At 40.1% G+C, this 72,089-nt stretch overlaps 1 protein-coding gene across 1 annotated transcript; it reads left to right on the top strand.

Annotated features, from left to right (window-relative positions):
* Positions 1 to 51,813: 51,813 nt before the first annotated feature.
* On the top strand, positions 51,814 to 69,074 carry LOC131669260 (uncharacterized). Its single transcript, XM_058944018.1, has 6 exons — positions 51,814 to 51,858; positions 52,503 to 52,648; positions 66,987 to 67,185; positions 67,268 to 67,360; positions 67,846 to 68,070; positions 68,696 to 69,074. Exons 1-6 carry the CDS (start codon positions 51,814 to 51,816, stop codon positions 69,008 to 69,010), a joined length of 1,023 nt encoding a protein of 340 aa, XP_058800001.1. The 3' UTR covers positions 69,011 to 69,074.
* Positions 69,075 to 72,089: the final 3,015 nt, after the last annotated feature.

Below are 72,089 nucleotides of genomic sequence, written 5' to 3'. Positions count from 1 at the left end.
TCCACGTGTATCGAATGTCGCCGCCGTAGCTTTATCCAAGAATCACGGGAGCAAGCGAGACAGTCAAATCCGACTTTCCAATCGTTGCAAATCTAACTGATTCGCGTAAAGAAGGGACGTTTGATCTTGAACTTTTTGGATCTCTCCGTAGCAACGAGCAGCGTTCAAATGAACGTCATCGAAACATATTCGCGGAGCTCGTGAGCCCGACAAATTTTTGAGTCAACGAATTCGCGTCACGTGTGATCGTATCGAAAGAGAGAGGGAGAGATTGACGAAAGCTAACGCGGCACGTGATACTACGAGTAGAGGGGCAAGTCTGGATAATTTTGTCGTAGTGGTGGCGGATACGGCGGCGAATTTTTTCGAATCGTCTGTGCGCCTGTGATCTTAAAACGATGAGGCGTGACGCGAGTCCATTTGCCTTGAAAAAGTTGCCCGCGAGTGGAGGATGGTTTCAATCCATAAGACACTGCATGCTATTCTGGCTTGGCTTGCAAAGTATTGATTTTGCAGGCGATGCAGAAGCGCTGCTAATTAGTAGCGAGCACCTCGTGTATTTCGCAGCGGGCCGATCCGTTTGCCGGTGTGTTTTCGGGTCACGTCGCGTCAAGTGACGCACTGCCGGTGAACGATGAAAGGCCACGGGATCGGACCGAGCCACTGGAGGTGGAAGAGCAAAAATCTGGAGTGCGAGAGGGGAAGTTTAGAAGACGGAGGCGAGCAGCGATTGCGCGGATGGCATTCGAATGTTTTTTCCGATTTTTGTCTCGTTCGCTCGAGCGAACGGCTTATCCTTGCATTCTGCGCGAGGATTAAGGCTGACGACATTCTCGGGTTTAATAAGTGTCCGGGCAAACGACGGGAATTAGTCCAATATGTCTTCGACGGAGAGTAGAGTGCGCTGGCCATAATTCAGGCTGCTGCATCGCGTAATTAAAATTACTCGGTGCGTCATACTTTACGCGAGGGCGTCGTCCCTTTCGCTGGCAGCCTCGCGCGCGCGCCCTCGATCGCGCCACCCGTAAATTCCTCGCAATCGCGAGAGCTCCCCGGTGCGAGCCGACCAGCTCCATCGAAATACTATCCAAATACTTTTCATTGCGACTTCTCACTCACCGTCATTGGCGTGCCCTTCGAGCTTCTCTCGCGGACATCCTGGAATCAGAAAGGTAGCTTTTAAACACCGCGCGCATCGATTCACCCACCGTTTGCAATGCACGCTAGGCTCTACGCCGGGCAGATGCAGCGAGGACCACTGGCTCATGGGTACTCGAGTAGGGCTACTCCATTCGTGCTTAGCATTCGAGTTTTCACGTGTTATAGCCAAGCGTAACTGGCTTATCTCTAGTGCGGTTCGCCTTATACTACGGTCAACACTCTTACTCGCTCAACCGCTCCTAATTGAATTGGATGCACTCCCAAGGGCTATTAGGCACCGAGTATATAAGGGCTTATTTCATATCGCTATTCATCAAAGCCTTCTGTTCCTCAGTTGGCTTGGCTTGGGAGCACACCATTGTTTTTCCGCTGCTCGGCTGTTTCGTGCTGTTTCGTGCTGTTTCGTGCTGTTTCGTGCTGTTTCGTGCTGTTTCGTGCTGTTTCATGCTGTTTCATGCTGTTTCGTCCTACCAAACGAATCATGCACGCGAAAATGCATAAACAAAGAACAATGGGTCAGTGGCTGTCGCTTCTTCTCAATTTTATAAATTCACGAGTAGCCTTTGCGCGTTCCATATCTGTATAGCGGCTCCAATCAATTATAATATTCAATAAATTACCCCCAACTTGCTCAAATTTATCATTCCATTTCCTAAGTCCCCGTTCAATCAAAATCGGCGTATGTACTATCATTATTATCACTATCTTGTTATTTTATTTTTTCTGTCATTTCATTTATTGTATTTCAACAAAATTTCATATATAATTTCAAAGAATTGTTGATAATTAAAAAATCGCATAAAAAAATCACGCTAAACTTTATGGCATAACAAATAATTTATTTGAGAAACGGAATACATTTGCTGTGAGTTATTGAATACGGAAAAAAGCAGAGATTTAAACAACATTCTAATTTAATTGTAGCAAGAGGATCTGGTATATCGATAATGCATACATCTAATTGTGGAAATATTTCAAAATATGACAGAGATATTAGAAGAAGGAATCCCGAAAAATTCCATGGAAATTTCTATAGAAAATGCGTTGCAACGTATGCGATAAGTACAATATTTCGAAATGCCAAAACATAAGATTTTTATAAATATAAATGTATAAAAATTGAAAAATATTTATATTTAAATGGTATTATTTAAAATAGATTTCTAGTTCTGTGCATAGTAGTCTACAGACCTACTTTGTTACGGAGTTTGTCTCAATTATTTTGTAATTTTGCTTCTTTTGAAAGAAAGCTTTGTTTTTGCATTCGGTTTCTTGTTAGATTTCTATCTTCTACGTATATTTTAGTTGAAGATGTGCTCGATCGGTGGAGTCAATATGGAAAGATAACCACTTTTGACATTTCGTTAACAGATTCGTGAACCTCTTGAAAAAAATAATAGCCCGAAAGTGCTGCGGTCAAAACAAATATATGTAGTCATATGTTTTTTGAAGAAGTTAACGAGTCTATTAACGAAACGTCAACTGTTGTTTTCTTTTCGTATTGCCTTCACTGATCGAGCACGGCTTTAACTAAGATAAAACTATGGCAGACGAAAACAGCGATCCAAGAAACTTCCTACATATGATTACGAAAGAATATTCAATATATTTTTTTTTATTTTATAACACGAGGAGACGACAAAGACAAATTTTGATAAAGTCCGTGTGCAATTTTAGGCACATACTCGATATAAATTTGTTATTAGATGGATTCTTTCTAGACTTTTTTTTATTGTGTCATAAATGATAGTGCGTAGATCATAGGACAAGCAGTTAATTGAAAAAAATATTAATGATAGTTTTTGCGAGATTTTTTTTTCCGCTCTTGTAAATTTTCATTTTTAGATACATTATTGGTATGTTTTCTGTACTAGCTGGATTTCTTCCAATATTTGCTGGCATGTTATAAATTCTATATATATATATATATATATATATATATATATATATTTGCTTCTTTTTTTTTATTTTCTGTTTTATTCTTGGTTTTTCATCATATCTTCGTGTCCACCCTGCAATCGTTGTAAAATATATTACTTATTTCTTACAAGTCATTGTCAGACGATTAAATCAAAGTTTGATAACTGTCCGTGAAAAGCGTGTTTGAGCGTATTTGTGTGCTTTGCGATGTGCATTGTTTGGCTCCATAAAATAATCGAGGTTTTTACAAGTTTTCTTAATTTTTTTTAGATACATGTCATCTATTTTATTCAAAATGAATTTTTTATTTTCAGAAATAAAAATAGCTTTTTTCCTGATATTTAAAAAATTTTATTCAAAGAAAATATTTTGTATTATAGTAATTGCATTTGATGATTAGATTACTTTTGACTTTCTTAATTCGTTTGTAGATAATTAAAATGATAAAAGGAGCGATGTAAAATTATTCATAAACATGAAAGATTATAAAATTAAAAGTAATTTTTGACAGCAGAACTAACTTTACTAGACTTAGATGCCATCTACGGGAGCGAGAAAGGTAAGCAAAATAATGAATACACACAACTAGAAATTCTTTTTTTGTTTTCACTTTCATATTGAATTGAAGTACCAATAACTCTACTCCAACTGTAATTGAAAGATAAAACTCTAATAACTAATCAAAAACTTCTATAATAATTTTCTCTTACAAAAGAGAGTTTTGAAAAGCCTTTATTGATTGTTGTTAATCAGTTAAGGTTGACAATTTTAAAATTTGATTGACTTACTAATATGATGCATGAATTTTGTTCTTTCCAGCATGTGTTTGTCAATCTTTCGTCCATTTTCAATTTTATTTTTTCAAGTTTATTGTTCTAAGTGCATATCTTCCATTTATCTTTTCATCTTGTCTATATTGACTTCTTATAAATCAGGTATGTTAGTGTACAAAATCAAGTCCTCATTTAATTCCATAACCAACTACACTTCTCACTTAATATTTAAATAGTTTTTTTTTTTATATTTTCTTTATATCCTCGCGGTTATTCTCTAAAGTTTTTTAACTGCTGCTTTTTCTTTTCATTTTTTTAAATGATTTTTATAACTTCCTTCATTGTTAAACGTAAATTATAAATATTTAAACGGTGTCACTTCTTCTATATTATTTTCATTTCATTTCCATTATTCAAAGAAAAATAAATCATTATATCTACATACATTAGTGAAAGTTATCTACAAGCAACTAGTGTATCATAAACGATAATGACGGGCCGATAACAGTATCACCTATTTACTGTCTTCCAAACAAAACAATAACATAAGAAAACTAAACAGAATTTTTTAAAACATAAGAAAATCGCTTGATGATAAGAGGAGATTACAAAATAACTGCATTCCAATATCCACTGGAGAACTAACATGTTAATGAATATGTAAACAAGCTAATGGATTTGATCGACTTTGAATATGTAAAAGAAATAAAGATAAAATATTTTGAAGTATCATCATGCCTAGGCTTAATATCAGACTATTCACCAGTATTAATTACTTTATACTCATAAGTACTTAACACGGTAAACAACTGCACAAAAGTTGACTCGACAAATACATTCCGCAAGCATCCGTGTAAAATATTAAGGTACACATCTAGACCGAAGGCTCACATAGAAAGAACATATCTTCACAAAACGAAAACAATTGAGATTACAATGGCAGAAAATGTACTGGCTCATCAGAAGAAAATCGATGCTGGCAGTTGAAAATACACTACTGCTTTACATAGCTCTATTTAAACCAGTCTGGACTCACGACATTCAACTATGGAGTACTACTTCAATCTCGAATATTGAAATTCTGGAAAGATTCCTATGAAAATCCTACGTGATATCGTACAGGCACTAAGATTTGTTCTAAATAAAATTATCAGTAATGACCTACAGATTCTGATAGTAAAAGAAAAAATTCAAAAGTTTTAGGAAAAATATAACACCAGACTTAAAAATTACCCAAATAAACTTATTAGCAAGCTTGTCAAGATATTCATCTTCCATCTAACTCTAGACTCAAAAAACATAAACTAATGAATGTTAACATAAATCGTAATATATTTGTTATATGCACACTTTAAAAACTACTTACTGGAGTATTCTGCTGAATTTTATATACATATAGCAATGACATTTATTTATTGTCTCAATATGTCAGACAGATTGCAAATAAGCCCGGAGCAATGAAAAAACATTCTTTGATTCTTTTTTTCGTGCGATGATCCTTTTTGTTAAAAATTAATAATTTTTTCTACAGTTTTTTCCATACTCAAAAACAAACCAGACCATTTCACGGAAAAATCTTTTCAGTGTTTTTGCCATAGCTAATATTATTTACTTCTTTGATGCTAAGAAAACTATGTCGTCTCATTAATTTAGATTTCATGATCTATCTATTAACATATTTTTATAGAGTTCTTCCATCTGTCCTCTGTGTTATCTACACCTTGCGTTTTTCCTTTGTTTTTTAACGTTGTAAAATCATTTCTTTATTTCATAGTAGTACTTTTTTGTCATTTCTATTTATTTTTCTTCATCTATTTTTTCTTTAATGTTTTCCATATATCGTTTCCCCTCGTAATTTTTAAAACTAAAGGCAGTTATAAGCTCGTCTCTACAATCTTTTAACATCAACATTTAGAATTTTCCATTCCTTCTCTTCACATAAGTATAGCAGTTATCTCTATTTATTGAAAGAAATGAAATTACAAACGAACTCATGCGTATAAAACAGAAAGTGTGACTGCCTATTAAAGTAGAAAAACTGAAGTATCGACCAAATTATTACACAGACCGCACGGAACCTCGAGAGATCCTCTCCCCTCTTGCCGCTATCGTTGCCAAATTTTCGGACCGATATCCTCATTGGGCCTTCATGTTACGCGCGTATTTTCTCATCTTTTTTCTCTTACTCTTCTCTCTTTCTCTCTTTCTCTCTCTCTCTCTCTCTCTCTCTCTCTCTCTCTCTCTCTCTCTCTGTCTCTCTATCTTTTGCTCTCTCGCTTGCAAGCTTAACAGACCAAAGATTAACTCGAAAGCTTCCTTTTATCGTGAATGGATGACATGTAATGGCCAAAAAGTGCGACTTCCAAATAGTATGCATCCTTCGTGAATTATTTCTTGTATCTGCGAGTGTTTATGGCAATGATATAACCCAATAACCCAATTCTGAAAAACAATGTCATAAATACGATATTGTTTAAATTCTTAAAATTACAATTAAAACTATAGAAAATTTATTAAATCAATGACGTAGTTAAAGAGCTGAAAGACAAGTTATTTCTCTCCATACAACTTGGTATTTTTTGTTTACGAAGATCTTTAAATGCGATTTTTTTCCGGCTGATACTAATACTGAAAGAGAAAAGAAGTGTTAAAAATTTGGTACCAAATACCAGTAGTAAAGATTTTGAATTTTTTACTCGATCACTTCCTCCACGATGACTCATCTAGTCGACGGTCAGTTCTACGTAATTAAATTTCCTACTGCATATTTTCGTAGAAAGAGTTGAAGTGCACGTATTTGCACGTTTACTACAATCATAGGATAACCGTGTTATTTTTATTAAACTTTTTTTAACTTTTACTGCTAATCTTGGCTCTTTTCTGATCCAAACTTTCTTCATTCTTATAATGAACTCACCAGCGGATTTTGCCTTTTTCTTAGCTTCTACTATTTTTTAATCAGATTCTCATGTTAAAATAGTTTTTACAAAGTTTATATATTTTTCTCAATTATGAGTCTACGTCATCCGTTGAAAAATCTAAGTGGAATGTCGATATAAATACTAATAAACAATATTTTTCTATGTATCATATAAGCATATATGAAGTATAGATTTATAAAATAAAAAAAACTTGTTTTAACCTCGATTAATATTTTCAAGCCACTAGAAACAGCACACTAGTAATATTAATGTGTATATATATATATATATATATACAAATTTTTTTTATGTAATGTTATTTCAGTTTATATAATTATGTAAAAAAAATACAAGTTTTTTTATATAACGTTTATTTCCATTTATGTATATTGTACGTTTCTATAATACTTATAGCTTTGAAACAATAGGAACGATTTTATAAGCAACATTGATGATTATCTAAATTACTCGTTTTTAAATTTAGTGTAGTTTTGTTAAAGAAGGTTTAATCCACTCTCAAATTAGAATGACAAATTAAAATATAATACCTATACTTATAAAGAAAAATAATACTCGTATGAATTATTGAAATTTAAGGTTCAAGATTCTTTATTTAAAGTGAATACTGCCATGGGAAATAACATGAATACTAACAACAATATGCTTAACAGAATTAATTGTTTTTTTATTGAAAATTATATTGAATATTTCTTCGAATGTTGGCTAATATCTGGTATTTAACATACTAAACTTTCTGAAAACATAAGTTTTTAACTTCTTTTTTTTTACTTTATTTCTTAATACCTTAGGTCGTTCTCAAAATATCAATCGTAGCCCTTTAATTTGTTAATTTTTAATAATCGCTTTTTTCTTTCTTCGTTATCTAACTTTGCTATTACTACTCTTTTCAACATGCCGTACGGAAGGAACGGCGTTCCCGTGAAAAACGTGTACCCAAATACGCGCTTTCCATACGTTGTTTGAAAAATATTTTACGTAAAATGAGAAATATGCGAAAGTAAATATTTATCGATGAATACGCGTATCAACAATTCTCTTGAAGTATTACCATCAACTTCAGCTAGAACGATAGAAACAGCAGATAGTTGTCCTGAAATGACATTTGGAAATAACAATGAATTAGATTTTAACATAAGTGGTCATTCCAACGCAAGTTTAAAATCAATAAATGTAGCTAAAGTGGTTTCGTTTCAGTTAAATTATTGTAATTTGATCATAATTGATTATAATGTAAACCATTGAAACTGTCATAAAATAAATTATTTTCACCATTTGTTAAATGATTATTATTTTTCTTGGACAATAATCATTATTTAAAATTGTTATATTACTAATTTAATTAACGATATTTGTATAAGGGGGATGTGGTCCCGAATCCCCCTTTCCCTCACCCTAAAACTCTCAATCACCGGCGCACTTTGCGCAAATTGTTAGGAAATATAGCGTACAATGTTCGTGCACACGTAGGTGCTGCGTAGCGTAGCTCGCGCGGGAATGAGTTGCTTGCGCATTCGGACCGCAATGTGCCTAGCATGTTCGGGAAAGAGATTTTCATCTTGTGCGCATTTTCACTCTATTTTTGCTTGGGCGTAAACCTCACACGAGATAACAATCTACTTTCCCGTATAAGTCAAGTAATGTACTAATTATTGGGATTCCCAGTTTAAGATTCAACATTGTTTCAAATAATTTTTTCTTCTATACGTTCACTGCTTTCTATTTCTCAATTTGTTCTTTCGTCTCTTTCAAAACAATATGGCATAGCCGCATCGATTTGCTTTTTTCATACATCATGTTGTCATTCTCATTATTTGCCTATTTATAAAATCGTCTTATATACCGTTTACGCGCCTATGTTTGCTTTTCGCCCCGCTCGCAAAACGCAAACTCCGAACTTCTGCTCCTTTCACTTCTCAGACCCCGCATAGAATTCATGAACCTTTTTGACGCTAGGCAATAGGAATCGATAAAAATTTCATTCAAGACGTTTTGATTCTTCCTACAGTAACATATGCATTATTCGCCTTGTTTCTTCTAACTAGTGTCAAGCGCGCTCCGAGTGCTCATCTCTCGTTTGTATTAATATTGAATATTCAGTATTAATACTCTAATCTATTCAATCTTAATAGAAAAAACTATTATAAAATATCCTGCATATATAAAATAGTTCTATGCTTAACGTGCTTAACATTCGTTAATTCAATTAACATTCGTCGACATTAATTTAATTCGCAAATAAAAATCCGATTTCGTTGATATTTACAGATTTAGTTATAATTTCAAACATAATAATGTAGCAGATTTTTAGATGTAGCTAATTAGCCATGGATAATGGGCAAAGTATTCCTTCGTGTCTTTCGAATAATTTAATTTCCATTCTTGTTTATAATATTTATCTACGATTTTTGTAGTATACACTTTTTGTTGTAAATATTCACATCAACTGTGGTTTCGACTGGTATGGAACATTATTTTTTTGCGAACTCTTTTTCAACATTTTCACTTTCAGCATGTTATTGTTATCTTTTACGTATTCTTCCGAAACAAATTGAAGATTATATTTACATTTATAAGTTTAATTTCAAAAAAGTTTTTGAATAAATTTCTGTACCACATCAGCCGAAGTTGTTTCACAGTATTTTATTTATAAAACAATCTATTGATTTATGTTTCTTTTCATCATCAATAATGTTTATTCAAAGCTTAACTTTGTAACAGAGATATTCAATGAATTTATATGTCGTAAGAATAAATATAACTTAATAGCTTAAAATGTTTTATTATATTATTTACGGTTAGGCCGTTGAGTGAATGTGGACGCTATTTGTTTTTAATGCCTACGAAGTCTCTTATTTTTTATTCACTCAATTAATGAATATAAAATCAATGTAAAACAACTCGAGTTATTTATTAACATGAATTTGTTGAATATGTCAGCTGCTGTGTTAATAATGGCTTGTATACACTAACAAAACACACACACATATATATATATACACATACATACTGCTACATGATGGAAATTCACGTGACTACCTTTCAGCCAATCAAATCACGAAGAAAAGGCTTCACTTGCCAGGCCATAACTTTTTTATGTAGGAATTGTTTGGTTTGCTCATTCGAAATACGTACTTACGGAAATTTGTTCTTGTAAATAATTACGCTAATTTTTTAATTACTCATCCAGTTGTAGTATTTTAAGAATGAATAGATCAGATCATTGAATATTGAAATTATCTGATGATGGTCCGACAAGTTTCTTCAAGTAGTTTTAAAAAGAATTATTTATCTCATATCGTTATGTACAGTCGAATTGATTTATATGATGATAAAAAAACTATTTTCTGGTATGATTTCCAACAATTATTTCAATACTAAACATATTTTCCTACGGCATTCAAATTACCATCAATATGGCATCATTAATTAAATTGACTGTATCCACTACGTATACATGATCAATAAGCTTGACTATCTACTCAAGCTTTCTTTACAAATACTTATTGGATTTATTCGAAATTTCAATGAAATAAGACTTATATGATAGATATATATATGTATATGGTTATATACATAACCAGTCGATGACGATTAATAAATTAACTGTGAAATTCACAAAGATACTTGCTTTTTACACTTGTATCTTCTTCTTTCTAAATCAGCAACATTACTATCGATTTGTAATCTTTCCAAATCTCTTTTCTACTTGAAATTGTCAATATTGTATTTAACAATAGTTGGTTATATGGCTCATTCGAATGTAACTATATTTGGTACAATGACGGAATATAATTTTTCAATTGAATATACATATATTTTTCAACTTGTTTATACATAACTTGAAATAAGTGAGTGAGCTACAAGGTCCAGGAAAAGACACATTTACTCGTTATTTATTCAGCTGGATAATTTGAAAATGAAAGAACTGGTTGCGGATAAGACGAAAGGCCAAATAAACAAGAACTTTAGACATAAAAATATGTTGGGTACGATGCCTGATTTAGGTCCGAATTTGATTGAGTGATCGATTGATTTGTAGCTAGCGAATGAATTTGTAGCTCGTTGAACCAGACGAAAGTCGATTTAGCAAAATAAAAAAAATAGAAAGCGCTGTTTTCTACGGTAAGATATGTGTCGGCCGAGCCTCGAAGTGTCGTGCTGCGCTCGAAAGAAAAATTGAGGCGTCCCCCCAAGTGTAGGAGAGTCCTCGCAATGAGTACAAGTTGCATGCTCTTGCTCGTGCCCACTATAAATAGAAAGCTACGCAGCGCGAGAGTGCGTGTTGCGCGTGGATAGGTAGCAGCGTCATCGTATACTTTAGCGGAACACCAGCTAAATCTGAGATAAAGCAATTACAAGCTGTTGACACTAGTAATGATATTGTCAACACACACTAAACAGAGATAAGGGCGTGCGTACGTATATAGGACAGGCCGAGTGGAAGCAACGAACGTAGAATTGATACTGCGCATAACAGCAACATCGCGATTGTCCATTAAAAGCGCAGTGAGTCAAGTTTGTGAAAGTGCTGCTTCACAAGAAGAAGACTCGTCGGTTTTTTTCGTTCGATGGCAAACGCTCATATGTTTACTCGAGGCATCAAAACGTTGAAAATTTTCCTTTGGCGTAAACAGATATAAAATATTCGTCGGAGAGCGTCTGAATATGAATGCACATGGCGGAGTAAACAAGTGAGAGCGCGTGCATTATATACGTAAGCGCGAGAACAAGGCGAAAGGCCTCGCATAAATTTTTTTCCAGGCAAGTCATGCACACGTCTGGTGATGGCTTCAAACAACAGATAAAATATAACGATTGCCCGCATTGCGTCTTGGAGTTTTTTAGTGTCTGGCCCGAGTCCCCCCGGCGTCTTCTTTGAGCCAGCGAAAATAAGCACTATCTGTGGCCAGTTGTAAATCGAGGCCGCTGACAATTCAATCGCTGCTCAGCCAGCTACAATAAATTCTACGAGCTCGCGGCCGTCATACGATAAGCCGCCAAGCGACAACGAGACTTTTCGACTTTACGTACGATGGGCGCTCCGATTTCCAATTGCCGCGAGTCCACCTCGGAGCAACGACATTTCCTCTCAAGGCCAAACAAATCTATTTCTATTACAATACAGCCAGCTTCGTACTTCTTTGTCTTTTCATATTTCAGCTCGGTTATTTATTGCAACTGCAAATACGGCGCAAATGTATGATGTAAGCTTTGTTATCATTGCGCCGAAGCGAATAACAAAGCGTGAGTTATTTGGTCGGTAAACCGATCGATCGATCGATCGATCGATCATGATTTATTCAAATGATTTTCACCTACGACGGCTCATTTGTTGACATCGAGATGCAATCTACGTAACTACAACGGAATAAGTGCGAGACGGATAGCGATCAAAAATATCACTAAACGTTCGTTCTGTTGCGAACTAGAGCTGCCAACATAAAACAGTATCGATAAGCTACACGACGTTTCAACTTGGTATATTAGCGAACGGCTATTCTACCGGTTCGATAGTCGAACGCCGGCTGGTTACTCGCCTCGATAAAACCTCGCTAAAAACCCGATAAGACACACGCGCGTGAAACTTGTTCTCGGGCATTGTCTCGGTCTCGACAGTATCGCGCTGCGGAAAATTAGCAAGTCGGAAAAACCTCACAAGGGATGGCGGCTCGAAAGAGCAGAACTAGAACGAGTGCGTATTGCGATGGTGTTAATGCGCCAATGAGACACGCATAATGCAGACAGCAGACAGGCGTTAAGAAACGACGCGCCTCGAATGTCGACTCCGTCAACGGCTAAATTTATTCGTTCTCAGAAAGATTCGCATTCTGCTTTTACGGCCTGCGGAGTTATTACCCCGCTCGCGGAAGGAAGAGAGCAAGAGAGAGAGACAAAGAGAAGGCAGCATATAAATGATATTGGCCGGGACGCTTTCGGGCGCTGTTGCGGTAGGTCTGCGGCTGTTTTCTCGTGCATGCGCACACTGACAGCACAATCCCAAGGCTCAAGGCGCAAATTGCTGCAACGGAATATACGAGGTTGCGATCCCGAATGGATGTTAAGTTCATCTGTGATCGAGAGCCAACAAATCATTGGGCAAACACGAAAATACGAGGCTGGGGAGAGGCGAGATAGAGGTCCGAAATGAAAGCCTCGCGTCTTTACGAGGCGGCGGCGGCCGCCGCCACTTCCACTTGTTTGTCTGCGAAAAATAGCTTGGCTTCTCTCAGTCGGGCCGCGGTGCGCGTAAAGCGACTTTAACGACGTCTAAATCATGCTTCGGCCGTGCGGATGAAGTTTCGTTTGAAAGCCCAAACATTGACAATCGAAATATCTTTATACACGGAGAAGAGCCAGCTTTCTTCGAGTCTCGTAAAAGCTCCTTTCCTCTAATTATTAGCTTGGCCAATCGCACGACGCGCCCCTGTCAATTAACCCACGCCGACGCGCACCTCTTGCTCCTTGCCCTCTCATTTACATCCTCCCCGTGTAAATTGATTTTTATCTTCATTCCCAGAGCCGATCCAGCTCGACTTTGTAGTGTTTTACATTTCCAACGCGAGATCGACCGTTCGAGCCGCCCACGCTACAAATATGTACATCGCAATGGTAATGAGAATCGTAAGAATAAGCAGCGACGGCGCGATGAAGAAAGAAGCGCCGCCAGTAGTAAACGCGAAGTCTAGACAATCAAAGCGGAGCAGTGAGGCGCGAAATGAAGTTGTGCAGACCTGGTGTTATTGACTTCAGGCAAAGATGCGAAGGGGAAGAGTCATTTGGTCGAGACGAATCGAAGAAGAAGGGAACGCGCTACACCATGGGAACGCTCGCGTTGCGGCGGCAGAAGCGCGCACGAAGACATAAAAAAGCCGAGTAGGAGGCGGTCGAGGCGAGGCCAGGCGCGGCGCGGCGCGGCGCGGAGTGGCGAGGCGAGGGGCAATCTGTCTGAAGGTCAGAGACGATGTAATGCCTTTTGATTGGCGAATGGTCTGGCTGCGGCGCTCGCAGATCCGAAAGGGGGATCCCCGAGCCACCTATTTATACCTTAACGGAGTTTCCGCTGCTGAAAAGTCAGGCATGATCGATTCCAATGCGCGCGCGAGACTTTGAAGACGCGCAAGGCTCTCGTGCGGTCGCCGCCGGGAGGAAGCACTCGTGCCAACGGCAGCAGAGCGGAGCAAAGAGGCCTCCCGATCGCGTGACGAGTGCCTCCAAATGGCATTTGCGGCCAGACGGCCGAGCGGACGCCTCGCCGAAGATGCCGCGCGAAAACCAACGCGCCCTCGAGTGCAGTAATACGCGTCGCGAAATTTATGGGCCGACCCGCCACTTCGGCCAGCTTTCAGCGAGACGCCCGGGCGAACGAACGCGCGTCGCTCGGCGAGCTAGCCGATGCCCGCCACGGGTCATCGCGCAAATTACAGCGCACCTTTCCTCGGCCGCACAGGATGGCGCGCGTCCAGCGCGTCCGCGTGACTCCTTCCTACGCGTGGTTCGCCGACAGCAGCAGTGCCCGACCTTCCGCAATCCCCAGACACGCCGCGCGCTCGCACTCTGTTTGGAGCGCTCGCGCTTTAAAAAGAGCGCGGCGAGGGGGGCAAGGAGGGGCGGGGGGGGGGCGCTCGGCGCTCGCAAAAAGTTCAACGGCACAGACCGCCACAGCCCCGCGACCCGCCTCGCCGAAATTCGGCGCGAACTCTTCGCACGCATTGGGCGCGCGAACGAGAGAGCCGTGTCGTTGGCCCCGCCGCTTAGCCGGGACAAGGCGAGAAGCTCGAAGCTCGAGTCTCCGAAGCCAGCTGCCCGTGGCGGTGTAACTTTCTTCTCCCCTCGACAATTAGAATATCAATCGATAAGGCTCGCAGGCCGAGCAGATCGCGCTGACGGCTCGTCGTGGCGTTAATTGCGCGACACCTCCGTCGGCTATTGAACCTCTTTCGGATATTGGATACGACTCGGTGACTCACTAAATTAGTCACGTCTCATTCAACGCCCGTACTGCTTCCGGCTTCAGGTGTTGGCGAACTTTGTTTCTCGAAAGGTGCCGGATAAACAAGTCGCAGCGAGCCTGACGGCTGCAGACGACGACGCGCATGCGGGCGCGCGCAAAGTGCGCGAACAACGAGCTATCGAAGCGAGTCAGGCTGCAGGCACGAAGAGAACGATGGCGGGAAAAAAATTTTCAAGAGGAAGAGAGAGAATAAATAATCGGATGAGTCGAAGGGAATTGGAATATAAAGAATGAGAGAGCGCGCGCGGCCTGAAAAGGAACAAGGAGAGCACAAAGAAATAGGGCAAAGAAAAAGGCATAAAGGAATGAAAGGAGAAGCGAAATAAACGGGTCGCGCGCGGCGACGACGGCGACGGCGGCGACGGCGGCGACGGCGGCGACGGTGAATCGAGAGCGCGAGGATAAAAGAGGCGAGCGCGAAGAAAAGAGCCGGCAGTGGCGTTCGGTGGGACGGTCCGGGGGCCGATCGGCACCGTGCGTTGGCAGCTTTCGCAGGAAACAGTGCCGATAATAACGCATCGGCAAGCGCACGCTCGTCCTCCCCCTCCGTGTCTCGGGCTCGGTTGATTTACATGGGGGCTGCCCTCGGGGCGCGCTGACCGGAGGCGAGAGCCCACAGCCGCGTGCATACGCGAGCACCAGATTTTTTTCCAAACCAAGTCCGAAATTCCAGCGAGTAGCGCCAGACCAATAAATATCCTTAATTCGCGAGAGCTCAGCGGCTATATGGCGGCGGCCCGATGTGATATATATTCCGAGAATTAGGGTCCCGAAAGAAACGCAGGCTCCCTCGAGAATCTATCTCGCGCCAATCTGTCGCGGACAAAGAGCGGAGCTCGGGCCTTGGGCGCACGCGCATTTCGGTCGACTAGCAGTGTGCCAAGGTCTCCGCCGGATTAAAAGCTAAATGGATCGCGCTCCGCTCTGCGCCTGGCTTTGTTTACATGCCGCGCCACGCGATATTCCTGCCAATTAATCTTGATGAAGCGATCGGTGCTCTCGACGCGCGCAGCTCAAACGGTCCGCTCCGCGCAAGCCCTCCTGACTGGCGCTCCGAGGGCCTTCTCGGAACACAGCCGAGGTCCTCTTCCGCGGCCTTCCTCGGCAGCTACCCACCCTTGCAGCTGCTGCACGCTCACGCGCCTGCGATCGGATCGTCGTAGCGCCTTCCACTGCAGCGAGCTATTCCACGCGTCCCGGACGTCTGGCTCGTGCCGGTTATTCAAATGTTCCAATCCATCCCACTCGACTGGAAACTATGCCGAGCCCTTGGATAGCGATAATCGATACAACACCCTGGCCATTTTATAGATGCGCGCCAGCGGGCGCCGGATAACAATGATCCATGTCCCCAGCTCGTCAAACTCGTCAAACTCGTCAAACTCGTCAAATTCGTCGACCGTAATAATGGCCGCGCGTCAGCTGCTCGACTGACATTTGGAAAATGGCAAAGGCGCGCTCGATTCGGAGATCGGCTCTGGGCCCTTGCCGTTAATTAGTCGCTTCTGCCAAGGCATGTAGACACCGTGGTTGGCCAACTGGTCGTCAGCGGCCTACGTACGCACGGGCCGCGGGCTCGCGGCCAAACGAATAATTGATTCGCCGTGCGCGGAATACAAAGCCGCGTCAGGCCTCGGGATAAACATGCCAAGTCAATTAAAATGTGAATCAGCGGATCGGCAACATCTGACGACGCGAGGGCCGTAATAATCGCTGCGGACAACAGCCAGGCATAGATTGACATCTGCGCCCGCTCGCGTTCATTAGCCGGCGCTCGAAAAAATTATAGCTAAATACAGTTGCGGCTGCAGATCGATCTTATCGGCCCGGCCAAGCGCACTTTTGCCGGCGACGTCGCAGGTATCATTTGCAGAACGGCAGCTGGCGCGCGGGCCAATCCAGGAGGTTCTGCCGTGCAATCGCAACGAATTGTAGAGTTTAGCATAAAACGAATGGCTCTCTCTCTCTCTCTCTCTCTCTCTCTCTCTCTCTCTCAAAAAACTTCAAAAAACTACGTCGCAGACAGCTGCAGCGCTCAAATATGCAAATGCAGCTGCTTCGAAAGGAAAAAAGGGCTCTTTCTTTATCTCTCTCTCTGTTGCTTTGGTTAGCGTGTCTGCCGAGGTAGCTGCTTCGAGCTTTCTTTCGGCCGCTGGTAATCTTCAGCCACGGCACAAAGCATATCTATCGCAGTGCCGCTCATTCATCGTCCAGACGATCTTTTGTCGTTGTGCTTTGTTTGGCCGTGCCGCGGAGCAATGACACTGCATGGCGTTTTGGCACGAAGCGCCAAAAAGGACGAATCGAACGAATAGGAGCGGCAGCGACAAGCTGGAAAGAGAGCGCGAATCGTAGCGCAATGGTGTGGGGCCAGACGGAGCGACGGAGACGCAGACGCAGAAGGAAGGGTGGTGGGCCGTGCGTTTGACTAGCGAGGGAGTTTTATCCAGCGCCCTCTCGTTCCTTTTCTCCGTCTCTCTCGCTCTTTCTCTCTCCAAATGCGTTTACGTCTGGCTGAGAGAGCGAATCGCTGTTCTCGCTCTTTTTCGCGGCCGCTATATTCGCTGTCTTCGTCGCTGATTCGCATCGCGCGGCGCACGCCGCGAGGGGATTCTCCCGTCCGTCTGCCTGATCGTCTGGGTCGCTCAACCCTCGCGGCCGCGCCGCGTTGTGTCGGCAGCAGCCACCCTAGCTGACGCTCTACGAATCTAAACACTGCGTACGCTTGCAGCCAGCGGCTCGGCTCGGCTCGGCTCGGCTCGACTCGGCTTGACTCGCCTTGGGCTCTTTCATCCCATCCGCGACGACAACTCGCAATCGAATGTTCGCTCGCTCTCGCCCTCACCTCCTGCATTTTCATGCCAAGCGCTGGCACTCGTTTTCCTTTCCCGACTCTCCGTGCTGTGCTCGGTTATTCCATATCCAGCCGTTCACCTTCGACGCGTGCCCTCGCCGTCGTTTGGCTGGTGCCAACTTTGCCCTTTCGCGCGCGATTAAGCCGCTGCCAATGCTCATCATTTCGGCTTTCAGCGGACATTTTTTTCATTACTCCAAGTTTCTTTACAATCTTTCTAAGATAATCAGACTATAAGTAAAGTTCATTTTTACACAGCAGAATACTCGAGTAAGCTTTCCGTATTGGTTTGAAAGTATGTGCAACGAGTAATTGAGATTTATTAATGCATTCATTATTAGTTGATGTTTCGTAAGTCTGGCATTAGTGATGGATCAATTAAAAGGATTGTTGCTTAGTTTATTTAGGTGGTTTTCTAATCTGCTATTATATTTTGTGCGAAACCTTTTCGCTTCTTCTTTTACTGGTTGTACTTGTAAGTCATTACGGATAATTTTATTTATTGGAGTTGGAAGCGACACCTCAATAGTTGAATGCCAAAAGCCCATATTGATTTTAGTACAGCTTTGTATAGCAGTAGTTTGTTTTCCATTGTAAGCTCTGATTTTCCTCCGATGAGCTAATACATTTTCCTCCATTGTAATCCCAGTCTAAACGTATACCTAGATATTTTGCGTGATTGCTTTTCGGAACGTATTCATCGTTAAGATTAATAGAACGGCAGGTATCTTTTCCAAGTGTGAACGTCCTATATATTAACTTGCTTTCATTTACTATAATTCTCCATGCGTTGAGATAACTCGAAGACAGTCGTTTACATAAATTTCTAATAATTTAGATAATATTACTGGCTTCAAGTGCGATGTTGAAATTGCTGCATCGTCTGTGTATGTTGCTGATATGATGTTTAGAAAGTTTGGTAGATACGAGGTGTGCAACGGATAAAGTGTTGGCCCTAAAACACAGCTTTGCTATACTTCTGCTTCTACGAAGCTCGTAATGGCGCTTTGGAAAATATTTCATCAGTTTATCTTGAATGGATTGACTGTTTACTTGTTCTATCGTCTAGTGGTTGCGTCTTAAATCAAGTTGATGATGTAGGATAAGTTTTCTATTTGGTATTATTGGTTTGATTCCAGTTAGGATTAATTGTTGACAACTTTTGGAAAGTACTGGCAAACGACTAATCGGTCTACATATCAAGTTACCAGTTCAGTTTCTTTACCGGATGTAGGTATTAAAATAATCTCTGCTATTTTCTGCCGAGAAGGAAAGTGGCAAAGACGAAGGCATGCCTTAAAAATAATTGTTGATAATTTTTCTTGTAACATTAGCAAGTGTAGGAGCTTTTTTGTTGTTAACGTCATAAATTATTTGTAATACTTCCTTTAATAGCGGTTCTCTTGGTGTACTGTCTAGACTTGAAGGTCTTCGAGTAGTGTATCTCTTGTTCGATGATTGTTCTTCGATGAGGTTCGTCTGGTCTGGCCCATTTACCGCAAGATTTTCTGATCGCTGGTATAATTTGTAGTTATGGTAGGTTTTCAAAGTGCGGTTTTTTAAAAGTTTTTTCCGCAATTGTGTGTTTAGTTGTTCATACAACGTTTTCTTTAAATCTCCGGAGTGGACATAGTTTTGTCTACGGGAGAAAGAGAGAGAGAGAGAGAGAGAGAGAGAGAGAGAGAGAGGTCCGCGTGAGAACGCGCGGCGTTGCGAGCTGTTGGTGTGAGAGCGAAACGAGGCGCAGGTATGTACACGCGGGCACTCTCTCGCAGCTCGGGAGAGCGGAGAGAGAGAGAGAGAGAGAGAGAGAGAGAGAGAGAGGGAGAGAGAGAGAGAAGGCGAGAAACTGGCTGCCGTGGCGTCTTCTTTGGCGGTCGCGCGCGGGTAACGCTTAATTAACATCTTTACGCTGTTAAAAAGCTGTCAGCGCCTTCGTGATAATGGCTAATAACGCGGAACAACGGCCTGGCCTGTAGCCTTCTTCGTTACTCTTGTTCTTATTCATCCGAGCAGCCGAGCGACCCACTGCAGACCCATTGCGCTTTACATAATTTTTGGCCGGCTCCTCGACACTTGTAGGCGTGCTGCGGCCTTTCACTATTTTTTCCTGTTGGTGTTACGTCTTTAAGCTAGATTGCGCCCGCGCGCCCTATTTTTAAGCTTTCTTCTCGACTATCTTTAGACTTTTTCTTTTCCTTCTCGTACTCTTGCAGCTATACTTTAATGCTTTTCGAGACAACTCCTTTGTCATCGCCGCACTGTTTCGAGCGTCTGTCGACTGATATTAAAAATCAGACTGGTCGTATGCTCGGGGGCAATTAACAGGAAGATTGGGCATCGGTGCAACCACTGGCTGTACCGATCTTGGTGGAAGAAGTCCGCGCCGAGGTGCGACGAGAGAGCGAGAATAGCGAGAATAGCGTGAATAGCGAGAGTAGCGAGAATAGCGAGTTGCGGCTGGGCCGTCTATTCGTGGCGCAGGCCGCGCGCGTGACCTTGTTTTCGACGATGAACGCGCCCTCCGTGTCGCTCGCCGCTTTGGCCGCTCTGGCCTATTTGCAGGACGCCGGCGCCCCGCAAATCGTCTTGCCGCCAGACTGACGTGCCTTGATTGCTCGTTAATTGCCAACGCATCGGCGAACCGGTGAACAGCCTCGCTATTCTCGTAACAACCGACTGGTTCGTCGACGATCGCAGATTTGCGGCTGTACAAGCCGATGATACTGTATAGCTATCCGTCTTGTCCGAGCGCTGCACGATATGCAGCTTATAGCGTTGTATTAATAAAGCTCGGCGGCATCGGAAGGTCAGCGGAACAAGAGTTTAAAGAACAAAACCTATTGTTAGACCGATTGTTTGGTTCGAAGGTGAGAGGCTCCGATGAACAGCATTTTCAATCAATCGAAAAATAACGGATACGTTACTATGTCAGTGTGTCAGCTTGTCAGTTTGCAGCCTTGACGCGGTGCGGCGTGCAAATCAATGATTGCTCTGTGCAATTACAACATTGATTGTTCCACACTCTGAAAACTAGCGTCTAACAGCTCCGACGTGCTTTTAAAAAGCGAGCGTAGCGCATTTGCGTGAAAATAGGCTGAAACTGCAGCGCCGACACACAATGTGTGCGAATAAGAGGAGGACAAGGGAGCACGTCGAAGGAGCGTTGATAGGATGAGCCGGGCGAAAGGTGAATATGTGACAAAACAGCGAACACTGTGGCGTGCGAACTATGCAGTTGCAGGTAGAAAAAGCCGTCTGCCGAGCCCGGCGCTCTTACGGTGCCGCGAGGAATACAAAAGGAGAGCGAGCGCTGCGAGGAGGATGGGAATAAGGGTGGAAACAGAGTTGCGCCGAGAAAAAAAAACGGGCGAGCTGCTCGTCGGCGCGCGGCTGCGAAATTGAGCGGGCACGAAAAGAAGGAGAAGCGCTCGGCAAACAATGAGCCACATGTGCGCGCGTTCGCGCAGGCACAGCCAAGAGCCTGACCATCGAGCCCCCCTCCCCCTCCCCGGCTTCCTCGCGAGCTCTTCCCGACGCTGCCCGTAATACGCGCGCAAACTCGAGCAAAGTCAGAAAAGTGCGTGGCGATTAGATGGCGTGCGTTTCGCGCAGCCGCCAAGGAGGGACAGAGGTGAGGGGGGCATGCAAAGCGTTCGAGGGAAGAAGGGGCCGATAAGCCCTCGGCCGGTCTGCGGTCTGTTTGTAAACAAACGCTCTGTAAGCTGTACTTCTCAGGCCTCGCGGGCAAAGTAAAGGCTGGCGATCCCGCAATCTCGAAACGACGGACGTTGGTCGGTTGGTCGGTTGGTCGGCTGCAAAATATTAAATCGGACGCTGCCGATTGAAAAGCGTCGCTGAGTGCACGGCTTATCCGCTTGTGCAGCTGCGCGCATTTGGCAAATTTGGACAGTCGACGCCGCTTGAGCGCGCGGCTCGTCGCGGCCATTGTACGCTGAAAGCTTCAATTTTTCATCGGTCGCTCGCAGCAGGGGCTCGGCCGTGCAACTTGCCAACTTGTCCAACTCGACAAAGGCCATTTTAATCCGTTGGAGCTTTTTTCGCCGGGCTCAACAAGTTTCCTCTTTGTTTCGAGCGTGATTTCATTGCATTTTAGTTAGGCCGCTCTCTGCGCCGCGCCGTACTTTTTCTCGACTACAAGCTTCCGCGAAAACTGATCCGCTGCGCAGCACTGACCAAAAACCCATTGCCAAACGCAAATAATACGCGAGTAGCCCAATTGGCGCGCCACGGTCTGCAGCTCGCTGGCCCTCGAGAACCGAGTATAAGTTACTGCCGGTCGTATCGAGCGCCCAACGTAACGGCTACGACGCGACCAGGGTGGTCGATATTCTCTCGCTCTCTCCGCTCGCATCGTCCTCGTTCGGAATCAGCAGCGGACGCGCGCGGCAAGCTCGTAACGTTACATTAGCGGGCGGCTTTCTCTCTACTTATGCCCCACACCTCGGCGGACCCTCCCTCCCTCCGTCCCTCCCTCGCTCTGCGCCCATTCAACTTTTTAACTCCCGCGCGTCTCCGATGAATTCTCATCGAATCGATACTTCTCTTTCGCCGCTCGGAAAGCAAGTTTGTCTTGGCGTAGAGCGCAAATGGAATAATTCGGCGGGCTACTCGACGAGCCCATTCCGAAAACAAGAGAGAGTCTGCCGAATCCAAATGAGACGGCGATCGCCAGCGAACAGGAATAAGAAAGAGAAGAAGATAAAGGCGAAGGAGAGAAGGACGATGCAAAAGAGTGGGGAAAAGCGGTTGGCGGTTGGCGGTTGGCCGCTAGCGCGTGCGCGCCAAATCAACCGGAAGCTCGCAAATAAGAAAGAAAAAGAGAGCTACGAGCAAGCAAAGAGGAAGAAAGTAAAAAGTAACTATAATATAAGTAGAAAAGCTGGGAAGAATTAATGGAGAGCAGAAGAGGAGAGAGAGAGAGAGAGAGAGAGAGAGAGAGAGAGAGAGAGAGAGAGAGCGAGGAGCGGCAAAGCCGAGGATCAATGGACGCTACCCTACGGGGCAGTAGCCTGTCCCCTCCAGGCGGCTACCGCCCCTCCTACGCTCCCTTGCGACGTAGTACTACGTACGTACGTACGCGGCGCCGATGACCCCGCGCGGGCGCTCTGCCGCGTCGCTCCTCCCCACTGCTCGGCCCTAGCAAGCTCCCGACCAATTGGCCGCCGGCTGCACTTGGCGCGCGCGGGAAAACGCCGCAACGTGCAGCGCTGTTTTCGCTCCGTCCTTCTCTCTCTCTCTCTCTCTCTCTCTCTCTCTCTCTGCCTGCGCACTTGGATCTGCAGCGCCGTCGCCGTTGCTGCTGCTGCTCTCTGATGCTGCTCTCTGCTCTGCTGCCGCGCATAATGACATTTCTCTCGCCCCCCTCTCCGGCACTCCTAGCAGTCATCGTCTTTTTGCCTTCCCTCCTTTATTTTATTCTTTGCGCGTGCTCTCTTCATTTTATCTTATTATAGTCAGCGGGAGCAAGCAAGCCACCAGAGACGGCCCTGCATTGATAATACCAGCGCCGGATGCAGCCTCGCCCTTCTCACTTTACGCTCTAACTTTTGCTTTTATTTACCCTCCAATTCGTCCCTTGCTTTCCTCCAACTTTCTTCGGGCTTTCTTCGATCGAGTCGATTGGCTACTCCTTTCGAATCCATTTTTCTCCACTTTTCGAGCGTCGGCAGTGTCGGTCAACTACTTGAGCGCAACAAACGTTAGTTTCAGTCTACGAACGATCGCCGATTATTAACATTTCGACGGACTTTGAGAAAACCCATGCTAGCACTGAACTTTCGAGTGCGTAGTTTAACAGGCGGTAGACCAAGATATTTTTCAAGTTTTTTCAGTCGGAAGAAAAGTACATTCACATCGCGTCGATATGAAAACCGCGGGAAACGAGAAAAGCACGAAGGAGCTCTCGATGTTTACGTCCTTCGGTTTTTAATTTCGCCAAGTGAAGGGCTCTTTTCTTCTCGCTTACTCACTATAGACTCTTACATTTTATTTGCTCAACGGACCCTCTTTTTCAATCAGTTTTTTCCACAACAGTTAATCACTTTTCTCACTTCACTCATTTTCTTCATATCATATTTGTTATAGATGTTTTTTACTGCATCGATTGTTCTCTCGACTATTCTCGGACGTCAATAAATTCTTCGTTTCTTTCTTCGTAACCTATGTTAAATCATCTTATTTTTTCTAATATACTTTTTTCTCGCTAATTATCCTTTTTTACTCTTTCCACTTGAATACCTATTCTGTAACTTCATTTCCGGGCCATAACTCGTATGTGAATACTTCGTAGAAACTTCATCTAACAGCCGACCGCACTTTGCTTGAATTTTATTTTATTACGCTGCATCAGCAGCGTTGTTGGCTCGATCAAATGTAGCATAGAAACATAGAAAAAAAATTGCAAAATAAAATTATACGAACATAAGTATCAGCAGATAAAAAAGTGAACTCTATGAGCTTTTGTAAATACGAACAAAAAGAAAAGAACTTTTCAACACTGGCATTTATTATATGAACAGTGATATCAATTACAAGTAAATTTTCATTGCATATTTTGGAAGTATGTTAAGCAATTTAAGCTAATATGTTGATACTTTGACATTAGTCATCTTTTGTCACTACAGCACGAAATATGTCCATCGTGATTTCTATAATGATAAAATTTTCACGTAAATGCTAATCTTATACTAGACAGTTATTGGAGTTTAATAAATCGCAATAAAGAAGATTAATCGAGATCTATTTTTAAAGTCAATGCAGGATTTGGCATTCAAAAAGTTGTCGATGATCTAGCTGAGACAATGAGTTCATAACATTATACGGATTACCTTTAGAACAACGCTTACCAATAGCACACAATTTTCAAAATAAAAAAAAAATGAAGTAAGCATATTAATAGTTATTTTGGTGCATACAACGAACGATTGTGATTTATGCTGTCTTTGTACAGCGAACAATCTGCTCTGCGCATGATTCTTTCCATTGTTTCGTTTTACAAACGCAAAAGAAAAAAAACTACAACAGTAAAAGTTGTTTATTGGTTATTCATGAGATATTTGCCATTGAACTTATATAAGGATGTTTCGTTGGTGATGATCACGTTCTGATTGCGATAAAACAATAGCTGCGCATTTACGTTGCTGTCGCAGATGTTGCATAATCATTACGCAATTTTCAATGCATATCAAACGATAAATTATTTACTCGCATGAAAAGATAACGCTGGTAAATGGTTGGAAAATCGATGGATTGTCTGCGATCGGTGGTGACGAGCATAGCTGCACGAACTAGACAGTGCAAATGCACTTTGGCGCGGCAAAATGCTTGCGCGTCATTCAGCGTGCATAAGGTTTCTCACCACCAGATGGCAGAAGCTATCGTGCGATTTCATGCTACCGCATGAATCCGACTCAACTCACAACTGTTACAGTATAAATCATTTAAATTACATTTTCAAAATCCACGCAAGGGGATACCTTCGTAATTTTTCATATTAATACCCCGAATCGCGCTTAACCGCACAACCGTCATCCCTATTTGTTACATTCTACTTATATCAATAAATCTTTCTATTGAATCAGTTGAACATTGAAAATATTTAAAATTACTAATTTGCCAAAAAGCTAATGAGAAACACTTGTTCTATTGAGAACCGTCAAAATAATCCATAAATCTGTAAATTATTCGCGTAGAGAAGCAATTGTTCTTCCGAGAGAATCAATAATTCGACGGACAAAGGAAATGTATCTCTATCTCTTTAATCAATTGTTCGTTTGGCTATATAACAAGTTTTGCACTGTGTGCCGAAGCTGAGAAGCCTAAGTGTCGTGCTCGACATTATTGTAATCCAAAAGTGATACAAGTTCTGGTCAATAAAAGCAAACTCATATTTTTTATTTCCTTTAAATAGTAGTTAACTAGAAAATTCACTGACCTCGCTCTCTTTTCAATTCCTTCATTTATTAACTATACAACTGAAGGCTCTGTCAATAATAATAATAATAATAATCTTATACTGCTGTTTTAATAATTTCTTTCCTTATTTATCAAGTTACTTAGAATCACAGATTACATTCTGTTCTACTTAAGCCCATAATTTTCTTATCCACATTACTAATCAAATCGTTCTTTGGTAATCGGCATTACAAATTTGATCATCCGTTCCGATTAAATACAACGTATTGTACAAAGTTTTAATATCAACTATTCGGTGCAGTATATTTCATTGGATCCATTCTTTAAACATTAACATGTACATAAAATCACTTGCTCCGCCCAAACTCGAACGCGAAAGTGCGCGCTTCAAATAAAATATTTGTGATTTGATAAAATATTGATACTGTTCATACCTCGTGTAGATAATCCGTATCATATTATCATTAAGTATCTAAAAAATAAAGCAATAATTTACTAGTGAAATGGTGAATTTTTGAATTCTTTCATTTTCAGATTAAACGTATTGTATGCAATACTTGATATACATGAAATGCAAGAGATTTCTTTTTGCAAAATTCATACCTTCATTAGATTGGAGTTCATTCATTGACTACGTTTGTGTCATCTATATATTTACTGAAATAATCTGATATGTGCTTTGCAATATTTAAAAAATGCCAATCATATAATTTAAATAATAGGTAGAACAGTGCACTATACCGATGTAGAAATTACATCATCGACAGACTTGCTGGGCCTTTCTTACGTGGTATTTGACACATATAATCGACAAAAAATATCATGAGTCCATTAGGAAAAATGTTTATGACAGCTTTTTTCTCACAGAAGTTGGAAAAATGTCGAAAAAAGAATGTAATTTTTCATAGATATGTACCGTTTTATGAATTCATATATTTTGTTATTTTCTATTTTAAATGCCGAGTTGTAAAGAGCTTTGAAAGGTACAGAAAAACATGGAGCTCTCTTTGCAGATTTTGAAAGCTTTATCAGAGTGAACGTTGAAAAGATTGATCGAGCAGAAAACAAATTGAAATATGATTGTCGAGGTATTTTTGAATTTGAGCTCCGAATGATAGGTCGTTTGCATTGGCAGTAAAAGAGACGGAACTCATCAATTTGCAACAATAGCAAATTCAGGCATGTTCGAGAGAGAAGCAAGTTAGCGTAGGATAGTGTAGCAGTAGGCAGGAAGAAAATAAGCTTTGCGATCGTCTTATTTCACGTGACGTATCGTGGCTGCAAAAATGCTGCAGTCGGTAAAAGTCGGTTGCGAGGTCATGCGATTCGCAGCCGAGTTGGCCATCTTGTACAGGACGGTACAGCTGGTTCGGTAAAAAAAGCACACGACTTGGAGCGAACAATGATCGATGATGCTGCGGTATTGCCAGTGACATATGAAGCAGCATCAGCCTTCGAGCGACTCAGCGCTAATGGAGGTGAGCACTTGTTCTTCCCGCTGCGAGCTCACCCTCGTTGCGCCTTATGTACATCGCTTTTTTTCTCCCCCAGTAGCCGCCGCGTAATGCGCATTACTGGCGCGAGCTTTTCCTCGTCGGAGAAAGGCTGCTAAGTGCCGGAGAAAGGAAAATTAATGAACAATTCAAGCAAACTTTTTTCATTACCTTCTACATCAAAGTTTGTCTAATTTTCCTTTTTCTTCCCCGCTCCCACTGTTCGTACGTTAGCGTCACGCCTTGTGGACACCAAGTTCTATTTGCTAGACACTCTCCTTCCGACAGCTAGCGCACATCTATACTATATGATGTTCAGGCCTCATTTATCGCGCCAGCGGCAAAGGCATTTCGATACGCCAGTTTCTTTCCTCGACGATTTTCCTCCAACCTTGATTGATGATGGCTCGATACTTCGGAACAAATTTTCCGAGGGTCATTCGCTCAGCGTAACGATGTGTTTCAGTACAGACGGTACAGAGAGAGAGAGAGAGAGAGAGAGAGAGAGAGAGAGAGAGAGAGAGAGAGAGAGAGAGAGAGAGAGAGAGAGAATTATAGAATATTCAGGGCGCGAATTGTTCTTTTTGCAGGCTTGCATCGACTCGCGCTTTTGGAATTTTGCAATGAATCGAATTCGAAGTGGCGTATTCCATTCACGCGTTGAGTTATGCCTTTTCCACGAGCTGAAATTTACGAGCGCGTCTTTATGAGCCAAGAAGGTGTGGATGCACGTGCAAAGAAGGGCGAATCGGCGGCCCCTTGCAAAAATATAACTCGCTTCCAAGTCGCATCCTTAATGTGTTGCGACTTGCGCACGTCCTCCCCGTTAGATTTCTGCCGATTTCACGCCAAACTGCCATCCCTCGGCGCGCCATTCGCGACACTCTTTCGGATCAGACATTGCACAGCGGCGTTCAATCGTATCTTGATTGCAGATTGATCGCTCGGGGAGCAATTTGCAAATGAGCCGAGATGGCGCCTCGGCGTGTAACTTCATCGGCTCCGCCGGACAACGGGCCGAGCTCCGTATAATCAGTCAGCCGATCACGGCTCGTTGAAACGGACATGAACGGCTGACGGCGAAGCGCCCGGCGAGCTTCGACCGTGCGGACAATTCGAATGCGCCGCGCGCGATCGCTCCACGCGAAGGGAGAGAAAAGACGTGATCGGCGTACCGCTTGCGCGCGGCCAGCAGCCTCCGCGACCCCCTGCGCGACTGCAGCGCAACCGTGAGCAGTGGATCGGACAGACCACTCACCGATCCACTCGTTTATTCTATTCCTTCCCATTCTTTTGCGTTATTATGTACATGCAGACGTCGTTGCTTCCTTCGAGTCCAGCCACCCCTCCCTGCGTGTCATCCCTTCTCGCTGATGACCCCGTCAATAAGCCTCGGCTCACCAATAACTCATAACAATCGGATCATTTGCCGACACCCTCTCCCTTTCCTGCAGTTGGCCTTTACTTGACGCCACTGCTCCAAGATGCCAATCTCTTACGCAACTCCACGTTAATCTGTTCATCGGTAAACCTTACCTTTTATCGCGTGTACTTTTGCATTCGCACATTTAACATGTACATTCAAGGACATACTTAGCAATAGCTAAGTGTTCGTTCGATATTTTTGATGGACGCTAGCACGTGACGTTAATCACTGAAATACAACTGAATGAAGTGTCTTATCTAGAATGACATAAGCTCACAAAAATCTGACAAAATACATTTTCATGTACGTAAAACATGAAACAGACACTATGTATTTTTCAAGCTTATTTCAAAAAATCTCTCTGATCGCTCTAAGAGCAAGGTACACTTACTTTTCCCAAGATATTAGAAAATTGTTAAGCGTTGATTACATTGATTATTTATGAGTGTTAGAATAATTCAAGTGGGCTACAATTAATAAAAAGTATAAATTATTTTCCATAAATATAGGTTGTTTTTGTTGCATCAAAAAAATGTATAACTTTTCCATAATGACAATAACTAATAATCTTAGTATTATATGTAGGTTCCATAATATTAGCAAACAGAAGCAGAGCTGAAATCGTTTTGAAAGAAGAGCATTTAGTCAAAAAGATTAAATGATTCTAAAGTGAGGTTTTATTCAAATTGTCTATGAAATCTTTAAATAAATACTTTTATCGAAAAAGCAACAAAAAAATAGTTGGTAAAATTTAAATGTCATACACATTTCGAATGGAATAATGTTTTTAATAAATGTTTTTATTCAGGAGAGTTCGATCTCAGATTTCGTTTACCAGTATTACGAGATCTTTATAATGCTTAAATTACAAACTATTACCGTTAGAAGAGATATATATTTTTACAGATTTGCCAAAAGAGTCAATAATTATAGAAATAGCAAACGTCACGGTTATTCAACAAGATTTGCTTATATATTTCTACGTATTTAAAGAGATCTTAAACTTACAGGTAAATTGGTGACTCGCAGACTCGTTAGTCAAGTTGAGTATCGTATCGTAATATTATAAATACTGAATAAGTTGACAAAAAACGATAAACTTTTCGATATGATGAGGGCAAGATTATTCATATGGAAGAAAAATAAACAGACATTTTTTAGTTTCTTTGGCTGAGATCTACAGAATTTTTCAAGATTTTATTGAAAAAGGCACATATTATCATTACGTAAAAATAACGTTTACAAATATATAATTCAATAACTTAAATTATATTCAATATATTCGTGTGAACCAAAACCATTACATCTGTAATCAGTTTACGAGAAATTGTGTGTTCACAGTTGTTCTCTCAATACGGTAATGAAGTCGAACGTCGACAATCATTATTTTTTTGAAGCAAGATGAGTTTTTGTTTGAAATTGAAACGATATGAGTAGATAAAAAAGGAAGGCACAGGATCAAGGAAGGCACCAGATAAAGAAGGCATGGGATTGTATTGGGCTCGAGCTCTAGCTGACAGTGCGAGGGAGATCATTGACCTGGTGCCCGCAGTTGAGTTCGTACCTATGCGAATCCTGCAATCAACTACGAACTCTAGTATTTAACATTTTTAGTAGCCATGAAAAGGGTCGATTATTTATCGATAAATAAAATTAGTAGACAAAAAAATTGATTAAATAGTTTTTATTCGTATGAATTTTATTGGATTGAAAATTTGGAGTCCGAGCAATTTCATAGAAGGCGTGGTGAAATAAGTAGGAATTTTATATTGGAAAGAAATTATTTTTCTTCATAAAAACTTAATCTGATATACATATTGATTATGATGTAAAGTAATGTAGAAATGCTTCGACGACTTCATTACTTTATTTCCAATCCAGATAGCAATGGTTAATGTAAAATTTTTTCATACATATAACGTTGTAATGTGCACGGGTGCTTTTGCATATGTTGTTGTAACTTAGGCATACGGTAACTGTTTTTTTCTTTAAGTACTAGTATGGAGAATAGACTCGTTCAAATAATAAACTTTTAATAAACTTTCAGGTTTAAACGATTTAACTACTCTTTTTAAGATCGCCAGATATGAAAATGTTTGCAGCATCTTCGAGTGTATTTTTGATGATGAATTTGTGTTCGATACATCTGAGATCACTAGAATTCCATGCTAATCCATGACAGTAGAGCTCCAATCACAAGTTATTTCGCTTGTATTTGTCTGTTAGTCGACGCCAAGGAATGAGTGGTTGGAACAATCGAACAAGCGGTTCTTCTTCATGGTACTAGCAAGTATCGCCAGCTCCTTCATAGCGTAAGCTTTGCCAGGCAACATAAAACCCTTGTATGTCTACCACGTACTCCATCTTAATGATCACTGTGCTGTTTAGCGAAATTGGATAGTTCTTTTATAGACTAACCGCCCACTCTTTAAATGACTTTTTACATATCTCTAGTTATTGGATTTTACTGAACGATGTGGTAGTCTAAAATGAGAAGTATCCGGTAATTCCTTCAGGAATGTTTTCTCTTGTTTCAAATTCCAAATGCACATTTACTGGAGTGTTTTTCAATGGCTCGTTATGTTTGGAATAATTAATCACTATAAGTGGTAAGTGTTTTGTATATTCAAATCTTTTTAGCATCGGTTTGGGATCCTTGCTTGATGATGTTGATCGTATAGTATATGTTTTGAAGTAGTCATACACATCATACAACATTGCGTACTGGTTTTTAGTGAAATCAAGGTTGAGATTACTATATGGATAATACTGAGAGTTAAAGTACAGTTTCACATTTCTGATGTTGCAATGATCATATCGACTAGCGATAGAATTTGATTCATTTTTTCGATTAGTTTGAAAGGCTAAGATGACATAGCGTGATGTTTCTAACTGATTTGCTGTTTTAACTGTCCAGATGTAGTTTGTATTCACAGGTAATACTGGATACTCATATAGTTTTAAAAGATGAATTGGTATAAGGTTGATAAACGTAGATCTCGTGATGAGTTAAGTAGTCGTTAAAGACGATAAGTGACTTTATTTCTAGAACGTCTTCGATTACTTTTTTGAATGCAGTAGAAGAAAATGCAAGTTACTTTCCACCAAGAACGACTTTCAAGCCTAGACTTTTTAAGAACTTTATGCTTCGACTTGTTAAAGCTTTTCACTGCCGATGAACGACTTACATAACTTCTACTCATGCAATTGTAAACTATTCCCATGATGCTCTTTTGAGATACAATCTGATGGTTGTAACTTCACCACGAAAATTAATTAAATTTTCGTCTTGATCTACGATGCCTAATTGCAAATAATCGTAATTGGAAGATAAATCACATGCGAGGGGATTTAAATAATTTTAGATTCGGATGGTACTGCAGGAAAACATTCGTAAATATCATGAACTGTATTCCTGTTTATGTATGCGCCAGTGATAATGTTACACGGGTATCTTAAGATAAATATATAAATATAAATATATATAAATATATAACGCTTTAAAGCGTTCACCTTGAAATAAGCGCTTGCTTCTAATTCACGTTGTGTAAAGCCTATAGTAATTATCCGATCGAATTTGGTGGATGAAAATCGATTTATGCAGAACACTTGATTGTACTGTATAAAATATTGTTGTTTGGCTTCAAGTTTAGTGTTATACGTTTATCAGAGTTTAGATGCTTCAAGATCTTACGAAGAAATTTGCCAATGTCTTCAATTTTGTAGCTATCGATAGGTATGCTGATAACTTGGCCGTCGAAGTAAAATTTATTATTGTTTACATCAATATTAGATATTGACTTGACTGCTAGAAGCTCTACTAAACTCAATTTACGATATATTGTTTATATGGTGAAAAAATATCGTGCTTCAAAAACTGAAGACACACCGGAAAAAGTCTAAGTTAATGAATCCTCCTGAGTAGCAATGATGATTTTCGCATAGGAACTTTACTTATAAAGCCCCACACAAAAACTGTAAGCAGAGATGACCGTAGACGTAAATATCGAAATCTTGATATCTCTTCAGATTATGTTTGACATCGTCAACTTTGAGATATTCCATCAGATTAAGCGGAGACCTGAGATCGTCAAAATTGTCAAAGTATGTTACGTTTTTTCCGATTTTTCGATTGACGACCCAGTGTGTATCATGTCCTGCTGTATCATTAAGATTGATTATAGTTGATTCGCGATAATATGGTTTTGAACTTGGTAATTCGTTTCTTATAAATACTCCTCGAAAATTTGATATGTTAAAAATTTTAGCATAATGCAGCATTATTCGTGAGAATAATTCGTAAGCGATATTCGTGAGAACGCTATTTTACTTTACTTTGAGGCAACTTTACGTGATGACTTTTTTGGACCTGAACTTAACTAATGTTTGAGATGAAGTCCAAATCCTGTTTTATGTGCTTTCGGATATGAGCTTTTTCCCGAAGCAATCGCTTCTATCGTTTTGCTGTATCTATTGCTTTCTTCCGATTTTCGCTTAGCCACCTTTGCATCGATCTTAGCTTTTACGATTTTCGCAGCTCCACCAGCAAGAACGCCGGTTGCACTCAGATCAGCGAAATATAGAAATAGGCAAATCTTTGACCATTTTTGATGAACTGGTAGAATCCTGAGTACGCTGATTTTGGCTATGCCTTCTTTAACAATTACACAGGCTTTTTGAAAGCAAAGATAATTACCGAAAGCAGTTTATGTTATTTCAGTAGATTTATTTATTGATTTCTTATTATTCAACTTACATTTTGACCATTGGTCGTGGCGGCTTTAATTATATATTTAATGGAATTGTCGTAATACAAATTATTTTATTTTTCTTATATTCGTTTAATTTGGTTTTTCTCTTCTTGAGACTCATGTCAAACCTTGATTTTAATTTCATAACTTTGGATACAGCGTCAGTAGCTGTCTTTTCTCCAATATCCTTAGTCAAAATTCTATCCCACGCTTTTACAGCTAAAACTTTACGATTTTTTTAGTATCTATATTTTATCGATCTTTAGAGTACGCTATATTGTGTTCTTTGCAAGCTGCGCCGAGAGGATTGATTCCTGCATCACTGAGTTAAACGTTTCTGCAACTTAGTTCCCGGGCCACAATATTGGTAGCCTGAAATATGGAGCTCAACTGGAAGTTTATTGATGAACCGATCTTCGTCCTTTCTCCACTCATTGCCGCTTCCGCTTGAATATGATCATCAATCTGCAATGACCATCGTACGATTAACGTCTAGATATATGTGTAGATATAAATATTTGCCTGATCAGTTGAGCGTTGCCACGTAAACATGGATTTCAAAGAACAAACTGTGAAATCCCCTGTACAACATTTCGACGCCATCATGCAAGAAAATAAACAACTATGTCACAAAGATCTACTTTCAAACAGTATTTGAGCATTTTTTTTATAAAATCAATAGTCTTTTAGTTCTGATTACCCGTCTTAATAGCGTCAGATTTGAAATGCCTGCATTTATTTAAGATCTCTCAATCAACCAAAATATAAATAATTGGAAGAAATGCTGAAACTTATCGACGGAGTGCAGTGTTTCCATTCAAAGAATTTCAATTCCATAATTGATCCCAAGTATGCATTACCAAACTCGATTATGATATTCAGCAATATCGCATACAAGAAGTCAGACAATGTGTGCTCTTTTTTTTGTTTAGGCTGACACCTAAATGTCCACAGTTTTTATCTCTTGCAAACGTACAATCGCATTCCTAAACATCTTGTGAGAGATAACGTTAATTTATTAGCAATTTTTCGACAAGACGAAGCAAACATGAAGTTTATACATGACGATCACGTGAACTTTGACGTGACTTATAATCAATTTAAAGAACTACGTACAAAATGTTAGCTAGATGATAAACACTTTTAGTGATTGACAATGAAAGATCTATAAGTTGTAGACGATATCACAAAGAATTTGATTACTTTACTATAAATATATTGCAACAGTAGTGAATTAAGCAGCTTAATGTTTATCGTTGAAGTGTCAATATCATGGATGACCATCAACGAGAGAGAAATGTTCTTGATCAACTTCTGAAAACTCAAGTTGCAATCAGATAAAAGTATACATTATTGAAATACCATCGTGTCGAGATTGATAGTTTTGAATGAAACATTCAAACCAATAGTTGATCCATTCAAAACTTTAGTAACTGACATAAAACCACTCAATTTATTGCTAGTGATATTGCTACTGCTGATAAATATGAATTCTCACAAAATACTGATGAAGATATTGATGATACTTGTAACAATTCATATATTTTTAATAGTTTATCTGAAGTAAGTGAGGATGAGGCTGGGAAAGACGTAGCTTTTGTTTAGATCGATGCATTAGATAGATATCAAACCGCTGTTTTAGAATTGATATACGGTCCGCGCAAAAAAAGACGATGGAACTTTTATAAACTTGATCGCTTTGCTGTTACTTTTGGAAAGAAAGGAATAAAAACCATGTTTTTAGATATAAAAAAATTAATGGTTTGATGAAGTTACTTGTAGCAAAACAATCTGGCCAAACTCTTGTAGCAAACTGATTTGAAAAATTAGAAAGAAATGTTAGAAATATCTAGCGTTCATAGAAAAAAAACAATACAAAGGAGTCTGTAAAAGCTTATAATAGCAGTAAATTTAATAACATCAATTTAATAATTTAATTTAGTAACATTGACTTGTTGTTCGATTTAGTCAGAAAACCTGCTGTCGATATTCGCTTAAAAATTAGTAACTCCGTTGCAAGTTACAAAGTTGCGAGAAAAAATGGTAATATTATTGATTGCCTTTGAGTACTAGTATGTGAACAATCAGTTCGTAACAACTGTCACACCAAGGAAATTTTTTCGATAATTGAGGAACTGCGCAAAGGTGTGCACACAAACACACATATACACACAAAGTGCATGCTCATCATCTACTTAGTATGAACATAAGCGTTGATATCTTTGTACATGAAAAGTTAAAGATGAACCAAAACTCTTCATCGAGGTCCGCCTGATGTCAGATTCAAACTTATATTAGAGAGACATTTTGATTTAATAAATGAACGATTAAAAAATCTCGCACCTTCAATACAGCTTACTAATGCTGTTTATTTGGAAAATGCAGAATATGATTTAGTCAGATATTAATTCTGTGACGACTATCATCATTTGAGAAACGATCTTGATGATTTAGTGACAATAGTTAAAACAGAATTGGAACAAATAATATCAACTATTTACGATGTTAGATTTACTGAAGTATCAAAGAGTGGTGGAGAAGATTCATATACTAGTGAAACGTAATTATCCGAAACGAAAGTATGTCGTTCGAGATATTGATGAAACCTGGCAAGCTAATTTTGTCGATATGCAGGCTTATTATTAATAGAATCACAACTTTAATTACTTACTGACAATAATTGATAATTTTTCAAAGTAGTATGAATGAAAAAAAAAAACTGGTAGCGATGTGACAGCAGCTTCAATCCGCTTTAAGTAAAATTAGTTCGAACGAAAGGTAGAGTGCCAAGAAACCTCCATATGGACAAGGAATTCTACAATGTAGACTTTACTCTCATGAAATTTACAAGATCAATTTTTATTCGACGTGCAGCATTCTGAAGGTCTCGATATGTGAGCGATTTAATCATACGTTAATAAATACCACGTGAAAAAAGTTTAGTTTGCGAGGAAATTGCAAGCATTGAACGATTGATATGAAACACATTCGAGTGACAGGAGCGAATGAAGCACCATAATTACGAAATTTCACGTAAGTATACGATAGACAAAGACTAAAGTTTAAAGTCGGAGACAAAGTAAGAGTGAGCAACGCAAAACAGGATTTGAAAAAGGATTCACACTGAATTGACCTACGGAAATATTTACTATCACACATGTTGCGCCGATGAATACAGATACTTACCATTCGAAGAGCTATCGAGATAAATTTATTCTAGGTGACTTCTACGAGCAGGAACTTTAGAAAACAAAGCATCTCGATTTTCATCTAGTTGAAAAACTTGTAAATAAACGTGCCAAGTAAGTCTTTGTGAAACAGTCAGGATTCTACAATTCACAGAATAGTTGGGTTAATAAAGGTGTATTGTAAAAATTATCTACATTTTTTTATCTGTATATAGAGGGAATGATTTAGCTGTGGATATGGTTCGGTTGTGGATACTCTTCTGTATTTCTGTTGAAAGAATGTAGATTCGAGTTTTGTGAGAATTGTGATTTGTATATTACGGCAGCATGATCTTTTTATGCCAAATACCAAAGCGTACAGATGCGTCTGATTGTGCTGTGCATTTGGTGAAAAGTTATGAGCCAAAAACAAAAAGGTATTTACAACTAAGCCCTCTCCCTAATGTATTTAAGAAATAATAATAAAACACTCGATTTAAAAATGAAAATATAGAGCATTTACCCACATCACACGCAAAGTGCGTACTGTGTGCCCCATTTACAAGCAGTAAAGTAACCAATGCAGGCCTTGCAAAACACTTTACGGCGAGGTTATTTTCAAGCGTGAACCCATCTAGCTAATAAAATCTTCATAGACTGAGTTGAGGTATTAATGCTAATAACACGACGCAATAGCAAATACGTTTGTTAATTCAAATAAAACACATTGAATTATTTATGCAACTAAATATTGATAGTGAATTATATTATTAATTACTCAAAGGAAAAAGACTAAGGAAGGTTATTATTCATCAAATGATGAGCATTTTGATACACATTTACTTATTCGTAATTTTTAAGAAGTGCAATTAATCAAAAATAACTTTCTTCTATAAAAATTAAAAGATAAAACTTTCAAAGAATATGGTAACTTTATTAAATGGAAAGATCAAAACCAAGCGTCATTTGATGAAAACATATTTTTCGTGTATTAATTGTCAAAATTAAAAAAGCCATTCTCTTTGAGCATATGAAATTGAAAAATACTTTGCATCTATAAATATTAAAATTAATATTGATCAATATAAAAATTCCAAAAATTACCTTAAACCTGAAAATAAAGAATATAAGCCCAAAAAGTCTAAAACATTAACGTTAGCAGACATTGATAAATTTATTGATAAATTTATGGAACTCACAAAAGATAAAAAATTTTTGTCTTTCAAAGTTTTTATTTATTTCATTTAGTTGTTGTTTATTAAGTTTTTGTTTATTACACTTAAAAATATGTATTAGTGTATTTATTATAATTTTATTTTTATTATTCCAGGTTGTTACTGTTGTTGATTTTTTTTGGATATCTCAAATATTAAAATATACTCAACTTGAAGTTGATTGATTTTAAAGACACTGATAAATATTTTGTAATAACGGTGAGTGAATCTAAAACAAACACTTCTTGTAACTGTATAATTTCAGGCAAATATTATAATTTAGTTAAAAAATAAATTCCTAAGGCCAAAAGAACTTTCAGCTACTGGTAGATTCTTTGTTTTTTTTGGAAAAAAACAAGATTAGTAAAATACTTAGAATTATTGCTGTAAAATTAGAACTACCTAATCCAGAGGTCAGTGCTTTAAACATAGTTCAGCTACTGTTTTGTTTGATACCAGTGGAGACTTAGTTTTGGTAAAACAACATGAAGAATGAAAATCTGACAGAGTAGCTCAAGGATACGTAGAGTTTTCTAAATCAGAAAAAAAAATTATCTTGGGTATTATTTCTGGTACTTATAGTGAAAAAGCAACAGTTTTCATGAATTATTTACCACTCAATAACATTTTTAATACTCCAGACAACGAATCTAAAATTCTAGTTATATTAAAAGAAAAAGTCATTCGTGCATCAATCATACTATAAAGCATTAGGATTATTGAGCCTGCATATCTATCAAAAAAACCATCCACAACTACTAACCATGAAGGAAAAAGCTACTGAAACATAAAAACAACTATTCAGAGAACTTATTGGATAATGACCAATATGAATCATATAACAAAACTTTCTGTATCAATGATGTACATGCACATATTTCAATTCAATATGTTAAAAATTTCACTCTTGTGTTAATTCAGTCTAGCAATGAGAGCTTGAGCGCCATACCATCCATCCTATTTGTATATCAACTAGACATCACCGTGCTTTTTTTCATTTTCCGTGGCCTTGCCGTACACGGTATTATTGAATAGTTTGAAAAGCATTCTTTAAACTCATTCTCGGCTTTTTTTCGCATCTCATTATTCAAATTAATGTATTTCTCAAGCCATGGACTCTAATAAAATTTTAAAGTACCATGAATCCTTTTGAAACGCAAACTTTTGTTTGATTCCTTTTGTTATGGCAGAATGAATAAAAGAAATATTTCTTCTGAAAAATTCACATTCGATCGGCTAATCTCTAAAGAGAGCTGCATGATGGAAGACAAATTATCTACGTTCATCAAGAACTTGGCAACCGCCAATGATGGGAATTTGCTGGTGGTTAGCGGTCAATACATCGAATTGGTGCTTCAGGAAAAATCTCAGTGATTTGACGAATAGATGCCGAAGAGAGTGTGGACGTGTTTATAAGTTGTGCTCGTGAGTGTTTACATCGCCTATATCTTGCTAGTGTAGTGGAATGTTTCTTGATCTATATGTCACATTTTTCTGTCACTCTTTTAACAAACTTAACTTTCTCTCTCAAAAACAACGGGTGTTTCTGTGTTCTGGGGCACTTGCATCATTTCGTTCTCCTCCAAACATGATTACTCAACAACAAAATTAACCCAAAGTTTCTTATACCCACGTTGCTCAACAAATACAAGTTTCAATGAAAGAATAAGCTACTGTTTTAGATTCAAACGATGGCATAACGGTTCAAGAACATGTAAGAGCTATTGGCAAATTGATTGATCCTATAAATATAAAATTTGTGTCTCGTATTTCTCAAGGAAAATTGTGTCTCTACCTGAACAGCAATTAAATTGCCGAGAAGTTAACAGAAAGTTATATAAAAATTAATTTAGGTTCAAAAGTTCTTGAAATTCGACCTCTCATATCTAAGGCAAAATGCACCATTATTTCTAATGCCTGTCCCATCGTACCAACTGATGTCATCCTCAATGCAATAAACACTATAGGAATTACTCCATGCTCATAGATTTCTTATGTACGCACAGGCATGAGCAACTGCTCCATACTAAGCTTTTGCACATACTAAGTTTTCGCAGGAAAATGTACGTTAAACCAGTCGATATAACGAAAATTCCTCCAAAAATTTATATAAATTTTGAAGAAAAAAATTATGACACTTACCTGTTAGCTGAAAAACTCACCTGCTTTATTTGTAATATAGAAGGGAAATTGGCTAAACATTTCAAAAATTCTCAATTTTTAATCCAAATTCAATCATCTACTTAAAAGAACAGTACGCAAATAGTGGTTAAATCACCTATCAGCAATACGGCTGATAGTAAATAGAAGCTGAATTCGTCAAATTCTCAAGTCGGTCATTCAGACAACGAACCACACGATAAGCTAATATTTAAACGTCTTCTCTTTATCTTGACTACTACTACAAGCATGAAAAATGAATGGAAGAATAATAAGCACGACAATGGGAAAAACAAAAGAATTGAGAAGAAACTAAGAATAAATGAAAAAAAAAATTGTGGAAAGCCCTGAAGAAATGGCAGCTCAAGTCTGCCCATCAAATAACTTGACAGCGTCTAGTTATGAAATTTTTCAATTGACTAAGATAAACTTGTGAAATTTTTAACCGAACTATTTGGTGTTCCCAGTATAGCGATTAAATGTACAATCAACACCAGTTGTTTGATTCGAATGCTTTAATCAGTTAACGAAGTAATTATAGACAAAAATCTGAAAAGTCGTATAATAAGATTAAACGACCGAACGCTTCAATTCAAATGTAATCAGTGAATACAAAAGTACAAAAGTATACTAAAATAACAAACATAGATCTAATGATTGTTTACTGGAACTTCAGAAACTTTTAAAAGCAATATCAAGAAATTGAATCATCTTTCGTACATTGATATTTTCATCGGCGTGAACTCCTTCTTCAGTCCAATTTTCCGGTTTCATCATTTATTGAAAAGACAGAATACATTCAAGAGAAGAAGGAATTATATTTCTGATACGTAAAAATTTAGCATTCTAAGAACTCGATAGTCTCGTCTCTCTGTACAAATCAGTCGAAGTAGGCGGCGTATATATTAATAACATAAATCTCGTACTAGACAATAGCATATACCGAACTCCAGGCTCTATTCTGACAAAAGATCAATGAAATTTTATCACCACAAATTTTAGCGTAAACTGTCACTGTTTATTTTTAGGTGATTTTAATGCTTACAATGAAACTTGAAATTGTCGGTATACGGACATTAATGGCCATAGGTTTGAAAACGCAATACTAAATCAATCAAATTTTAAAATGTTACTGAAGCAATTAAATCTGAAACGTTGAAATATAAAACTAAAACTAATGTTAACTACTACTCGAAAAACACTTCTGTCCTTTGGTGGGATGATGAATGCGACAAAGTTAAAAGATTAAGCCGTGCGTATAAAAAATGGAGACATTGCCCGGATATGAATGATCTTATTTTGTACAAAAAAGTCGCGGTCCTTGCAAGACGAATATTTAAATGCAAAAAAAAAAATGTTTCAAAAATTGCGTCAAAATTATAAATTTTTATTCAAATCTTAGAGATTTTAGCTATATTTTTAGACATATTTAGACTACATTGAATAAAATATAATATCCATGTAAGCCAAGTAATACAAATTTTATTCCCAAAAGTAATAAAAATGAATTTTTTTATGCTTATTTTGATTTCACCAAATTAAATATTACTTTTAAAGATAAGAATATGAAATCTTTTATACTGTAGTATGGATTGGATTGACTTCGAAATACTGCAAAAATTATCCAACAAATTAAAACTGCTCTCCGTTGACATTTTCAATTAAATATACCAGTTAAACCTTCTTTCTGGAAAGATTCATTCGTGCACTTAATTCCAAAAAGTAGTAATAAAAATGTTCGACCGATCTTACTCACTTAAGCCGTATGTAAATTGTTTCAAACGATGACTAAAAACAGACTACAGTAGTGGGATAAACATAATAATTTACTCCCTGTTAGCCCATGCGGCTTTCGTAAAGGTCCTTCACGTTCAGATAACTTTTCGAACTTAAAAATAAAAATCGAAGAAACCTTTTTAGGAAAAGAAAGAAGTGTTGGCTGCCTTCTTAGATGTTTATGGAGCTTTTAACAACGCCACCAATATTTATTGGTATTTTATTGGAAAAACTAGCATTAATAGGTAGCTCGGAAAAACTACAAATGTTCATCAAATATATTATGTATGAAAGATTAATTTATTCCGACCCTTGCCTTGATAATCCTAAACTTTCCAACAAAGGTGTGTCCCAAGGCGGAGTTGTGAGTCCTCTTATATATATTATATATATGTAGCATAACCCACAATTTACAAAAAAGCATCGAAACTTCTCAATTTGCGGATGACAGCCATCTATATTAAATTCTATTCGGTGAAAGACGAATCAAGATAGGCTCCAACACTATTAAATCAAGTGAAATAGCCCATTTCTTGGGCATGCTATTCGATTATAAGCTATCATTTGATCGGCAAATCGATTTAGTTCATAAAGTGCTGTTCCAAAGTTCTTAATATTATAAAGTTTCTGTATGGCACAAGATGGGGAGCTGACCCCAGTAGACTGTTAATTTTGTATAAAAGCTTCGTACTTGACTATGGATGTTTTATATATTTTCCTATTCGGAGGAGTGCTATTGATAAATATTGATAAACTTGAGAACCTACAATTTGCCGCTATAAAGAAAGCTCTTGGTATTCGCATAAGCATTCCAACAAACATACTAATTGCATAATCCGATATCCCAGACATACAACAGTGTACAGCCTCGAAGCAACTGTTTTCTAATAAAAACCTTCTCCTGTCAAAATTCTCAAACCTTCAATTCTCTGAAAAGCTTTCAACATATTTTTAATAAATGCACGAGAAAACCGAAAACATTCATTGCTCAACGTTTAAATGAAATGTATGAGATAATTAGTAAAATAATTACACAGGGCAAATTTTAGCGAAAATCTAAAAAATTCTGCAAATCTCAACAAAGATAAATTTAATCAAAGATCACTAACAAAATAGATCTCATTTCTGAAAATCACACTTCACTGACGACGGTAAAACTTCTCATGGAGAGTAGGTGCTGAATGTACAGATTTTCAAAAGAATTTAAAAATAAAAAGAAAAATCAACCCTCTAGCATTGGTGTACACTGCTGAGAGCATATAGCGTTAAATGAAGCCCTAGACGTGGCTGAAACTAGCGATTTATACAATGTTCTTATTTTATCTGATTTGTTGAATGCTCTTATTTCACTTATATCCAAAAAAATTTAGTGTAAATATAAATCCACATAGCAGAGAAATAAAGCCAAAACTTATTCCTCTATATAGTATCTAACTTTCCAAACATATAAAGTTTTACTGGGTACCCTTCCGTCAAGATATTGACGATCACAGATTGCGAAGGTATAGATGATAATGAAATTCCCTTCTCTGACTGTCTTAAAACATTCAAAAGCGACTGTAAATTGCAAACCAGAGAAATCATAGCTAACAGGCGACTTCTACCGGCAAACTATATTTCCAAAACTGTGTAAATGAAGGAAGATCTCTCTGGTTTGGCAATCTTAAATTAAAAAGACAGTTTATCGTTACAGTAAATCCCATCGGAGCGGTTACTGAATGATAGTTGAATAATAATTTCAAGGCTGCCGAATCACTACATAAGATAAATATTACCGATAGCTCTTAATGCAAATGTAATGAAAGCCCAGAAAATATAAATTGCACTCTTTGGCAATGTCCTTTGTTCGACGCCCAAAGGAAGGTGCTAGTTTCTAACCTTAATAAACGTAAATATCAACTTCCACTAAATATCGAGCCCATTATTGCAATGCCCGATATAAATGCGTGCCATTGCGTACTTTCTTTTCTGAAAAAATGCAAATTCTCCTATTATTACTATACTGCGTTTAACTTGTGTACTTCAACAAACATTACAAATTATATTCATGCAAAAACTTGTTGTGATATTTTACATGTAATAATTAATGTATAAATGGAATAAACTTTGTAAAGTTTGATAAAAGAAAACATGCTATAATAACTCCAGCAAAATCCACAGCAAGATCAGAATCTGGCAATGATGCATCATGAAAGCATACGATGATCCCGATGGATTAAGCATGTTGTCACTGACAGCACCAAGAAGCCTCTTAAGGACTTCAACCGTCTTGCTGCCACCACTGCTTTCAAGGTCACCGCAGCTTCTACCAACACCAGTAATGACGCTCTTGCCACTAAGTTCACTCTCACAACCAAGGATGCCCTTACCATCAAAATCTTTAACGATAGTCGAACTATAAATTAACATTGCCAGAAGCAAGACCATTGGTTATCAACGAGAATGATAAAATACAGGTTCTCGAAAAGTTCAAAATGATCATCTTTATTGATATCACTGATTCACCCGTCTAAGACGATTATGATGTTTACTCGTATACTGAAGAATTGAAAGAAGTACGTCGTCTGTCTAACAGAGCCATCCGAAAGAAAAGAGCTCTATCTAAGAGTTTACTTGACGACATGAAGAAAAGGAGGCATAAATTTAGCTTATAAATTAAAATAAAACCATGTTTTTTATTCAAATAAATTAAAAACGCAAAAAAATTAATTAATTGGCCCTTTTTAGGGTTACCAAAGTTTCATAACGTACAACAATTATTTCGTTGTCTATTTTTTTCTCTGTAATTGATCCTTTTAGGACTACTGTAATTATCAAATTGAAGGTGGCTGCGGGATCAGCGCAGTTACGAGCTCGACCGCGGGCATCAGGTTAGCGATCTACCTCGCACTAATAGTTAGACCTCAAGTGCGATCCCTTACCTTCCTTATCCAGCGCCTTCCTTGTTTATCTATTAAGATGATTATCTCTTTGCGACAATAGTATTTTAGAAGTGAAATTATTTGATCATAAACTACAAAAGTGACATTCAAATGGCTTTATATTAAGGTAGATGAACGCTAATGGCCCTAGTATGACCAAACTGCTGTAATTTTCGATTAAGTATGAAGGTTCATTCGGTAACTGTTGGAAATACTCGGTTCAAAGTACAAATTATCGCACTGTAAGCCGATCATTCTTTGTTCAGATATATGATTGTACAAAAACCGGCATATTTACATAACTGAATTGTACACGACACGTTTCAGTCAGTTAAAATGTTAATATTATTTACATTTTTTTACTATAAGCTAATTAATACTATATAACAAAGACTAGTTATATATAAAAATAGATTTTGAAAAATAAAACAAAATAGTCTATATTTTAACTTATAACTGGAATAAGTAATTTTTTTAGCTGATTTTAAACTTTTCTAACTAAATTATTAATTTTATTATAAATTATTAATTATATAATATTTAAATTTATTTTTTATGTTACTAATTATATAATTATTAATTATATTACAAATTATTAAATTAAATTTAAATTATTAATTCTGACTAAGTTATCATAAATTGATAACTGTAATGCAAATAGATATGATTGCATTGTTTATTCATAATTCAACAACACTCGACTTGTTTACGAGCTAAAATACATTTCTGATGAATGCTTTTGAAAGAGCAAAGGAAGGCGAATCGAATGGTGTAGTGCAATTGTACGTTTAAAAATATTTGGATAACTTAAATGAATATTCTCGAAGGAAATCTATAAAATTTGATCGTCAGAGCCAAAAACAGCTGCTGCAAAATAGATTTCACCTTTAAGGATGATTGAAATCTATGAAACTGTCAACACTTGAAAGCCGAGCATTAGTGCCACTGCGCCATACGGTCACATATCAGGCATGAATTCGAAATCCAGGCATGGTCGTATATTGGCTCTACCCATCTTACGTATGCTGTGCTCTTAATCCCTAAAAATCCTTTAACTGTTATTATTCGCTGTGCATTTTGGAATACGATTGAAATTTCTTTCGCTGTTGTTATTAGATAAACAGCGTTAACTAGTTCTGTTCAAATTGAATTGCCGAGGCCGTACATTAATATCAGATCGATTTTAAAAGAACGTACATTTCTTCTAGGATTAATAAAGCGAGATAATATAATCGCTGATGGTTAGTTTTTTGTTCGATCAAGATTGATGATGTATACGATGGCGATGTGAGAAAAGATGGAAGAAGATGTAGTTTCATTCGGGAAATCGGGCTGTGTTATGAAAGAGGTAAACGGCTAAAGTAAAAAATAGGTCAAGCCAGGTACAAGAATACAAAGCTAATACGTATTGTTGTGGTATGGCGTTGGACTTGCGAGTGGACAAGTATATTGAAACGAGCAATGCGGCAAAGGATTCGAAAGGAAAAAAGACGCGGACGATAGTTGGCCAATTGGCAATTGAATCAGCGCTGTCTGTGCAGTGCGAGGGAGAGAAGTTTGCCGGGCGCGTTTGCGGGGCGAGAAAGCCGAGGGGTCGTCTCTCGTGCTCTCCGCGTGTAACAGTGTGCGCGCGCGCGAGAGAGAGAGAGAGAGAGAGAGAGAGGGTGAGGCCAGACGGAGGCTATTGATCCGCCAGGATTCACCTCCAACGAGAGCGCTAGTGGGATAGGCTCGGTCTCCAATTTCGCCGGTTTCAATCTCACGACTATGCTCTCTCGGTCTCTCGCAGCCTACGGCTTGCTCGGCGCACGCTCGCGTCACGTGCGGCTTCTTCTCTTCTTCTTCGGCATTTTTCATTAATTCGGCGCCGCTTTTAACGCGCTCCGGTCGCGTAGCCGCGTAATAGCCTCGCGCCAGCGACGGTGCTCGGGAAATTGAATGTCCTCCCGTCATTGACACGTCACTCGGTAGGCTCGTCGCTTCCCTTGGCCCTTGCTGTACAGATTGCGAGCCTGGATAATCACTCCGCGTTTTGTAGCTTGCACGGTTCTCGATTATTTTGGGCGCTCGGCTGGCGACGATCCGGTTAGGTGGCGCGCGATTCCGCGGATTAGCGTTCGTTCGTCCGTTCCGCGTGCGCCTCTTGCAGCTCAAATCGACTCGAAACTATCAATCGAGTTGCACGCGCGAGAAAATGCGGATAATTGTATCGCGCGCATCGGTACGAAGCTGCACCGACTGATCGCAAGACTAGGCGTGCGCGGCGCCGACAATCGTTGGGATAAATTCCACTATTCCGTGCCGCTCGCGAATGCAGAGGGTGTACGCAGCAGCTCGCACGCGCGATCAGAATTCGTTCGTTTGACAATGATCGCGCCGCGGTACGTGCTAATCGTCATTTTCCAATTCCCAAATTGGAGAGCAGGGCAGCGTCCGCCCGCGGGCTTGATTCGCTCGATAAAGCGCCTCCAATCGGGCCTGCAACTCATCTTCCCTCGCTCACAGCGACTATATGGTGATACTTGGTTAGTGCAAGCCGGCCGGCGCAACAGTCTTCGACGAGAGATCGTCTGCCGAAGTTCCAGAGAATAGTCGCGTCGACAGAACGGAATGCAAAGGACCGCCGAGCCAATGCACGCGAAGCGAGGACAGTTATCCAAGACAAACGCTCGAGCAGCAGCAGCAGCAGCAGCAGCAGCAGCAGCAGAAGCATAGTTGAGCAGCACTTCGCTTGATCATTTGTTTCCGAATCGAGTCAGCTCCCAGCGCGAGCTGAGCTGCATTCTTTCGGAGCAGGCGATGGGCGAAGTGCCGCGAAAGGAACAGCATCTGCTGCATCGCGCGCCAACGTCCCTTCGAGCTCAATCCGTCCTCTGGCGCAGTGCACCCCGAGTAATTCAACGCTCGACACGTGCAGATTCCTCGCTTCTGTTTTACTCCACGCCCCTTCGCACCTTCTCTTCTTGCCATCTATCGTCTACTGCTTTCACCTGCACATGTTCGTGCGTTTTTTGCAGATAGTTTCGTTTGGCGACGTCCAATAATCGCAACAGAAATCTCGTTATTGTACGCAGAATGCGCGGACACGAGTTGGTCAGACACGTGTCAAACGTCGATACTGCGCGCCACATTTTACGGCTACTTTTACACGATTATTGTACTTTTAGTGCTCGTTTAAAAAATATCGAGTGACGCGCTATTGTGTTACGTGAACGTTTTATTTATATGCACCGAACCGTGCCCAAAGTTGTCCGTTAACCACTGAAAAATCACGCTGGATTCGATCTTTATTCCTAACATTTACGAAACGTATCATTTAATTTTTTCACACGTTCGTTACGTGTGAAAGTTTTTACCGTGAATTTTTAATTTTACTCATTTACAACTGAAAACAAGGTTGAAGATATTTATAATAATTATAATCAACCATAATTAGCTGTTTTCAAGCTATAAGTTACGTTCTCAAATCGGCTAAGGTAAGGGCGGATAAGAATCGGCATTTACAAATATTTTAGCGTCGACAAAGGACAGAATGATATAAGAGCGATGGAAAAATTAATACTTATTCATCGGTATATGTTCACTTACAAGAAATGTCTTGTAAGGAAAGGCATTTCCTTTGTGAAGTACTCCCAGGTGAAATTTGTCTAAGACAAGAGAGATAATTTTATTAGAAAAACGTATTGTTCACTGTACCAATTGTTTACGAACAGTAGTCTATGTAAGTTTGTAAATATATTTTGTAACGAGTGATCATAATAGCGATTTTTGTGAGAACTAATAACAGTGAATTAGAAAGCTCATTTGTTCTTTCACGAGTAAATATTTTCAAGTTTGAGGAAGCTGAAACGATAGTTTAATTCGTAATAAACGTGACATAATAAAATAGAAATAAATATAGCCCAATAGTTGGAATAAGAAGCTGGCTGATTATTGAAACGATGCCCAGACATTAAAATATTGAATGTATACACGTAGACGACGGCTGCTTACACGCTCTATACGTGATTTTCTTGAGTCGTCGTCAGCTGAAAGAGTCGTTGGGTCGCGCTTTTGAGGTACGAGCAAGCGCAGAGCGGTGCGTTGACGAAGTGGCGGCGTAGTAGCTCCCTGGCTTGCGATCGGCGGGATTCCAATCAACATTTTACTGGCTGTAAAAGCGGCCTCGTTTCGTAACAGTGGATGCCGAGGTCGAGCCGAGCCCTTAAACTTAATACTTGAAGTTACTTGCTACTGCGCGCAGTATATTACACGGCGAAAGCCACTCGCTCGGATTAAGGCCGCCGACATTGAGAGTGAGAAAGAGACCCTTTGAGTTGGTCCTCTTTCTGTCTTATGCCTCCTCAACTCCTAAACTTCAATACAGCAGCCACGTGGCCGCCATTCCTACACCGCTTCATCCCTCATTCTTTCGCCTAAATAGCTCTGCGTGCTGCTCGCTCGTCCAGCATCTCGTCCCGGCGACTTGCCAGGAAATGAAGCTTCCAGCCTTCTATCTAGTTGTAAAACTGTCTTGAAAGCTTTTTCTTTCTACATTTCTTCTCTCTGTCTCGCTCTCCCTCTCGCTTTCTTTCATGGTGGCGCACGCTCTTTTATCTCGTATTTTTCCACGCAGAAAATCGACTTTTTCGAATATTAAACCAACTTATTCCTCGGCGCATCTATGCAACGTTCAATAAAAAGCGTGACTTTTTGTTGGCAAATTTATAGCGCTGCTAAACATTCTTCCCCATAGAAGACGGCAATTGCATTTAGCAGTAACTCAAAAATTAAAGTTTTCAAGACTAAACACTTAGCTGAATTCTCTTTACCGGAAAACGAGAGGGCGAATGAAATGGAGGCTGACACTGGCGCCGGCGACGTAAAATAATACTAGAGGAACGAATCTAGGGGGGATAATGTTCTCGATTAGATGACAACCAAAACATGAGATAAGGCACGCCCCACAACGAAATCAGGCGCAGAATAAAAGTAGGTCGCATTTCACTTATTTTTGTTATACAAATTGTACTCGATTGTTCGCGAAGTCGGCAATTGTTCAATCATCGTAGCTCGTTACTGGAGAAAAAGTGAATTTCATTGGGGGCGCCATATTTATCGTCGACTTGGTTGTCAAGGGAATATTCGTCAAACGAAATTACTTCTAGTACGGGATAATTAATGAAACATCCATGGGAAAGAGTGAACGACCATCGATACACTCCAATATATCATTTGGCACGTGCCGCACGAAACTAATACATAAACTCAAATACGATTAGTCAAGTGGGAACGACTATCGTGACATTTGGCTGCCTGTAATTACTTGGTCTTATGCAATTTATCATCCATCCTGGAAATCGGCAGGCCGAATGTTGGCTTAATAAAAGTTCGTTGGGCGATTTTCCAAGGCATTATTATTAATAATGCTCACAGTGCAGTAGTCGGGCAGCCCGGGCACTGCGACGTTATACGTAATAGCGCATAAAGCGGAGCTGCAGGTGCGCGTGCTAGCCGAAAGACCGACGAAGACTGCGGGCTTTGGGAAAAGTCTGCCAGCAAAGTGAGAAATCGAATATAAACAACACAATAAATAACCTGAAGCTTTTACGAATGAGAATAAAGGGGCGGGGGGGGGGGGGGGGGGGGGGCAGGACGTGCAGACGACAGGTGAAGAGCGCAGAGGAAAGGCCATAAATTCATCCGGCACGGGGACCTCGTGCCACGCCACCGCCTGTTTACATGCCTCGTTTTCCTTTTTTTTTATTTGGTCGCTGGCTCTCTTCTGGCGGCAAATACGCGCGTCCGCCCCGCGTTTTCCGTGCGATCTGGAGCGTGAATATGCCTCGTGTCACGTGAAAAAGCCACGGTGACAGCCAGGTGCGCAGTTCGCCTCGTGAGGCTTTCTTGCGCGCTCTCTCCGCCGACTTACCTTCCAGTTAATCGACAAGACAGGTAGAACGATTGCTGCTCTCAACGAGTCATCGAGACAGGCCAGATCGCAGCTAAGTCCCCTCCCCCTCCTCCCGCCCTCGTAATAAATAAACCGGCGAGCACTTTAGGATCTGCATGAGTAGCAGAACTTTCAAATTGGAGATGACAACGCCACATCAATCATTACTTTGGCGAGAGAGGAGCGCCACTAATTTTTTCAGTATGAACGCGACAGTTGGAAAGTTCGCAATTTTGGTCGGTGTCTTCTAGTGTAATCGACAATTTAATGCCTCTCATTAATGAAACTCCGCTCGAGTGAGCGCAACGTATAGTAATGCCAAGCGGAAAGGGCTGGCAACAGCGTTGGATAGCGCTACGAGCTATTTACGAAAATAGCGCAGAAGCGAATGAATCCGTGGAAGGATAGCAGCTGCGAATCGCACATCGATCTCTCGTAGCACGCGTTGACTCTTTGGCACTTTGTCGGTGTTGTCTATGGCCAGTGCGTCGACAGCGCTCGGTACGGAAACTTGAAAAGTTGGGACGCTGCGAGCAGGGAGAGAGGGAGAGAGAACGGAATGAGCGCAGTGCGATCGATTGGCGGCTGACCTAAATTTCAGGCAACCGAGTCTCACCCCGAATAACGGTGCGCCAGCTCGCGTGTATGGCTGTATTACGAGGCGCTGGCGAGCGAGGAGAAACGAGGAAAAAAGAGCCGAGGGAGAGCAATGCTGAAAAATGGCCGAGCCAAATGTTGCGTGAAGCGAACTATGTTTAGTTAGCCGTCATCGGTGTCTTTCTTGCCCGTCGATACTCGGCCCTTGCAGACCGCTCGGCAAGCTATCGTTGCTTTTCTCCGACTGCAGTTGCTTGTGCCCTCCGGCTTGCCTCACTTGCTCCGCTCGATCTTTCAAATTGACACGGGATCCCCGATGGGGCAGCACTTCCATTCATTCCGCTCCACGGACGCTTCGGCTTTCGAATGATTCCTGCGGAATCATGCCCAGCGGAGGCGGCCCGGCAGATTTCCATCGACTACTTAGGCTCGGCCCGGATAAGCATCGCCTGCCTGACGCGCATTCACAAACGCGCCTCTCTTTCCAATATTTCAAGCAGTCATCAGTGATTCTTTTATGAATAACAGGCTTGCGAGCCCATTACGTCGCGTCGTATCGGCTGCTTCGTATGGATACGCTGAAAGCTTTCATTCGCACTTCTATATTCGAACGGGAGACCTCGAGCTCCTTTCTTTGAGTTTCTTCGAGATTCTTCGAGTTCCTTCGAGTTTCTTCGAGTTTTAGCGGCTTTTTCGTGAGTGACGACCCACAGCCCATAACAAAACACACCAATGCAATATTGCCTCGAACAACGTCGTGGCGCTTGTTCGCACCTGATGGCATCGCTGAAGAATGACATTTGCCAGCCATACGAGTACAACGTAACTTTGTCTCGAGGGTAGCGCTCCATTCTTTTACCAATTTTTGTAGCGATGATCAAGAATAGCTTGTGACGGAGAATTTCGGCTCGCCGACTTCTCCTTCGTCTCTCTCTCGTCCGTTCGCTACACCCGGGCTGAGAGTGTGTTGGTATTGTTGGTATACACTCTCATGCCTGGTTTTTCTTTGTTTGAGGTGCGGCGAACGGGCATTGGCGGAGCTGAGGGCGGCCGACGGGATGGCGATCCGTTGCCAGGATCGTCATGCGGGAGAGCGAGCGGGATGGGGAGAGCGCGAGCTGCGCACGGATCCGATGCGTGCGCAGCCGGGGGGGAAAATCGGCAGTTTCGTTTGGGCTGGCCGATCGCGTGCGCGCGTTTGTTTTCGTTCGTTGCCGATTTGGGTTTTCCGTTGGTTTTTCTTTGGAAGCGGTGCGGTGCTTCGCCACGTCGTTTGTTTTGTGGATGCGCACCCGGTGTGTGGGCGCGCATCGGTGGTTCTATTTTGGTTTGAGTGAGAGTGAGTGGCTGGGTCGCGCCCAGCCAAGCCTTGCCGCCCAGCACCGGTGTGCGCGGGTGAAAGCGAAGCCCGTACCGCTGGCGCGCGCGTGTTCGGCGAGCGAATCCGGCGAGCGGCTGAGCAGTAGCACCAGCAGCAACAGCTGAACAGCCGCAACAGCGACAACAGCAACAGCTGCAGCAGCAACAGCAACAGCAACAACATCAGTAGCAGCAGCAAGCCGCAGCCGTTGACCGGGAGCGGCCATCTTCACCTGAGGTCGCCGTTGGGAAGGTCGGTGCCGGTTTTCTCTCTCTCTCTCTCTCTCTCTCTCTCTCTTTCTCTCGCTCTCTTGCATGTCCGGGGTGTTCGCGGGTGCAACGGTGCAGGTCGGGCAGTGATGCCGGCCCCCGTTACCGGGTTTTGAGTTCGCGGGCGCTTAGGCTTAAGCGGATTATCGGGCAGTGATTGCCGATAATCCGATTAAGCGGATTAGTGATTTTTGTAATAGGCCGATTTGCGAGATGGAGTGTGCGTGCTCCGTCTAATTATTAATTTGTGTGTCTTTCTTTTATTTTTCATTTCTTGTGTTTGTAATAATAAATTGTTAATATATATATTTGTGTCATAAATCACTGCGTCAACCCGTTCGTTTTCCCGATTTTCCTTCAATTCGTGCGCGATTGGCACACACGCTCGGTGTGCCATTCAGTCGTGGGAGCATTCGTGCCTCCCGAGCCCTCCTTTGATAAATATTGTGCGGACGGCCGCGAGCAAGTATTCTTCAACGAATAGTCGGCTTAAATAATTCCGTTACAAGCTATTGATCGTGCTTCGCGTGCTGCTTCACACAAATCCAATCAAACGTCGCTCATCCCCACGAGGATGCTGTTCTATCCCACTTTGGTTTTACCATCGCGTCAAACATCTGCAAGTTACCTTGTAGCAAGTCGCCTCTTCTGCCCGATTGGGCACTTCTCCAAGCAGTCTGACTTTTTCGATACTATTGCACGAGTAAAAATTCCCCTTTTACGATGTAACGTCAGCTTTACACATGTAAATTTGCCGCATCTATTTATACTAGGCTTCGGACGACAAAAATAATAATAGGAAAAAATGAAATTGGACAACAGAGAGTCAAACGTTCAGACTCGTCCACCCCATTGGCCCAGTCAACATCAATATCGTCTGGACAATCATATGAATAACCGATTTTATGTTCAATTACGAGCGTGTCAGCGTGCACTTCAGTATACAGCCGCACACCCCTTCGTGGCAATTTCGTCGCCTCGTTCGAACCCGACACCGAACAAATTAAAGTCATCGCCCATTTCTTTTTTCTTGGCAAGCTCTAGCCTATTTGACCTGTCGGTCGACGCGACGAGCTTTATTACCTGTTTGCCAAACGGCTTTCGCCACGCACAGTCCAGCCCTTCTACAGCACCAATCACTTCTTCGACGAAACGTTTAAACACCAAATGCATAGCTCATTTTTTCACGCAAGCGTTACTTTTAATCCTCTTAATAGACAACATATTTGCAACAATAACAAATACCATTCCGAAAACTGTTTTCTTGGAGAAGAGCATTTCGGCTCAAAGCTTTTTTTTGTCAACTTAACAGCTAAGGGCTGATTTTCATCGAGCGTCTCTAATTTACACGATCCTTACTAATGGTTGGCTATTTCTCTTTTGTTGATCTGAAATTTATTTGGTTAATCCAATTCGCTCGTATCATTTATTCAAGTCGCCGCCGTCATTGATGTCATTTTCAAATTCTGGACGAAGCGAGACGACTCCACTATGCATAAAATATTTATTCAGATGATGCAATTTGCGAGATTGAAAGAAATATTGGCAAATGATATTAGAAAAGTTGAATATATTGGCGTGAAAAATAACGTGAAAGTTTTTCGAGGAAGAATATAAAACGAGCCTCTTCGACGACATCGCGAATACCCGTCCGTCACACGACTCAAACTGTCTGTAGACTTCGTAAAATATACGGCCTTTTGCAAGTAAAACTCGTACATAGTCACGTAGGCGAGGCTCATGAAAAGAAGGTTGGGGTCGCTCCACAAGGTAGGGTCAAGGGTTCGATTCACCGCGTCAAAATTCCTTTTCCGAGGGGACTAAAATAATGTAAATATACGAGGCAGCGACATGATCAGCAGAGAATGTACGCTGTTCCATGGAACTTTTACAGCCTCGCGACACTTTATTATCTCAGCTAACAATAAAACTTGTTTTTGAACACTTATAGAATAGGTTTTTCCGAACAAACCCCTTCTTTTACAATAAAAAAATTGAAAATTTATCTTAATAGAAAGAAAGAAGAAAAAAAGATGCAAAGAAGTTTATACTATCGGCTTCAAAATCACGGGTTCACTGGGTTTTTTAGTGAATAATTTTAATAAAAACAATTGTTGTCATCATCGATGCAAATATTTTGGTATCTAATTTGTAGGTCAAGAGGACTTTTAAGGTCTGATATTCAATAGAATATGAATTAATTTATTTGGAAGAAACGAGGTACCTTGAACATTGAAGAACGCATAATCGTGTGAATTTAAAAATTTATTAACAATCTTAACAAAACTGGAAAAAGTCGATTATAGAAATGAAAACTTGTACCAATATGAGACTTGGCTTAAAAAATTAATAAAAAATCATCCTAATTGTACGAAAAAAATTATTTCTATTTGTTGATTCTGAAGTAAGGGAGACAGAATTTAGTGAACATTTTTTTATAAATTAAAATTCGAGTTCTTGCATTTGTGAAATTCTGTTATTTTTCATTTATTCAAAATCTGTTGATTTGGAGCTATTTGAATCATTTTTAACATTTGTTTCATAAGCAAAAATAAAATTGAGATATAACGAAGCAGGTAAATTCGTTCTCAATTACCCGAATCAAAATATTAACATTTTTACGGATTCACTATAACAAGGAACCCCCCCCCCCCCCCCTCAATCCGACCTCACCAATTTCAAGAATCTGTTGACATGTTATAGTTCATGAAAAAATAAAACATACGTGTTTTTTTATCGGCGAAAAAATACTTTGAGGAGGTGAAAACCGCCCTCAAAGTTCAGCTCCAAAAATAGATTTTCCAATGTATCTCAGCTTTTATGATATTTTACGATGAAACTAATTTCATATCACTTCTCATGTGAATACGAAACTAGCGCATGCATTTCTGACCATAAGGGGTGCAACTTTTATTTTTTTTATTTAAAATTCTACCTTTTAAAGGTGGTTTTCATCGCCTCAAAGTGTTTTTCCATCGAAAAAAATACATATATTTTATTTTTACATGAACTATAACATATCAACAGATTATTGAAATCGGTGAGGTTGGGTTGGGGCGGGGGGGTGTTTCCTTGCAAATGCATTCTTATTCATTAAAAATGTTAATGCCATCACTATAACCAAACCATACGTCTTTGAATTCAGAAATAATACATGTAGACAACAGAGAAAAAGTTTTAACAGTTATAAGCTACAAACCATCTCTGGAGGATAATGAAAATGTCGATTGGCTAACTATGTATGCTGCCGAATTATCCGAAGATCGTAATCTTAAAATATTGTTTTTCGACTATATAGTACATTACGATACAAGCGCGGGAAAGTAGATTTTTGTCTCATGTGGCGTTAACGCTTGAGCGAAGCAAAGGTGGAAAGGCTCATGAGATAAGAATCTACTTTTCCGCGCTTATATCGTAATGTATTATTTCAATACGATGTGTGGAAAGCTGGTTTTCGACACTCCGTGCGCAAAGTATGTCTTTCCCGCACACTCGGTAGAAAACGTGCGTTGAAAATCACACTTTCCACACGTCGTATCAAAAAATACGGTACGGCACATGTTCGGGAAAGAGTTTCTCGTCTCGTGTACCATTCTACTCTCGCTTCGCTCGGGCGTAAACGCCACACGAGACAAGAATCTATTTTCCCGCACTTGTATCGTAATGTACTATTTTGAACATACGTTTATGGCTGAGCGTGTATTAAGTAGGTACTTTCCGCATGGAGTATCGAAAAATGAACCTTAAAAGAGATGCGATTAGTAATATACTACTTATTTACGTATCTTGGGCTACACCACGTTGTATTACGTGGAGGTATTCATATGTTTTGAAGCAGGGGTCAATGAAGCGTCCGAGGCCGCGTAGCGGCCGAAGATGATCTGGCACCTTTCCCTTCGTCGCGGGACTTTTTAAAGGAAAAGGAGCCAGATAATAAGTCATGCGCGCAGCGACCGCGGACTCTCCACTGCCCCCTCCCTTCTTCAAAATGCCCCTCGACGTAATACAACGTGGTGTAGCCTGATAAGTAAATAACTATTACTGCGAGGAAGATACATTCAAAGGTAAACGCTACTTCGCTCATTATCATAACGATATATTCAAACCGTAGTTTTGTAATCTTAATCTGCCACACAGTTACTAAACCTAAACACTACAATACGATCAACCGTTGTAGATCTAGTTATTATAACTTAAAAGCTTCCTCAATAAAATAGGACGAACAGTAATATACTTATTATGAATGTGCCATGTAATCTAAGATCTTGATCACGTACTCTGACAATACTCTTTGTAGACCAAACTTCATTGAAAGACTAAAACACTAAAAAATGTATCTTCCTTTATCAAGCACAGTTCTTATATCTAATCTTGATTATAATATTGCTTTATCTGTAGGTAAGTTTCTAAAAGACCCTATTGCCAGATAAGCTTCCATTATATTTAGCATTAAGATCATCAATTTATAATAATATTTTGTTTTTTTTTTTAACAAAAAGCTCGATTATGGGTTCAACTTTGCTTAAAAAAAGGTGAGATGAAATAAGCAATATAGTTTAATTTTTTTGGTTGCAAAGCTCAAAATCAACAGACTTTTAATTAAATAAATAAAAGTTAGTTAGGAATTTTAGAAAATGCAAAATCTCAGATTTTTACTTATAAAAGAAGTCATAAAACTGAAAACTATGAATCACTTAGTTGAATTTTAGTCTACTTATGTAACGCTTATGTAGATATTTAAAACAAAATTTCATTAAATTCCTTGAGGAACAACAAACAAAATAGTTATTTTTCGTACCATTGGAGAAAACAGTATTTTTCTTGATTTTTTCAACTAAATTTCACGTTGGTACGACTTTTCATTGATGAAATCGACTTTTACCAGTATTTTTAACATCGATAACATAACATTTTCTAAATATTCACAAAATCAGCTCGACTATACGTTGTTCAACGTTTAATGTGTTTAAGTAATTTCTTTCAGAAAAATTAATTAATTATTGAATATCAGACCTTCAGAGTGATTTCTACCACAAAATTAGTTGCAATAATCTTAATAAGTTGTAAGCAAACTCATGCCGATGCCAAAAGATTTTCCTTCCGTGTTATGCAATTCCTACCATTGTACAAGTTTTGTTGCTCAAGTTATTCACGAAAATCCCGGTGGTCCTATAATTTTCAAGCCGATAGTAGTATAAGCTTTTATCCGAGAGATCCGAGGGAAAAGAAAACCGACGGGGTGTGGGTATAAAATTTGAAATCATGGGAAAAACATCGGAGGAGCAGTTAGACGAGCCGAGGGGTAGTGCGTGTGCTCTGCGGTCGGTGGCTTTGGTCAGGGTTCCAGTGCACGCTTGGAGTCGTTCGCGGAACAGCACGTGCAGCGAGGAGGGAAGAGGGCGCGAAGAATCAAGACGGAAGCGTGTAGAGACAGCATCGGCTGCACGCAAAGGCGCGGATAAGCGCGCGAAGGAGCAGCAATCGGAGGAGGAAATCCGAGAGGAGTGACGCGGAAGAGGAGAACGCGGCCGCGGCTTCGGGGTCGGTTGGTGGGGCTCGCGTCGACCCGAGCGAGGGCTGCGAGAGGGAGGAGAGCCGCGAGTGCAGCTGTAAAGGGGAGCGAGCCGCCAGGCCACCCGTAGTACGCGCACGTGGCGGGGAATTTATCGAGCGCTGACGTCAGTCGCGAGCCACCCCCACTCGGCTGGCGAGCTACGTCACATACTACGCGACGTAACCACCCCGTCGATTCGCGACCGAGAGGCTCTGCAGCGCCATCGCACCAGCCTTTCCTCTCCTTAGGGCGCGAGCTGGCAGCCCAGGGCCGTATCCCCAGGCCGACAAGCCACCCCCTTTCGCTTCACCATTGCGCGCCAATCCATTTGCTCCCCATGCAACTTTCACGCTTGCGATTTCTAAACAAACAGCAAATAATTCCTTCTACATTTATAAGGCTAATCACTTAATTTTGATCAAACGAGAGCATTATCATTTTATCTCAAAGACTTTATTCAATACACACCAGAAAAAAACACGTTTTTACGAAAGAACAGTCAGTCACTTCTAGACAAAATAAATATAAGTATACGCATGTTTACGAACTGCTCTCAATATCGGATATAGTCATCTCATTCCCTCACACTACACAAGCTCGTACTTGTCACAAATATATCTAGAATATTGCGAGGGAAATAAGATTGAATTTTGAACTGCGCAATTTCGACACTAGAATGTGTCAAATACATAACATTCCAATACGCCCGCTCAAAAATCAATCGTTTCGTAAAATATAGACACATTACATGACACCATACAGGACTCCTACTTTGTTGAAAATACTATACCAAACAATATATATTACTACGCAGATGGTCAAACTTTGTGCTGTTGGGGAGTTACATATGGTCCAGACTTCGCTGTAAGGATTAGGAAACGCCAACAAAACTTAATCAAACCATGTTTAAGTTTATTTACATTATTACATTTTTCTTTATTCTATTATTATAACAAAATTTAACCATTGTTACAGTCATTGGTGTTCTCTATTATTGCTTCGTAAAGAGCCATATATTTGGCGTGAGTTGAGGAACTAGCTACCACCGGTGTTTGCCTCTTTGTATTCTAGCGAATTGTGTGTCGTTCATCGATTTTTATCAGTTACAGCATCTCCATCCCAATCAAAATAAACGTAGTCACATGTATATAAGCACTTTAATCTACCGTTATTCCGGTTTCCCTTCTCTCAATTTTCATTCCAAGAAAGAGCTTCATATTTTTTTAATTTTTCATATGAAATCTGTTTTTCAAGCACAGATAATGTAAGTATTTCTAGATACATCACCTCTATCTAATACATAAATACATCGATTGATCAATGAATTATGAAATACTCTTTCTGTCAATACTTATTTCAACGTCTCAAACCAATATTTCGCTGTTTGTTTCAATCCGTAAATGACTTTATTTAATTTAGAAAGTTGATTTGGATTGCATTTGACGCCTTCAGGAACTTAATTTATGTTTTAACATTCATATGATAAATTAATAAATTATATTAATTTGCAAATGCAATTAAAAATCTAAAACTCAAAATTCTTGCTATGGAAACAAAAATTTTATCGTAATCAACTAATTATTGTTGACTGAGGCCGTGAGCAAAAAGACGAGCCTTATACGTTACGTTATATCCAAATTCATAATTTTTTTTAGCTTGTACCCATTTGCAATCGACTATATTTTTATATTTAGGCTTTCTGTCAAAATTCCAGTTGTATTTATTAAATAAGCATTGGGTTCTTCACACATAGCTTGTTACCAGTTTTTTTTGTCATGCATATATTTTATTTCATTTATAAAATTTTGTATTAAGTACACAATAAATTATGCACCCATTAAATATTAATCTAAATCACATTCTTCACAAGAAACGTGAGATTTATTTCTTATCCAATATTCCTTCTTGTCACAGGCTTTTTTTGTATTGCATGTTAATTGTAATTATTATTATTTCTTTCAGAAATTATTTCATTTTATAAATCTGTTTCAACAATTACAGATTTTATATTAATTTTAGGCATTTTAAATACAGAATGATAGAACTCATTTGGCACTAGGATATTTGATTTATTATTATTATCAATTTGATGAGATTCAACCGACTTTAATAACAATATATAGTATATAATATCAGGTTTATTTTTATATTAATTCTCAGTATTAATCACTTCCGTCAGTTTCATTGTTTATGTTGATACCAAAAAATTTAATCGATAGTAAGGTCTCCTTGAACTGCAAACTTTTCATACTCTATATCCTACACTTTACAATCATTTAGTTTAACTAAAAACGACTAACTAATATTTAATTTTGTTTTTTATTGTCCTAAAGTTCATAATATGTTTTTTTTGCTCCAAAGTTTCTGGTGGAATTATATAGTCAAATGTATATTAGTTGAGATTGCTTCACCCCAAAATGTTTTGTTTACGCTTAACCTGAACATATTACGTTAAGGGATATCTGAACATATTAAGTTTAGATATCCCATTGGATTACTGGGTTCATGGAATAGCTATATGAAAATTTATGCTTTCTTCAACAACAAAAATTTTCATTTTATGCGATAATTAATTTTACGTAATAATTAATATAATCTTTGAAAGGCGAAAATACACCAGATTTATAAGTAATTAAATATGCGAGATAATAATGAGTAAATGATTAATAAATTAATAAAAATAAATTAAATTTATTAATTAATAAATTAATAAATTTAATTTAAATTTAAACTCAAATATTAATAAATTAATAAAAATAAACAATTACTAAATTATTTATTTATTTTTCACTATTAAAATTGTACTTTTGTCAATATGATTCAAGTGTGAGGCCATAATTCATAATTAATTCGCATAACCATGTGAACTTTCAATTTAGAATTTACTTTTCTAACATTAACATAAAAATTCAATGGCTATTAAAATATTTAATTATTTCCCTTCTATGATAGCCTTACCAGTTTTCATTACCTCAACACCCTTATCATTAAAGATGATCATCATTCTGGCTTATTGTATTTTTTTCACAATAAGTTGCAGGGAACTTTCGGACAGTATACTCCGGGAGCTGGGTACCTTTCCGTATTCATCGAAGATAAACTCAACAAAATTTGACTCATATGGCGTTTACACCGGAATAATACTCGCTTCGCTCGGGCGTAAACGCCACACGAGACAAGAATCTACTTTTCCGCACTTGTATCGTAATGTACTATTAACACTTCGTGTCAAAAATACGATCCTAGCTTCGCTCCAGTGTAAACGCCATATGAGTCAAAAATCTACTTTCCCACACTTGTATCGTAATGTACTAATCTAATTGTGAGTATACGTATGTTATAATTTGGAGGTTTTACGACCTGCTCTCAATATAGGTTGCACTGATCTCATTCTCTCACATAATGCAGGTTCGTATTTGTCACATGCTTATGGCTTTTCTAGAAAACTCTGAGATAAATTTATTAACTGAACTTTGAACTGTGCAATATCGATATTATAACATGTATCCCAAATATAAATATGAAAATAATTACCTACTTGATAAAGTTTTCTTTTTATTTTCTTTTAGTTTTGCCATTTGGTCAGACTGTGTACCTACTCAAATTCCCTCGATGATGTTGGCAGAGCTATCACCCCTTTTCACCAAGTTGACCAAGCACCACTTCTATACAAGCCTAACTCAAATACATTTTATTTAGGCTCAATCAACGATATTTGCTATGTTTTCTGCGTCGATAATTGTGCTTTAGATTACAAATGTTGAAGATAGCGATTGTCAGAAAACTATCTTTTCAAATATTTTTTATTTCTTTCAAAGAATTCAACTATCAATCTCATCATTTCTCCTACCCTAAAAATGACGAACTAGCTCAGTTAGGGAAATAACATACTGTGATAGAATCAAAAAATGAAACCATCAATCATCACTATACATTTTCTTATATATAATGTTTTTATTATCATATTTATGTAATGAATAAAATTCGTTTAGTTATTGATTTCCTTCTAAATAAGGAAAACAAAACAATGTTTGTTTTTTAATAAAGCGTCGAAAAAAGATAGTCATTACATTTAAAAAATGGCCTGCTAACGGATTGAATGTTGGAACATTAAGTTTTTCACAAAGAAACAACTACAACTTGTCATTGTAATTATTATATTGAAAATGCAAAGAAATTAGGAAGTTATGCCATCTAAAAATATTTCAGTGATTTCAGTAATCTGTAATAGTGAGACACGAATAATAGCGTTTGAAACTAGATGAATTTGTAACTATAAAGTAAAAAGTATAAAGTAAAACTTTGAGTTTGAAAAATAATGCAATGAGCAAATGACATGCTTGTAATTTTTCATGAGGTCACCGTAGGGTCTGGAACGCGACTTTATTCAATCAAGAAAAAATATCTGAAAAAATCCAAGCATGAAAGCAGTCGAGGCGAGATTCAACCGACGAGGAGTTATTAGGGGGTTTCAAGCTTCCAACGCAAGGAAAACAAGATCCAGAGACAATGCGAGGAAAGTCTTTTCGTAAAGCCCACAGCGAAGCGCATAAAAAATGGTGTTCGATAAGGCTCTGATTGGAAGGAAAAAAGAAATGGCTCTTCATGCGGGACCGTGCATGAGCATTCGAAATGAAGCTGGGCTTTTTGCTATTGTAGCTGGAATGGGGAAAAAAACGAGAGAGAGAGAGAGAGAAAGAGAGAGAGAGAGAGAGAGAGAGAGAGAGAGAGAGAGAGAGAGAGAGAGAGAGAGAGAGAGAGAGAGAGAGAGAGAGAGAGGGAGATAAAGGTGGCGCGTGGCCGCGCGCAAACGTGTCGGGAGAGTGCGGTGGCGGTAGAGAGCAGACGAAATTGAGGCTATGCCTCCGGGCGGCCGCATAGCCCAGTTACACAGCGCCCTCGTGAGCCCGCGTGAAAGTTGCGTCGGTATTGATCCTCTCTCCCTCCGGCGCTGCTACCTACTACGCTCACTGCCGACGCTTTCGCCTAAACTACTACTATGTTACTACTACTAGTGGTACCACTGGTAGTAGCACCACCTGCAGAGCTTTTATCGCCCCCTCCCCCTTCTCCTCCTCGCCACTGGCTCCCTCAGCGCTCTATCAAGTTCGCATCCCTGCTCCGAACGGCGCGCGCGCGCCGCTTTTCCCACCTGCGCTCTCCACCCTCCGGCCTTTCTCCGCAGTCTCTGCTCGCTCGCGCGCTTTTCCTCCCCACTCTCGCCACGCTTTCGCTGCACTTGTACGTTGCAATCTCTGCTGCGCGCGCGCCATCATTTCAATGGCCTGCACTCACCGTCGCGATCTTTCGACGAGCAACTGCGTAGGTATCCATGACTGTCAGTTCCAGGCGCGCCAACAGCCAGCGCGCCTTCCTGCCAAACGACAGATTTTAACGCCAACTTTATCTGCTGCTGAATGGAGTTGCTCGTTCATTTTCACATCGCTATAAGTGGATGACAGTCGCTCGAGATAATTTTCGAAGGGCTCTTTTACGGCCGGTCGTTTGGTTTTCAATCTCGAGCATTGCCAAGCAGCTCGCGGCTGTGTACGCGTGTCAGAACGAATTTATTTATCGATGTCTAGTTTGACGATCAACGAGAGCCCCATTCTACTTTGGTGAAGTGTCGATTCGGGCATGAGGTCGACAAACGTAGCTCTATAATTTGGAAAATGGTCTGCAAATAAAGGAGCGTTTGTTTTCTCGAGTAGCGAAAGCGGATCCCATGGGAAATGACCAAACGATAGGCGCGCAGGTCGCGCTGAGTTAGGGTCAGCGGCCCCGAAACGCATCGCCGTCAGGCGCGCATGCTGGGGCACATACCGAGCGGTCGGCGTCGTTCGGAATGGCGAGAGCTGGTGGTTGCTCACTTGGTATACCAGGCAGCGATAGCTGCGATACGTATTACAGAGGCGAGAGCCGAAGGAGCAATAAAAATAAGAGAAAGCGGGCGCGACACGTATTAAGTCTCGAGAGCGACAGACTCGAAGACTTAGCTGTCGGCTCGTGCCAATGCCACCTACGGGTTACGACGCGCGGCGCGTCGAATTATTTGGCTTCCCCCCTCGCAAGAGAGGCGCCATTTTTATCCTAAGCAGGCGACGCGTGGAATGTGGGACAGTGCCGCTTCGGAGGGCAAACACATAGGCAGTCAGCTATTTTCGTGCCAGACTGAGCCGACGACGACTGCTCGACAAGAGGACAACTTGCCAGGCGCCCGCGCCGCCGCCGAGAAACACGATCGGGCCGCGACCTAGCGCCACTAAAAACACTATAACAAACGCACGCCAATAGCCTTCGGAGCTGCTCCCTTTATACATCCAAGTCTCGTCTCCTCTTGCAAAGCCATTTGGTCTACCTACCAAGCTACTCCTCGCCATTCATATCTTGCCTCGTGCACTTTTACTCGGACATTTCAGACGGCAAAGCTGATATTCGCCATCACTTTTTATACCTATACGACAGCTTATATTCACTTTTTACAGCGTCTCGACTATTCGAAAAAAGATTGCAGTCTGAATGAAAATGCTTGGGTATCAAAGCTGACGGCAATACCTTTCACTGTTCAATCTGCTTTTCAGTGCTCAACAAATTGTTTGCAAGAGAGAGAGAGAGAGAGAGCGAGTCGTTACAAAGGTAAATTGGCATTTAATGCAAAAAAACACATTTTAAGGTGCCTCAAAGGGCTGGTTAATGGATGCATTCTTTTGAGCTCGAAGAGGCGAAAAAGTGCGACGCCGAGCGCGATGAAGATGGAGGCGCATCTTAGTCGGCGTCGCCGTCGCGGGACGCAACGCAGTGCGCCAAAATTAGAACAAGTCGTCGGATTATTTGCGTTTATGTAATTCGAGTAATTCAAGGCGTCGCGTCGCGACTTCTTGGCGCTAATGCCGATTCGTCGTCGTCGTCGTCGTCGTTGTCGTGTTCGTCGCGCGCAACGTTGACGATATGCATCGCGAATACAACCTGGACTCAGCACCTCACGACATTCTTTACCCAAGCGGCGCACACGAAGCGTCGCAAGCGGCCGTAAGTTGCCTTGCTTCTTCATTTTTAGAACGCATTTTATTTTGCCTCGTGCCCCTCTCGTCTTTCGCCGGCTCCCCCTCGGCTCTATAGGCTTCCGCTCCTAATGCTGTCGCGTTCCTTCCTTACGTAGGCATTGCACGCATGCCTTCAACGACCATTTCTCAATCGGACTTATCGCTTAATATTTTCGAAAGTTTATTTGCTCTGGACATCGACGCTGCTCCTAACCTTCGTCTGCCTGAGCACTTTACCCGCGAAAATGCATCGTATTTATCAAATTTACCAATTGACGCTTGTTCACGTGCCGAATGGTTTGTATCTCAAAGCTATTCAAGCTTGCGTTTCTTAATAAGTTAAGGTTCGGTAGAGCTCGGAAGGAGTAACCGATGATTACGAAGCTACGAAGCGGCGCGCTAAAATAAAATGGAGCCCAACCAGATCGCGGAAACGGCGCTCAATACGCCTCACTACGGCTCACTACTGGCTAGGCTTAAAAATAAAGTATTGCGCTCGGTAAGGTTGCTCCGTGACGCGGCTCACGTGATGGCGCAATTGCCGGGACACAGGCGAAAAGCCGAGAGAGAGAGAGAGAGAGAGAGAGAGAGAGAGAGAGAGAGAGAGAGCGGCGGACGCGACGGCGAAGGGTACGAACGGCGTAGCGCGCTTCCTCTCCGGACGGAAGCGGCGCCGATTGACCCACTGAAAGAGCGGACCTCCATCTCGGCCCGTACGCGTGCTCGCGCGTGCGCGTGCGTTTGCAGCCGTCGGGCCAACGCACGCGACGTCGCGTGTCCGCACCTGCACCCTCGCCGTTCCCCCACGCGCACTCGCTCGTCTGCGTTCTCCGTTTGGCGGCTCAAGTGCACGACCGCGCGGCCCGCGCTGCCGCCGAGTGGCCCAGGCGGCACAGAGGAGATGCGGGCGCGCCGGGCTGACTCGCACCTGCCGGCGGCACACGACGCTCCGGCTGCGCGCGGCCGCGCACGCTCGCGTCTCGCGCAGCCGATCGCATGCGGGCTCGTTTTTCGGCGATTAGCGCGTGCTCCTTCTCGCCTCGGCCGCCACAATGGACCCGTGCCGCCTCTTTGCTCGCGCCGCAAGCTGCGCCAACTGCCCCGCAGCGCACCAATCCAACAGATGATTCTTCCTGTCGGCCGCCCCAATTATTTACGTATTATCGATGCGCAGATGTCGCTTCTGTCATTGCTGACGACTGCCTCCAACTTTCTTTCCCATCCCTCTCTCTTCCCTTCTCTTCCCTTCTCTTCCCTTCTCGTCCCTTCTCGTCCTTTCTCTTCCGACCGACAAGATTAATTTGCTTAATTTTCCCGCCACTCCACGACCATACAGTGGGCTTTTATGCTCTCTCTCTCTCTCTCTCTCTCTCTCTCTCTCTCTCTCTCTCTCTCTCTACGTACAATTGTTCTTGAAAAACATACGTGCACGCGATCGCGAGGTCGTGCTACGCTGCCGAAGCTTTATCTGACATCGGGGCGGCCATATAAAACGTATGTCATCAACATTTTTTTTTAGATTACCGTCAGGATTGCACGAACATGCTACCTCGCCGCACACTGCGCACAATCTTCGCGCTCTTGTATTTCATTTTTCAAGCCACCTTCTCTTTGTTTCTTGACAATTCGCTCAAGTTATCCAGCGTCACCAAGTCAGTTCCAAGTTGCCATATTTTTATAATTATTCGAAATTAAATCATTCTCAAGAGAAACCATCTTTGCAGTGTCAAAACAGCCCAGCTGCTAAATCAACTTTGCAACGAGTCTCAAGACGACGAGTCCGTTAATCGTGATGCGTGCTACGGTTGTTTCTTTCGTGCCTCCAGTCACCAGTCCAGATATCCGCTCTTACTCTCGATGGCTGATTGTGCCGACAATTACTTAAACAACACCGAGTACCGCCACTGTGCCCAATATCTTAAGGCAAGTTTCATCTGTTTTCCTTCTCTATCTCCCAAAACATCGTCAACTCCGAGGATACAGACAGTTTTCTACGCCCTTCTAGAATGCAACTTCATCCGTTAGTGCTGGCTCCAATCCAAGCTTAATATATTGTTCATTTCTTGAATGCGTTCGACAAGTCAACAAAGACCAATTGGTAAGTAGGCTACATTTCAAACCAAATGTCGAGTGTGTGCACTGAGCTTTTCAAAAACTGCAAAAACTTTAATAGCACGACAAAGTATTTTCAATTACGTGAAACTTTTCAAAGCATAATCAGATCATTCATTCCATCTCGTTGAAATGAAAAATGAAAAATAGTTAGTTATAAAATCAGATGTTTTCAATTCTCATATTTTCAAAGGTTGATTACTTATGGGAGTAGATCAAATTGGGACCGCTATTTTCAAGTTCGATAGAGTTACCACACACAAGTGTTGAACTCACGTTTCTTCATTATTCGTCCAGACTAACAAACACACGCGTATGTACTTTTCATTTGATATGTATATTGTGACGAGCTAAAGTTCGGAGTATTAATGTACGTGTCAAACAGTAATATTATTTATTTTTTCGCACTATCATAATCGCGTGTAAACGTACCGTTCATTAAAATTGTAATGAATTTTGTATGATACACAGAGTGCTCTGGTACAGGCGCCGAGGGATCGCCGCAATGGGAAAAGATGTGCACCTGTGGTGGTCAATTATAACAATTTTAGAAATAATTCCAATATTTTCGCAAGAAATACTTGGTCTGGTTATTTAAAGCGAACAGTTTGTATAATTAAGGAAATCAATTTTGAATCTTATACTGCAAGACCTGGAGCAGAACCTGTTGATCCAAGGATTTTGAAATATTATAGAGTATTCAAATAATGTGGCATGTGTTTAAATAATATTTACAAAGTATATTCTTTATTGTAAAGAGCTTGCTTTTTTGTAAAATGGCACGATGGCGAGAAGTAGACAAGATGTAGCACATAAAATACATACTACATTGTTGTAGTATTCTTTATAAACAAATATTGATAATGTCAAACTACTTTCCTATGGCTAACAAACAATTTGCAAATTTTATGCACTTCTCTGAATCGGCGAGCACTATGCGAGTATGTAATTTTAATACTCTGTATGATTTCAATTTATTTATTATATACTTTTCGAATTAGTCAGTGCAAGAAGGCAAGTATTGCTTACTTTTATTTTCTCTCTCTCTCTCTCTCTCTCTCTCTCTCTCTCTCTCTCTCTCTCTCTCTATATATATATATATATATATATATATATATATATATATATCGGTTTTTCATTTGTACGTGTACTTTTCAAGCTTTTCATACGATGCGCATGTAATATTATCAATGAAAAATTACTTGTGTCTAGCTTATAATATGAATGCACAATTAGCTATTAGTAGCAGGTAAATGAAAACAAATAGTAATAATTCTTCTATTTTATATAAAAAGCCATCTATTGATTATTAATATTACAGATACGCGAATGCGTTTCCGAAGCAGCACAACTCATGTCCATGAGCAATCCCGATGGTACGAGTATCCAACTGCCCGAACTTTTTGTGAATACAACAGCTTGCATCTTAGCAAAGACACGATGTGAAAACCCTAATCCAATAAATGGAGCTATTAGCGATGATTACTGGAAAGATAAAAATTTATTGAATGCTTTGTTTGTTAACTCCGACTATGATATTACTATTTTACGTCTTCCTTTTGGCGGTTTTGTACCCGATGAATGTCATAAATACAGAAATCTAGAAGTGGCCTCTTGGCCAACTACGAAATGTTGATTAACTCGATCTGACTGTAATAAAATTTTTGACGAATGTAACTAAACTCATAATAAAACATCAATATCTGAATAAGGATTATCATAAAATAACCCATTTATTTTCTAACCTGCAAAGGGTTGAGCTCAATTAAACATTCTTCAAGTTCAATGTCTTAAAAATTGAGGTAGTCGGTATGAAACAATGAAAATTGAAAATATTTTGTTGGTGTGTTAAAGTGATTCAAATAAACATGTCAACGAGAAACTTTGTTTCCTCAAAATACTCGAAATAATCCTTAATTTTCTTAGCTATCAATTTAAAAATCTTAAGCGTACACCAAACAAAGCCATCGTACCAAACATGAAAAAATGAGTTTCTTAAAAAAGTACTTGGCTCATCTCACAGTTGATTTTAAAGAAGTGATATTCAGAATTACGTGGCACGCTAAATATTTTGCATGACTACGATAGTAAAAATACGTTGACTCTGTGGAGCGTAAACTTGTGATTTTGAAATTGATAATTAAAAAATTAAAGATTATTCCGAGTATTTCGAAGTGAATAAATATTTTGACGATATCTCTATTTGAACAGCTTTTACGCGCCAATAAAGTAAACTTGTCATTTTCACAATTTGACAACGACTGGATACCCAAAGCAAATATGACTATGAAAAAATGAGAATCATTGCGCGCATTGAAGTCCTGGGATATTATTTGGGCAAGTGAATTGAAAAGAGCGTAAGTTGTAGATTACCCTTGCGTATGTCCTCGTTCAATCATTCATAGAATTTTAGAAAAGCTACTTTGAAATACGTATCCATATTTAAACTTATTCAAATAGCCTCGCAAATTGAAAGCTACGCAAAAATAAACTCAGCTGTGAAAGGCGTTTTTCATATTTCATGTTGTCGCTTGACAACATAGTTCATTTTCTTAACAGAATTGTACTAGTTAGTAAATGTTTGAATTAGCGAAGACGAATTTGGGAAAAAACGCGGCTACGGGTTCGATCGAAGGACGTACGAAGCTCGCTAGGATAGTGGATGCGAGTGACGCTATAGGGATGACGTCGCGGGTGCACGAAACATCGCCTGCAGCTTGTGACGCGGCGAGCACGAGTAAGGCGTAGGCGACGGAGACGCGTCGATGCACGGGCGGCCGCGCGTTCACACACGTGCCGACGACGGGCACGCGGTTTCGCCGTTTCGGCTCTGACGTCATCGGCGCCTTGACGTCACCACGAGCAGAGGCGCATTTATCTACATGTAGCTATACCCTGCTCTGCATCTGCGCCGCATCTCGGCTCTCGGCATGCCGCGGCCAACGAACTTTCGTGCTTTTGCTCCTTGCCCGCTGGCCGGAGTCTGCGCACTGCTTGGCTCAGACTGAACATACTTTGCCGGGCAATGTGTGCATTCGGACTAAATCTGCACTCTAATCATCCGAATGGCCAAGCGATGCTTTCATGTTGACAATTAGACGCAGAACAAGCACTGGCTAGTACTTGTTCTACACATTGCTTATCATTGCAGATCGCAGTTAAGGTTATGGCACAGACGCGACTATATAGCCAATACGCCAAGCTTTATCGACGTGTGCGTGTTCTAATGTCAGCGATAAAGCTTGTGAGGATTTCGATGGGAGTGCGAGAGCGTGCGAGCTGCATGGACAAGCTCCGGGAACGAGCGTCGTCGCATGCTAGATGTTGGTTTGCCAATGCTAAACGCAAGGAGTCGTGTATTGCTTACCGGCACGCTGGGTAAGCTCGTCATGCTTAGACGGCGGACCTGATCCTCGTGGAGCTGTTGCCGGATAAACCGACGAGGACAAGCCGCGCCCTGCTTTTCTGCGCGATCAACCACTCCAATGGTTCATCGTTTTTTTACATTTCTAACACTCGTCCTCAACGAAAGACATTTGCCGCGATCGTGTTCCGTATTCAACGCTCGCCGCCAGTACCTCAGCGGCTTTCGGACAAAACTTTTCAGACGATCCACTATCCGGCGCTCCCAATCGTGCATCCAAGAGACACCTGACGTCGCTCCACTGAACATTCTTTATAAGCACAGATGCACTGCCTTATCGACATACCTGCTTATGGCTAAATAATGAATTCATTCAAATTTAAGGTACCTATCCCAAGTTTCTGTGAAACAGTTCTGCTCGTTACAATAAGTAACTGAAAATCATTCATGATTGCATTTCGACAATCAGACTTTTCGTCAAATTAAAATAACGTATAATTGGGTTTTAAATCCAATAAAATATATACCTTTCAATTAATTTTGAAATGGATTTTTAATATTTTTCAATAATATTCAATCGATTTAATTGACCTTACACTAGATGAAAAAAATATAAAATCACAAGCCGTACACGTGTAAGGAAGCGTACTTCATATATTTTTATTTACAAATTTACCGCGCTTGAACAACCAGTTGTCGTATTGACAATCAATACTAGAAACTTAAATTATTACCTAAGTACTTTCTAATTTTTAATTAGATCGGTCGAAGCTTATTGAAATACTATTACGAAGTGTACTGATTATAACTTGAGATCCGAGAAGCTTAAAACGACAGGCCAGATTAGGCTTCGGTGGAACTTTACTGAAACTTTTCAAAATTTTATTTTTTCGACGCCTCATTATGTAACTGTCATCTTTTAAATTCCCTTATAATTTAGAATAGGAAAGGTTTTAATCAATTGGTCTTTCAATTAATAATAATGCAAATAATTGTAATTTAAAATTTACTATTAGTTAAAATTTAGTCTGACTGATAATGAGAGAATCGCTCACTCCGTATCTCGTAAATTGACCGATGAGAAGACGCGCGAGTCAACGATCATTTACTACCCCCCTCCTTCTGAAATCCAATCCTTTTAGAAATTATGTACATATAAATTATAACATTTTTAGTTGAATTGCCGTTAATAAATAAAAATAGAAATCTCATCTCCAAATTACTAAAATAAAATCTTACTTTTATAATATTATATGTAACCATTATTGTATTAAATTATAGCATATTAAAGTCCGAATGAACACTAAACAAATAAATATGGAATGCAATGAACTACTTGATTTCACAGATG

The sequence above is a fragment of the Phymastichus coffea genome, unplaced genomic scaffold, assembly GCF_024137745.1.
Source record: "Phymastichus coffea isolate CEN01 unplaced genomic scaffold, Cenicafe_Pcof_1.1 PCOF00090, whole genome shotgun sequence".
NCBI lineage: Eukaryota > Metazoa > Arthropoda > Insecta > Hymenoptera > Eulophidae > Phymastichus > Phymastichus coffea.
The sequence above is the reverse complement of the archived record's forward strand: the minus strand, read 5'-3'. Positions and strand labels throughout refer to the sequence as shown.

What these genes read in the sequence shown, in the direction of transcription:
- LOC131669260 (XM_058944018.1), top strand. Translation starts at nt 51,814, where the DNA reads ATGGCATCGCTGAAGAATGACATTTGCCAGCCATACGAGTACAAC. An exon ending in AAGTCAACAAAGACCAATTG is followed by an intron (nt 67,361 to 67,845) that starts GTAAGTAGGCTA and finishes TATGATACACAG; the next exon opens with AGTGCTCTGGTACAGGCGCC. An exon ending in GGATTTTGAAATATTATAGA is followed by an intron (nt 68,071 to 68,695) that starts GTATTCAAATAA and finishes TTAATATTACAG; the next exon opens with ATACGCGAATGCGTTTCCGA.